The 70197-nt window shown below is 45.6% G+C and overlaps 6 protein-coding genes across 7 annotated transcripts; 5 read left to right on the top strand and 1 right to left on the bottom strand.

Annotated features, from left to right (window-relative positions):
• Positions 1 to 4035: 4035 nt before the first annotated feature.
• Positions 4036 to 6586, bottom strand: LOC100275093 (uncharacterized). The gene is given in 3 exon segments (NM_001149276.1): positions 4036 to 4244; positions 5517 to 5569; positions 6250 to 6586. Coding segments are annotated over 3 exon segments (294 nt in total). The 5' UTR covers positions 6401 to 6586; the 3' UTR covers positions 4036 to 4154.
• On the top strand, positions 6536 to 12736 carry LOC103645558 (probable protein phosphatase 2C 33). Its single transcript, XM_008668593.4, has 5 exons — positions 6536 to 6545; positions 6640 to 6908; positions 7009 to 7180; positions 7277 to 7494; positions 12394 to 12736. The coding sequence occupies exons 1-5, from the start codon at positions 6536 to 6538 to the stop codon at positions 12550 to 12552; spliced, it is 828 nt and encodes a 275-aa protein (XP_008666815.3). The 3' UTR covers positions 12553 to 12736.
• LOC103643868 (uncharacterized) lies at positions 7803 to 8978 on the top strand. The gene is made up of 3 exons (XM_008667048.2): positions 7803 to 7898; positions 8016 to 8229; positions 8302 to 8978. The coding sequence occupies exons 2-3, from the start codon at positions 8050 to 8052 to the stop codon at positions 8743 to 8745; spliced, it is 624 nt and encodes a 207-aa protein (XP_008665270.1). The 5' UTR covers positions 7803 to 7898; positions 8016 to 8049; the 3' UTR covers positions 8746 to 8978.
• Positions 12737 to 18172: 5436 nt separating the features above from the next.
• Positions 18173 to 22413, top strand: LOC100283054 (gtk16 protein). Its single transcript, NM_001155956.1, has 4 exons — positions 18173 to 18625; positions 20570 to 20840; positions 21234 to 21404; positions 22119 to 22413. Exons 1-4 carry the CDS (start codon positions 18366 to 18368, stop codon positions 22248 to 22250), a joined length of 834 nt encoding a protein of 277 aa, NP_001149428.1. The 5' UTR covers positions 18173 to 18365; the 3' UTR covers positions 22251 to 22413.
• A 2624-nt stretch (positions 22414 to 25037) lies between these two features.
• LOC100283244 (30S ribosomal protein S13, chloroplastic-like) lies at positions 25038 to 26780 on the top strand. The gene is made up of 3 exons (NM_001156146.2): positions 25038 to 25250; positions 25845 to 26084; positions 26365 to 26780. Exons 1-3 carry the CDS (start codon positions 25155 to 25157, stop codon positions 26539 to 26541), a joined length of 513 nt encoding a protein of 170 aa, NP_001149618.2. The 5' UTR covers positions 25038 to 25154; the 3' UTR covers positions 26542 to 26780.
• Positions 26781 to 27179: 399 nt separating this feature from the next.
• On the top strand, positions 27180 to 30946 carry LOC100281127 (uncharacterized). 2 transcript variants are annotated; one of them, NM_001154046.1, is made up of 6 exons: positions 27180 to 27778; positions 27881 to 27994; positions 29005 to 29103; positions 29624 to 29698; positions 30085 to 30152; positions 30556 to 30946. In NM_001154046.1, exons 1-6 carry the CDS (start codon positions 27287 to 27289, stop codon positions 30626 to 30628), a joined length of 921 nt encoding a protein of 306 aa, NP_001147518.1. In that variant the 5' UTR covers positions 27180 to 27286; the 3' UTR covers positions 30629 to 30946. The 2 variants fall into 2 exon arrangements, with proteins under 2 accessions (NP_001147518.1, XP_008674155.1); XM_008675933.2 differs by having other exon boundaries at positions 27185 to 27778; positions 30495 to 30774.
• The last annotated feature ends 39251 nt before the right edge of the window (positions 30947 to 70197 follow it).

A 70197-nucleotide genomic window follows, 5' to 3' on the forward strand; every position in this document is an offset into this window, starting at 1 on the left:
ACGGAGCGCGAAGGGGGGAAAACCAGAGGGAGACAGGCGTAAAGGGGAAACCCGCGGCCTTCGTGTTTGTCCCGCGCCTAGGTCGGGTGCGCTTGCAGTAGGGGGTTACAAGCGTCCGCGTGGGAGAGAGCGAGAGGCTTATGCGCGCCGTCCCATTCCCCCGCGCGGCCAACCCTCTCGTACGAGTGCCCTGGGCCTTCCTTTTATAGGCGTAAGGAGAGGGCCCAGGTGTACAATAGGAGATGTAGTAGTGTGCTAACGTGTCTAGCAGAGAGGAGCTAGCGTCCTAAGTACATGCCGTCGTGGCAGCCGGAGAGGTTTTGGCACCCTGTTCATGAGATGTCGTGGCCGTCGGAGGAGCGCTGGAGCCTGGCGGAAGGACAATTGTCGGGGCTGTCGAGTCCTTGATGACGTCTCCTTGCTTCCGTAAGGGGCCGAGAGCCGCCGTTGTCATGGAGCACGCGGGGCGCCATCATTACTTGTTTACCGGGGCGAGCCAGATGGGACGCCGGTCTTGTTCCCCGTAGCCTGAGCTAGCTAGGGGTAGGGTAATGATGGCCCCCCTGTGACGTGGTCGGTCCGAGCCCTGGGTCGGGCGAGGCGGAGGCTCCTCCGAGGTCGAGGTCGAGTCTGTCTTCCGTGGTCGAGGTCGAGTCCGAGCCCCGGGTCGGGCGAGGCGGAGACCGTCGTCTTCCGGGGCCGAGGCCGAGTCCGAGCCCTGGGGTCGGGCGAGACGGAGTCCGTCATCTTCCGGGGCCGAGGCTGAGTCCGAGCCCTGGGGTCGGGCGAGGCGGAGTTCGTCGTCTTCCGGGACCGAGCCCGAGTCCGAGCCCTAGGGTCGGGCGAGGCGGAGTTCATCGTCTTCCGGGGCCGAGCCCGAGTCTGAGCCATAGGGTCGGGCGAGACGGAGCTTCCTATGGCGCCCGAGGCCGGACTTGGCCGCTGTCAGACTCACTCTGTCGAGTGGCACAGCAGTCGGAGCGACGCGGGCGGCGCTGTCTTCTTGTCAGGCTGGTCAGTGGAGCGGCGAAGTGACTGCGGTCACTTCGGCTCAGTCGACTGAAGGGCGTGCGTCAGGATAAGGTGTCAGACCACCTTTGCATTAAATGCTCCTGCGATACGGTCGGTTGGCGTGGCGATCTGGTCAAGGTTGCTTCTCGGCGAAGACTGGGCCTCGGGCGAGCCGAAGGCGTGTCCGTTGCTTGAGGGGGCCCTCGGGCGAGACATGAATCCTCCGGGGTCGGCTGCCCCTGCCCGAGGCTGGGCTCGGGCGAGGCGAGATCGTGTCCCTTGAGTGGACCGAGCCTTGACTTAATCGCACCCATCAGGCCTTTGCAGCTTTGTGCTGATGGGGGTTACCAGGTGAGATTAGGAGTCTTGGGGGTACCCCTAATTATGGTCCCCGACAGATGTAGATGTTACTTTTTTTATGATTTGAAAATTATTATGATGTGTTTTGTTACTCGCGGCCTGATACTGTCACTGGAGACATTGTATTCGTCCTCCGGCAGAAGGATCACTCCAAATTCAAAAGAAAGGGTGAAGATCTCCTCTATGAGCATACCTTGTCTCTGACCGAAGCACTATGTGGGTGCCAATTTGTTCTTACACATCTGGACAACAGGCAGCTTCTCATCAAATCAGACCCTGGTGAAGTTGTTAAACCTGGTAAGCCCTTTTTTTCTTATAGATCTCAATTCTCACTTCTTCAACTGTATTTGTAATCCTTGTTTGATAAATTTGAGCAGACCAATTCAAGGCGATTAACGATGAGGGGATGCCAATTTACCAGAGGCCTTTCATGAAGGGGAAGCTATACATCCATTTCACGGTGGAGTTCCCTGACTCGCTGGCACCAGAGCAGTGCAAGGCTCTCGAGACAGTACTTCCACCAAGGCTTTCATCCAAGCTAACAGACATGGAGACAGATGAATGCGAGGAGACGACTATGCATGATGTGAACAACATCGAGGAAGAGATGCACAGGAAGCAAGCTCACGCTGCCCATGAGGCGTACGAGGAGGACGACGAGATGCCGGGCGGAGCCCAGAGAGTGCAGTGCGCGCAACAGTAAGCAGATTATCATCAAGGCAATTGGGAGGGGGTGCCCTTCAAGTGTGGGAGTGATCTTTGGTTTTGCTGTCGCTGAGCTGCGAAATAGGAAGCTAAATCGACCTCGTTAGCGGGGAATGTATCCTTTTTTGCTGCAACATAAAAAATGCTACCCAGGCATAGCTGGGTACCTTTTAACTTCTGTTTGTGGGATTTGCTAGAGTGATGGTTTCGATATATAGGGGGACTTGAATGTCTGTGGAATGCTACGGTATAACGCACATTTGGGTGCAATGTCTGTTGCATTGTTGTCTGAATGACATCGTTGGTACATTTTTTTAATGTAACGCCTGTAGTTTGCTAATTAACCAGCTTGGAATGGCCTGATTGATGATGCCTAATAATTTGTCCTTTACCGGTTATAAAGGTGCTGCTAAGAAACAATAGTCATTTGTGGATGAATGTAAAGAGAGAAACGGTGAGCAGTCTAGCCTTGTTGGATCGTGACATGGAACTTGAGGCCAAGTTTGCAGTAGTTGCCAACGCTGCAGACGTAGTGCCGTTGTTGGAGAAAAGCGGTGCTGATTTGGCCAGTGACTTGTCTTTAGAAGCTGCCGATTGCGTCCTGGTTTGGACATGCATCAGGGTGGTTATCCTGCGATGATGGAGCCATGGGAAGAGGATGCACAGTTTTTTCTGCGTAGTTTTCATCGGTCTGAATTGGTGACCAAACATCACGCTTTTGGATTTTTTTCTTCTTTTTTGCAGGATTCAGGTGTGCGTGCGTGGGCGTCGTACGACCATGAGAGTAGAGCATCAGGGCTGCGCAACAAATTCACACATTGGGAATAAAAAAGGTTCTGGAGTTTTGTGAATTTTTTTTTTGAAAACGACCTTCGCTTGCATGTATTGCTTCTGAAAGAAGTTGCTTAAGCAATAGTTCATCACGGTACAACAAGGAAATAATGTGTTTTCATTCCTGTAACTCCTGTTGCAATGGAAGCCATCTGAACAAGTGAACATGCTTGTGGTTTCTATACTGAACTAGAATAGAAAGCGCCCTGTCGGGCGCTCTATCGGCATGAGACAATCTATCTGAAATCAAATGATACGTGAAACCTCATAGAAGAATAGATCTCAACATTCAGCCGATGAAGATTAGATCAGTATACAAAGTAGTAGCAACTAACTTTTTGATATACTTATAGAAACAATTGGTTCGAATCTTTGTTGGTGGCAACAAAGAAAGAAACTGCATCCATATCATTCCCGTGAAACTTCTGCTGCTTCTGGTGCTTTATGGGATTCTACCAACATCAACTTCCTTAAATCAGGTACCAGCAGTAGTGTTCAACTGTGAGACGAACCAGGAAGCCTTGCTGGAACTGAAGGTTGTCCTAGCCTCCTAGGCCAACAATCGAGCAGGATATGAACATATACTATTCCAATAACAACTTGAATTTCCTTCAGTTAACTTCATTGCCCACAACAGCTTGATGCATTTGAACATATACTATTCCAATAACATACGGATCATTGGTGAGTTGTCAATTTCCCAATAAAAATTATAGCCACTCAAACTGTCTCATTAATATACGAATCTTATTAATATACGAATCTGCTAATCAGTTCTCCTAAAAATCATGTTGGACTGCTGATATGATTTCAGACAATTTATAGAAACAAGACTAATCAGGTCTCCTAAAAGTCCTCCTAAACTGTTGATCTGATTTCAGCAGATTTGGGTGATTTGCTAAAGGAAAACTATATTTTTTTACTACCATGCCATATACCGAAACCAAAATTTGGCAGCACAGCTATCGTAGTTCGCTGGCACTGGACAAGACCATGACATATTTTGGGCTATGTAAAAAGTCAAACTATTGAACCAAGGGAACCAATATTTTCAAAATTAAGTTCGGACACGTGCTCACATCCGCAACTTTGTCAATTTTTTTATATTACTAATTTACAGGCCTCTAGTAAACAAATCACAACACAACCAGTATATGAGGTGCATTGTGTGTGTGTGCGGTATTATCTATATTGCCAAAAATAATTACCAATGTCACATAACAATGTACTACCATAGATGTTCAGATCTAACCTTTTTCAAACCGAACTATCAGCAATTCAGCATCCTGATCTCCATCTTCTGCAGCATCTTCATCATTAGCATAAAGAAAGAATTTCTGCAAGCCACATAAAAGGTTAGTCAAACACAGGGATTAAAAGTATTTATCATCATGAAGCACACAATTTACAAATAAGATGTCAGATGGCAAACAAGTCTTTTAAAGATAAACATGAGAAACAACCTAAACGTGAAAAGGAGATTTTCAAACTATATGTTAACAGGAATGCCTTTTTACGTTGTAGAATCACTTAAAATATTTATATAAATATGTATGTCTGCATTCCTACATGAAAAGAAAAACAACAGAGCCAAATTGGCATGCAGTTAAAATCACAAACAGGGGCTCTTGCGCTTGTAGTGGGATAGGGCATTCTAAATTATAGTTGTCATTATCTTGCGTATTCTATACTACTAATCAAATCATTTGATGTTCTCAGGTACATGGGTACAATAACTGGCATAGGTGATCTAGATCCTGTAAGCTGGAAAAGTTCCTAGTGGCACAACATATGGGTTAGATTGCATGAGCCACATCATTGATGGTAGGTTTAGTTTGTATCTAAGTATGAGTAGCTAACCATAAATGAGGTGGGCAAATGGTATTAGTAAATTACTGGGCTGTCGTAATCCATGTTGAGGTGGGCTTGCTTCAACCACATCAGCTATTATTTAAAATCAACAGGTGCCAAAAAAATCTACAGTGATAAACAAATCATTATTGATATTTACATACTATAGTTATTTCTAACCTCATTTTGCATTGATACGCAGGAATCCTAGCGCCAGACTGGCATGGAAATGTAATAGACTGTTTGGTTTAAGGAATAAGCTAGTCCGTCATCTTCTCACTCCTCACTTTTTTTGTTTGGTTTCTCATATTTTTTGGCTTTTTGTTTAGCTGTATTTGTGATAAGTTGGAACGGGCCTTCACTGTGTTATCATGCATTACTAATCCTATTTGTTTATCTAGATTGCATATGAAGGGCATCACATTGATAGATTTAGTGTGTTGTCCCATGGCTGTAGCACACTTAACTTGATACCTTATTTCCCTCTCCACTCCTTTCAGTATATCCACATCAAAGGTGAACAATGTAATGGTCCTCATTGTAGGGGTAAAACATTCTGCCATGCTTTTTTGTCTAAGTAGTATTTGTTGTACACAAAATCAGATATCTGATGCAATGCTTGAGTCTTAGTTTAAGTAAGTCAATCTAGCAGCTTCCTACATGTTTTGCTATTACACATCCATGATTAGATGATATCTCAATTGGTCATAAAGTAGAATTGCTGATAATTTTCAACGAAAGCGAACAAAACAGCGAACCTGAACATTGCTTTCCTCCATCAGAATCTCTTTCGCCTTCTCACATGGAGCCCCTACATGTACCATAAATTGCACTGGGTCAGAACCTCCCTTACCAGCAGAGCAAATCAAATGTGGATACTAATTTAACAGATCCTTCAATCACAAGGCGAATTTTTTACATCTTGAAGCAGTTTGAACAGGGACCACTTCATTTAATGACCAGAAGGTAATTCTAGTATTTGCATGGTGGTTAAAAACAAACTGAATATTACCAAATTCAGATAATTATTAACGAGATATTAAAACCAATGAAATCATGTGGACAACATTCACACAATGGTCACATTAAAACAACGCACGCAAAACTGGAGCTGAATGTTAACATTATAAATTTATACCTAAGCTAACTTGTAAACTTTAGGTGAAAATCAAAAAAATATTATTCAGTTTTAACAGTTTTGCAGAATATCAAAACGAACCAAGGCTATATAGCCAGTGGACAACTTTCCAGGAGCAGGAACGTGACTCAGTCCTGCTTCTGCTTGCTGTGGAGGTAGGACTTCTCGCAGTACTCGGAGACGGTGCAGAGTTGTGGGCGTAGGTTCTTGAGCTCCCACGCCATCATCATGAAGCATAAATCCAACCGGATCCCTTGTGAGACGAAGCATAAACTAATTTTTCTTTTAGGAAAAAGGGAGGATTGTTGTGTGTGCACGTTTATAGATATAGGAATGCGGGGTTTGGGGAGCACCTGCAGAGCCTTGATGAAGCTCTTGCTGAGTTCCATGGACGCCTCGTCGACGGTGGTGGGGCCGGCCCTGGCCCCCGCGACCCCGCCTCAGGCGTCGGCGGGTAGTGCTGTGGCGGCTGCATTCCCCCTCTTCAGCTCCGGCGGCGGGCATCCGGCAAGGGAAAGAAACAACGGGCGCCAGTACAGGAGGGGGAGCACAGGAGGTGGCGAGGTCAAGGAAGCGCTCCACTGGCACTCGGTGGGCGAAGTGGGGTGGAGAACTGGTCGTCTGGAGGTGAAGCGGGTGATGCCTCGACGTTGAAACCGCACCCGGTTCTCTACAGACTCGAAATCAGAGGAGAAACGGACGCAACTCGACGACGGCTCTGCTGAATCGAAGAAAATATTCAGGTCCGGCACGCCGCCACGCGTCCACGCGCGAGTGCTGGAGTGTCCGTAGAGCGCCAGTGGAGCGCTTCCTTGACCTCGACACCTCCTGTCCTCCCCCTCCCCTACTGGCGACTCTCATCGGCCTGGAGCTCCACGCGGGGGGCTCCGAGCGCCCGGCCCTGCGCTACGGGCACGCCGGCTTCGCCAAGCGTGGCGAGGACTACTTCCTCGTCAAGCCCGACTGCCTCCGCGTCCCCGGGGACCCCGCATCCGCGTTCTCCGTCTTCGCCGTACGTACCGCCCTCCCGCCCGCCTCTCTCTCTCTCTCGCGCGCGCGCGCTGCTGCGCCCTGTTCTGACGCCTCTCCGCTGCGTGGATCTAGCGCGCCAGGTGTTCGACGGCCACAACGGCGTGTCGGCGGCGGTCTACAGCAAGGAGCATCTGCTCGAGCACGTCATGAGTGCGCTGCCGCCGGACATCGACCGCGAAGACTGGCTGCAGGCGCTGCCGCGCGCGCTCGTCGCCGGCTTTGTCAAGGCCGACATCGATTTCCAGCGCAAGGGTGAGTGCCATGCTACTGCCCAGTACCATTTGCAGTCGAGATTGGAGGTCAACGTAGTTATCGTCCCTGTATCTGTCTGTGTGTGTGCCTATTAAGGGGAGGTGTCGGGAACCACGGCGACACTGGTGGTCATCGATGGGTTCACGGTCACGGTGGCGTCGGTGGGTGACTCGCGCTGCATCCTGGACACGCAGGGCGGCGAGTTGCAGCTGCTAACCGTGGACCACCACCTGGAGGAGAATGCAGAGGAGCGGGAGCACGTCACGGCCAGTGGTGGGGAAGTAGGCCGGCTCAATCTCTTTGGCGGCCAGGAGGTAAGCCACTTCAGTTCGAGTGAATCGGTAACTTGCTTATCCTCAATCAATTCCTGCATGAATGCTTATGCTGGGGGGACTTTAGGTCGGGAGATAATTGCCATTATAGACAAAGAGCGGACGGGATTCAACGAAATGGAGGCCATGGCGTTGGCTTCTCTGTTCTGGAGACGCAGACGACAGCCAATCGCCAAAACGGAAAGGTGACAGCGCTTGGAGCTGCGTAAACAGGTATTACTCTCCTGTCCCCGTTTACCGTTCGCCTGCGTAGACGGCGTCTCTTGTACTCCTCTTGTGACCATTCGCATATCTTCCGTCGCCGAATTGGACTGCTCTCGGGGTCGACATCGCCGCCTGCTTCTCTTCTTCCTCTTGCGGCTGCTTGCGGTCTCCTCTTCTCAGCGGTGAGTTCTCGTGCTCCGACAATGCTGGACCGATTCCCATCTCTGCCTTGTATGGTTAACGCGTATTGTAACCCTAGCCGCCGTTCCGTGTTCATGCCGCCCGCTTCCTCAATCCAGAAACCCTAGCCGAATTTTCTCTGCTCCTGTGCGGATGGATTTTCCACCGAGCAAAGTGGTTGCAGATGCTGTGGAAGCTTCTCATGCTGCTGCCGTTGCGGCCTCGGAGGCTAGATGCGCGGTATTTGTTGCTGAGAAGGAGGCCAAGGCTGCGGTTCAGTTCGCCGCCATTGCCGTGGACAAGGTTGAAGCAGTTAAGGCCTCATCGAATGTGGTATGGATTATCAAACTCATACACTCAAATTTTTTGTTGATAGAAATGGATTGTCATCTGGTTGTTGCACAGGATCTTGTCGACTTCAAGTATCATGTGAACATAAAGAATTCGTTGAGATATGCTATTCAAGAAATGAGGAGGCAATCTAAACTGTTGCATTCGGTTCAAAAATTGTGTTCGACTATTCCAGAGGTACAAGGTGGCAAGATAGGAAAGGTTCGCGGGCATCTAGAACATGTGTGCAAGGAGCTAGACAAAACTTCAATTGTCTGTGAAGAAGATTTAGAAACTAAGAATCCAACTTGGGATCTTTACGACAACCCTTCCGTAGATGATGAACATCCTCTAGATGATGATGAACTTGGTGATGGCTACAGTACAGAAGGTCCAGAGCTATGGGAAATGGTTTTTGAAGACTTCAAGTGGGAAGAGATTAAAGCTAATGTCTCATTCGAAGAGCACTATCGTGTGATAAACTACAGGTTCGAAGAGATAAACGACCGTAACATGTAGTTGTGGACATGAGGTTGCCTTTGGTGGGTTGGTTTCATTTTGGTGTCATTTTGGTCTGTCTGGGATATATTTTGGAAGGACGGAACTGATATTTGTTGTATGAACTAGTATCTGTTGTATGAACCCTAGTGTTTGTTGTCGTGTTCAGACAAGATGAATGGCGTTTGTAAGAACATTAGTGTTATCTGTTTTCTGTGTTGTGGAGATGAGGTTGTAAGAACTAATGGCTCAGTGTTATCTGTTTTGTGTTATATGTTATCTGTTTTGTGTTATATGTTATATGTTTTTTGCTCTCTATTTCTCTGAAACTGGGCAAGTGACCGAACTAGGCGACAATATGTTTCTCTGAAACTGGGCAAGCAGCAACAATTGCAAGTGACCAGATAACTGATCTGCAAGCTGTCCACCACATAACTGGCAGACCCAGGTCCTTTGGTATTTCACCAGATTACTGGCTAGTGACCGAACTGGCAAGTGACCGATCTGGGCAAGTGACCGAACTGAAACTGGGAACCACAGATACACTGAGAGCTGATGACGCCATGCACAGATACAACTAAAACCAAAACTGAAACTGGGAACCACAGATATACTGAGAACTACAACTGAAACTGGGAACCACAGATACACTGAGAGCTGATGACGGCATGCACAGATACACTAGAACGAAAACTGGGAAGCACCGAACTGGCAACTAAAATAAAACTGAAACTGGGAAGCACCGAACTGGCAACTAAAACTGAAACTGATGAATACACTGGGCTTGTTCTTAGCAGTCTTACAACAAATACAGGTGGAGCACAGTGGTTGTTCTTAGCAACAAATACAGGTGAAACTGATGGATACACTGGGCTTGTTCTTAGCAGTCTTACAACAAACTGAAACTGATGAATACATAGTGTTTGTTCTTAGCAGTCTTACAACAAATACAGCTTCTTCTGAGCACAGTGGTTGTTCTTAGCAGTTAATACTGCTTCTTCTGAGCACTAATCCTCAGTCTTTTCTTGGGGGTGATTTTCTTCACTAGCCATTTCCTTGTCGGTGGTGGAGAAGCAGGTGGAGCTTGCTCGGCTGTTTCATCGGCCACTTGTTCAGTGATTTGTGCACCGAGTGGCTGGAAGAGTGCAAGACCCAATTGTTCTGTCTCTGGCTGTGGCTCTTCTAGCTCTTGTTCAGTGATTTCCTCTGCTAGGTCTGGCTGTTCTGGTACATTCTGTGAAGAAGTCCGCAGCTCTTTAGGGATCCAATTTTTTGTGGTGTTCTTCCGTGGTTTCCTTTTCCTACTCAAAAAAATACTCAAACATTTAGTTCACGAGTACTAATATAAATTGAACATATAGAAGTAAGTTGAGAACTAGCCTTTTTTTGGTCCCATTCAAAGGGCACTTGTAGCTAGATTGGCGGTGTCCCAATTCACCACAATTAGGACAAGTGTATTGCCTTTTGAGTCGCTTTTTCGTTTTTTCATTTTCGTTGCTACTTTTTTTTCTAGCACTCCCACCCTCGAGACAGCTTTTAATTCTATTTTTTCGTTGCCTTCCAAGACCTCTTCTAGCTATTGGTGCAAACACTCCACTGGCGAAATCAACTGATGGCCAAAACGAACGATCACCAATTGGTTCCACCCTTCTAGAATATGCTATCTTGAATCTTTCAGTAGAGTAATAATCGTCAACAAAATTTTCCATACCTACATCTCTGGAATCTTGGGCTATTATTAGGGCTAGACCATGTTGACACGGTGACCCAGTGTGTTGCCATTCCTCACAAGAACACTATTTCAGTTCTGCATTCACGACATGTTTAGTCATACAATTAGTGTTGTCTCGTACCTCTGCCATGTAGTTGTCACATTTTACAATGGACAAGTGGCCCAACCCTCTAGTCCGAGCCTTTAGTATCGCTAAGAAGTGTCATATCACCCACAACCTTTTTCAGCTGTTTCATGAACCAAATCCAATTGTCAACCGTCTCAGCTTGGAAAAAGCCAAAACATACTGGGTACATCCAATTGTGGCCATCTACACCAGTAGCAGATGCAAGATGTCCGTTCCATCTACCGTTCAATGCTGTCGAGTCCACACTAAGATAAGGTCTGCACCCATCTCGGAACCCAGATATGCATGGACCAAAGGCACAAAAGAATCGACTAAAATAGTACTTCCCATCTTCCAAAATAACATCAATCTCAATCACACTATCGGGCATGACTGCAATTACAGCATCCTTCCAAGAGTACAAGAGCTGGAAGCTTTCCTCCCAAGATCCATACAACTCTCTCAAAGCCTTCTCTTTCCCTTTCCAAACTGTATCATACCCAATAGTGACATTATGAGTTGTTTGTAGTGTTTGTTGTAACTCTTTAGCACCCATTTGTGGTTTCTTCATGAGCAAGGGTTTAGCGTGGAATGCGACCCAACCACAAGTTGGCGTAGTAGTCCTCCTCCTTCCACTAGATGTGCAAGTGTGAACATCATCTAGTACAGCTACCACAATAGTAGGCAATCCTTTCTTCTCTTCGCGTGCATAGATCCTCCAAGGGCAATCACCACCCTTACAGTATCCAACGTATCTTGTTGTCGAAGTAACTTCAATTCCAAGCTCGAACTCATGTTTTATTGCATACTGTCGCATAGCAATCCTAAATTCTTTCATGTTAGGAAACAAACAACCTGGCTGCATAGAAGGATTCATCCTATTATACACCACCCTCTTTTCATCTGGAATGTAGTCTTGACAAGGCTGATCAGCATGGTGGTCTTCGTTGTCCGTATCCAAACTTCCTTGTGCATGACAATTTGTACCACTGCCAGAAAACCTATTATTCGCTGCCTCATCCTCTTTATTGAGTCCAAGATTAAAATATATCTCATTTTCGCATGGTACTTGTACTCTGCCTTCATCATCCAATACATCTGAAACTATAATCGAATCCTAGTGCAGTTGTGATTCCCCATCAATCCTCTGAAGTCCCTATATTACAGACAATGTAGGAGCCTCCAAGCATAAGCGAGACTGTTTTAAAAATTGAAGACCATGCAGGAGCATCCAACACTATTTTAGAAATTAAAGACAATGTATGTAAATTGACCTCACCTCACTGCCACCTGTTTCGCCTAATGCTGGATCTACATCGGGGGAGTTGGGAATGGCGTTAGAGTCTGGCGAATTGCAACTGGGCTTGAAGTCCATGGATCCAAAATCAGAGAAAACCTAAGTTCACAACCGGGTTCGGTGAGGGGAACAGACGATAGCCATGGTTCACATACGATAGCCATGGGAGACAGAGGATAGCAGGAGAACTCACGAAGAGGAAACCGGAAGCAGCCGCAGTAGGAAGACGCCAGCTCCCGAGAGCAGTCCGATTCAGCGAGGAGAGGAGTACGCCAGCTGCCGCGAGCAGGCCGACCCCGAGAGCAGCCGCAAGAAGAGACGGTGTAGAGAGGAGTATGCCAGACGGCGTCTGCGCAGGCGAACGGTAAACGGGGACAGGAGAGTAATACCTGTTTACGCAGCTCCAAGCGCTGTCACCTTTCCGTTTTAGCGATTGGCTGTCGTCTGCGTCTCCAGAACAGAGAAGCCAACGCCATGGCCTCCATTTCGTCGAATCCCGTCCGCTCTTCGTCTATAATGGCAATTATCTCTTAGGTCGGCCCTCTCCGGTGCTGGCCTGGTGGCTTGTGCCTCTCAAGATCCATCAGGGACAGGAGGTGGCGAATCAAGGAAGCGCTCCACTGGCACTCGGTGGGCGAAGTGGGGTGGAGAACTGGACGTATGGAGGTGAAGCGGGCAATGCCTCGACGTTGAAACCGCACCCGGTTCTCTACAGACTCGAAATCAGAGGATTAACAGACGCAGCTCGACGACGGCTCTGCTGAATCGAAGAAAATATTCAGGTCCGGCACGCCGCCACGCGTCCACGCGCGAGTGCTGGAGTGTCCGTAGAGTGTGGAGAGGCGTTAAAACCCCATGGGGTTTTAATAATAGAGATGTGCAGATCGAATACAATTTCATCGAAGATTAAATACAATTTCACTGAAGATCGAATACGATTTCACTGAAGATCGAATAGATAAGGTAAAATGATTCAAATTCGAAAAATACAAGGTGTGTTGGCCTGTGAAACAATGTAGCTACTTGTAACTTGCTGAGATCATTTCGACAAGCTTGTCATGCAGCGCACCATTTGTCACCAGAACACCGCCCCGAGGGTAGATGATTCTGCATGATGTTAGGTCAGCTGTAAGATCCAACGGTTCTCCACTCCAGTCACTGGTCGGACCAGGCCATGTACAGGTCATCGCGCAGCGGGATGGACCACATCGAGCCCCCAACGACGTGGTATGTCGCCACCGTGGCCTGCGGCACATGGACGGTTAGGAGCGACCATTTTTTAAGGTAACTGTAGATGCTCTTAATACTCCTCTCTCTCCCCAGCGTCGAGTGCATCGCCGCGCAACCCCTCGCAAGTCGCAACCGTCGACGTGATCAACATCGCCGCTCCACTATTACCTACCTCTCGCCGGAATCATTAACCCTAGGGAGCGGGACGGGAGACTGCTGCTACTACTGCAGCGGCGGCAGACTACAGACGAAGACGCCGGGATGGGCATCGGGAGCGAGGGGAAGGATGGCCGATGCTGCTAGCGCTAAGCCTTGAGCCCTTGACCAGCGCACCGCCGAGAACGCACTCCTCAATGCCAAGGTCACCGCAAACCTCTTCTGTATCATAGCCAAGGTGAGCTCTCGCCATCCTCTCGCACTCGCCGTACTTCTTTGATGAAGGATGTAATATTGTCATTCCTTGTGCTACTCATCTAAAAAAATTCTGCCCTGTTCTGTTGTACTCAATTTGCATATGCATATGAGTTTTGAGTAGATTTCTAGCTTAGTCAGGATTTGTTTAGGATGAAAGAAGCAGTGATCTATATGCAATTGCCATTGACTTGATTTTTTGAAGAGTAATTGAGCCAATCCATGTAGTACTAGAGTCTAATTGGAGCAATTTGGCTCTTGAAGATGATCCTTGATTACTGTGGCCACTAGCCAGTGGTGAATTTCTGGTTTTCAGTTCAGTAGCTATAGCTTGGGCGGCATTGAATATGTTAAGCATTCACAATGATATGATATGACGTAGGTTGGGGAATTGACATATTCCATTTTCAGACTTACGACAACTAATTTTTTCTAAGAAAAATCTGTAAAAGTGAAGCACTGACCGACCTAAACTACTAAAATTAATGAAAGACATGCTTCATTATTTACACTATAAATATATTAATTATTGCCTATTTTAATTTATTATATGTTAAGTGAGATATAAAAATAAAATTTCATTAAATATGTGTATAGAGGTATAGGCTAGAGGCATTTCTTAGTAATTTACGTCAATCTGTGCCTGCTCGGATTCTTCTCAGACGATAACTATCCTATATATGTTTGCATCTAAACCTGATTGTTCATGACATCTAGGTTTCATGCAAGCTTTTGTAAATCTTCTCTGGGAAAATACATCGTGTTGCATGGTTGGGCGTGTGTTATTTTCTGATCTATGAACAACAATCCATGAAATACGATGTTTGACCATTAGTCTTGTACTTTACATACCTAAATACTTTTGTCAATAAAATTATGTTTGACACTTTCAATCTTATGGATATAGACCAACTCACAATGGATATAGAGGTGGAGGAAGGAAATGTCGATGTTGGCAATACTGCTGAACCATCGTATGAGGTTGTGGCTAGCAGTGGTTGTTCAGCACACGTGCCAACTAATGACACTGACGAACATAAACTGGGTAAGTGCTATTATCAATTACAAAAAAACTAAGGTCTGTAATAATAAATATTTGTTTGACACTTAATTCTTCTCTTGTGCGCCATAGATATAGAGAGCGAGGATAGTAAGGTCAGTGTTGGTAATGCTGCAAAACAATCACAAGATGTTGTGGGAGTAGGTATTGACTGTATTTTCAATCCTGTTAAAGTGTCAACTGAAGCCAATCTTGGACCACAACCGGGTAGGCTCTCTTATCTACACTCCTAAATGTAAATATTGTCTTATGAGTACTCCTAAAAATGCTTTTGTCAAGAGACTTATGTTTCATTCACTCCTCATACAGATGTGATACACCTGACATCTTTGAATGTTCAAAACGAATCAAGTCAAATAAGTTCTGATGCGAATATGCTAGAGCAGAACAAACAAGATGCTTTGGACACACTTATTAGAATATCACAACATAAAAAATCAAAGAAGTTTAATGTAGCTCGAGTTATCTCTGAAGGTAATTTTTTTCTTGCCTTATTGCATCTTATTGGTTTTCGGATATATCATTTGCTTATTAAGTATAATATTTTTCATTGTATAGATTATAAATGCACCCAGAAGATGTTCAGCTTATTGAATACATTAAAACATTACCGGTGAAACAAGTTGTGGTGAACATCGACAGTGCATGGTTAAACAGAAATGATATGGAATGTCTTTTTCATGGTGATATCTAATTGTCTGGCGAAGTAAGTACATCTGTATGTCCATATTATATACAGTAATAAAGTATATATATTTATAATTATCCTATTATACAGTATGGTATACAAATTTAAAGCTAGCATGTATATTTGATCTACTAATTGTATTCTTTTGGTGTACAGGTCCTCAGTGCATATATACACTGTATTAGGGATGAAGAGCATTTACTTCATAGAGAAGGTGGAAAGGTCTTCTTGGAGAACACATTCATTTCCAGTCTGCTTAAGCGTGATGGCGACCCTAAGGTGCTCTTACATTGTAAGGAAGACACAATTGAAAAAATGGTGGACAACTATTTACAGTCTGACATGGTTGACCTAAAACTCAGCTCATTTTTAATATATGTAATATGTAATATATTGGTGCACAATACTTACAAATTAATGTTAATGTGTATGTTCTATGAAGGTGTTCATTCCAATAAATATAGAAAACTTTCACTAGTACCTGGCAGTTCTGAATGCAAAAAAAAGTGAGGTACATGTACTCGATTCTATGGGACAACAAATAACGGATCGCCGAGACCTTTATACTACAGTGAGTAATTATTTCTTTTATATTATGATTATTTCATCATTACATTATTTATTATCTATAAATCTTGATATGTTTTATATATACACATAGTTAAAAGGTCTAGAAAGACAGATTAAACTTGCAGCAGAACATAAAGAGCTTTACCAAGGCAAGTGGTCGAACCTTGATGTTGCATCATGGCCAATTATAGAGAAGATCACAACACAAATGCAAACCGATGGGTAAAATTCATGTGACCACCACTCTACAAAATTGGTTGTATTTATTTTCATATATACATAGAAACTCACCCGATCCGTTAAATTTCATATAAGGGTATCTTGCGGGTTATGGATGATAAACTATATGGAATACTGGATAGGATCTTCCCTATCTGATAACGTAACTCAAGTAGAGGACGTATATTTATAGGAACAATGTTTCTTTTGTTCTAATTTATATACTTGCAGGATGATATAACAATGTTTAGGTTTAAGCTATCTGTAATATTATGGGACTCGAGATTAAACACAAAGAAAATACATCAAAATCTTGACCACAATGTGGATGAAGATTGAGAGAGTTCAAGTGATCTTGAAATAATCGATACTCCATGTGAGTTACCTAAATCGTCAAATACATCACATCAAATTAAACCATATATATCTTCATGTGTTCTGCCTGCTAAAGTAACATCAACAAACACACAAGAACTGATGTTTGTGTTATGCACATATATCATGGGGATAGACAACGCCAAATATTTAAAATAAGTTAATTCTCATTTAATATAATATATGCATGGTAAATATTCATGCTTTAACTATAAAAACAAATGTTCATTTAATAGGAAACATTGGATTCAGAGCACTAAACTCTATCCAATTTTTTAAGTCTTAAAAAACTTAAAGATATATTGGATGTAAATAAGCCGATAGATACAGATTGTTTTAACATGGCTGTTCGGATGATCGCATGCAATGATGACTTGTTCTTGTTGAAAGACAAATACCACTATATGGATCTACAGTTCTGTGTAAGTTGAAGTAATTAGTCTTTATTCATATAAGTGTGTTCATTATATCATTATTTTACTAACAAAAAGTAGTCCATAACTAAATTTGGTCGAGACCCTCGCCTTCGTGCAAAGCCAGATATCAACATGTTGGCAAAATTATTAGAATGTTGGCCTACCATAGAGTACGATGTTTCAGATTGCAAACAAGTAAGCTATACTCTTTCATCATTTTTGTAATCTTGTTTTTTTCTCTTACTTGAACTATTTTTTTAAATTGTAGATTCTATTGTCCGATTCTTTCTTGGGTCACTTCACCTTATATGTACTTAACATGGACACTAGAAGCATCTATATAATGTACTCCATGCCTATACCATCATGGTTTAAGGGTGATGATCCTAACATGCATTATATCCATAAAATACATTATATTGGCAATAATATGAATGCTGCCATGGAATTGGCCAATCCTATATGGAAAGACGATATTTATATGTGGTGTCGTATAGTACCAACATGAGTTCTAAGAACATTAAACTGGTAATTTTTTTAACCTGAACAACTTATTAATTTGGTCTACATATATGTAACAACATATTATTTTAATTTGTAGGGATTTATCCGCCTTTCTTGTTATCAACTTTATGCACGTTTGGAATGGTATAAGGTTATCCTGCATTTGCACCGTGAGTACCCTATTTGTTCCAATACTTTGTCAATATCGTTCTTCTATAATTGATTATTAATTGAGTTCAATGATATGTAATAATGAATATGCAGAATGGGAATGTCTTGAGGACCAAATTTTTAGTAGAATTAATGAAGTACAAGGACAATGAATCCAAAGACAACATTCCAGAAGAAATACAAGAAATTATTAGACACATCAGATAAATATGATTTTATTTGTAATGATACTCAACTTTTACAGAAAATTATTATCCTTAATGTATATTCACTTCATTTTAATTTGTCGTCTTACTAAGATTTCAGCGTTTATTAATAATAATAAACAAATATTCATATTTTTGCACATCTTATTATCCTAATTAATTTTTATTGTCTTTTAGGTTCGTTGTATCGTTAATACGGGCATACTACTAGTATTTATAGAGGTAAAGATAGGTAAAGATGAAAATACTGTACTTGTCGTCGTAGTGTCACGAGGAAGTCTTGGTCACCAGAGGCCCGGGAAATAACTGGGCCAAGTCCAGGCCCTGTAGACAAGTCAAAAGACAAAATACACATCCGGGCACATCCCACCCAATCGACGTGCCGGATCAAACACGCCCCCCCTCCAAAAGAAAAAAAAACAAAAAAGCCGAACAAAAAACACGACGCGGCACAGAACATAGCACCGCACCACCGCACCGGGCCTCCTCCGAGTCTCCGACCTCCTCCTGTCTTCGGTGTCGTCGCCCGCCTCCCCATGAGGCCGCCCTCGAGACATGCCTCGTAGCCTCGGCGTCAGTAGCAGCAGCAGCACCAGGCGCTCCCTCCGCGTCGCGCCCCCCGCCTCACCCCCGCTGCGGCGGCCGCCGTCGCCGGCATGGCCATGCCGTTCGCGCGCCGCGACATCGAGGCGGCGGGCGCCGGCGCCAGCAGCGACGACTCTCCTGCCGCTAAGAAGGGCAAGCCCGAGCTCGCAGGGGCGCGCCCGGCTTTGACGAGGTCCGAGGCGTTCGCGTTCGCGGCCGTGCTCGCGCTCTTCACCGCCGGGATCTTCTGCGTCTTCCTCACCGCGCCACGCGGCGAGTTTGGGCAGATCCTCCGCCTCCCGCGCAGCCTTGCCGACGTCCGCCTTCTCAAGTACGCATATCCCTGCCCGCTTTCTCTTTGTTCCCCCGATCGGCCTTTTATTTGGATCAGGCTTATTTCGTATCTGAGGCGCGTAGTGTAAATCATGCTGCAAGCATGGTATCTATTGATTAATTAGTGCTACTTTGGATGTGATTTCGGATGCCGATTTCTGAGGACTAGGCTGTTCTTCAACATCAGAATAACTTGATGGAGGTGTGAGATTTCGTGATGCGTGAGATCGAAGATGAACACATGGTTCAGTCAAATAATACTGAAGCTATGTTTTAGTAGATGCAAATTTAGACAGTTAGGAACATTTGATATGTTGGTTACCAATTTCAATGAAGGGGACAAAAGAGGGCTCCTTTCCTATCTGATCTTGCAGCGACTCCACATGGGAGACGTTGTCTAAGTCAAAACCTCGTTAGGAATAAGCCAAGACTAGGAGCTAATTGGCTGTACTGCCTGTACAGAGTTCAATAGCGTAAATGTCGTGGACAGCGACTGGCTTTCTTTCTTGCTGTAAATTCTATCTCTCGGGAGTCAGTACTCAGTAATCAGTAACACTATAATTCTTCTCAGGTTATTTAGCAGGGGAAATTTGCAAGTATATTGGGCTTGCAAGTCAATTTTTCAAAGCTTCCCATTACCATCATCCATACAAGAAAGATGCTACCCACATTTATGTTGGGTTTTACATGTTAGAGAAGTATTTAGTTGTAGATATAATATAAGCACTGGCCAATGCTGTTGTGGTACCAAATTAACTAGTTACAGTTTTTTTTGGGACTACTGTACCATTACCATTTTTGTTGAAAAAAGTAAATATTCCCATTCTATCCATACCTCCTGTTGAGGTTTGGTACGAGTTCCTTAGGCTTTGTTGTGCATCCAATACAATAATTTGAATCTTGTAAAGTTACTGGCACTAATATAAGATCCTGAATCTAATATGATTCAAGAGCTAGGTTTATTTTGTAGTTTTCCATCAAGATAACACGATTTATCCTTGTAAATACTAAATAGATATTTAAACCCGAGCTGGTTATTCGAAATGTAAATCTGAACATTTAAACCCGAGCTGGCACAGTGCGGGAAGCCTACGGCACTGGATACGCCCTTTTAAGAATAGACATTTGACCTCCGTCACCATCAACTAAATCATAGGATTGTTTCTCCTATCCCTCAGTTCTGGATTACTAATTTAACAAGAGAAGAACTCACTGTAAATTAGTTATAATAACTACCAATTTGTCATTTGTTCTGATGTATTAGGGTGTCACCTTGCATATCTGCTACAACCAGCCAACCACTCACCAAATCATAGTACACTTTCAGTTATTCACTTACATTTCTTGTTACACAACACAGATACTCATTTTGCTTTGTTTTGGTTAATTTAACAGTTTCATTAGGTGCCTAAGAGACACTGCAAGTATTTAGCAAAATCTAGCACACTGGTGTGCTCCTACATTTCAATTACAGCCCCCCCCCCCCCCCCCCCCCTTTTAAGATACAAGCTGAGTGCATCTGATGCTATTTTCCTATTTAAACATTTTACTTGTACTAGTTTATTAGCCATACAGTTCTCAGAATTTTAAATCCTAGTGCAGGTATTACTGAACACATAGCCAATTTGTTTTAGTTGATTTCTGGTAGGCTTAGACTCTGTTGCCTTTGGTGGATAATATCATAATAACAAGAAAAAATTGTGAGTCATTTATTTTGTTATAGATACATGGTTTTTACTATGTATCTAGACATAGCGATAACATGTATCTATGTGCATATCAAAAAGTATGGACCTTGGAAAGCTTAAACGACTTACAGTTTGGAAGAGTAATTTTCATGTCTGCTGTCTTTGTAGAGTATGGTGAGAATGAAATTAGTGGATATAGTTTGGAATAGGACATATATATTGCTGCTTGCTAATAAGTTTTTGTAAACTTGCAGAGACAATCTTGCTGTTTACGCGAGAGATTACCAAACGAATTTTATATTGGGTTATTGCTCAATATACATCTTCATGCAAACATTCATGATCCCTGGGACAATATTCATGTCTTTACTTGCTGGGGCTCTTTTTGGAGTGATTAAAGGTGGCATTTTGGTAGTTTTCACTGCCACAGCCGGTGGATCTTCTTGCTATTTTGTCTCCAAGCTGATTGGCAGGCCCTTGGTTAGTTGGTTGTGGCCTGAAAAACTGAGATATTTCCAATCAGAGGTATCTTCTGCTATGCCTGTTGGTTAATATTTTTTTTTGAGATCCTGCAAGCACCGCAAAGTACAGATATTTATTTATTTCATAAAAATGGGGACATACACTGTGCGATCACTCAATTGGTACAAGCGTGCAATCAAACTATTTAAAGCATTCAATCTAGACCCAACGGTTTCATATGAAAGGTGTTAAATGTAAAATAGGTACTAGGTTTCAGCTGGAAGGGGTTAAATGTAAAATAGCAGGCACCGTTGGATTTTGATTGGATAAATCAGATCACTTGATTGCACGCTTGCACCAATATGGCAATATGATTGATGCACATGATATGTTACCCATGAAAATGACCTATAGTCATGTATGATTATGTAACAAATACTATTGTGTTTGATGCAGATTGCTAAGAGGAAAGAAAAGCTGCTGAATTATATGCTTTTTCTGAGAATAACTCCAACTTTGCCCAATACATTCATAAATATGGCGTCACCGATTGTTGACATACCTTTCCATATTTTCTTTGCTGCAACACTAGTTGGTCTTATTCCAGCATCTTATATTACTGTAAAGGTAATCTTCTTCTTTAACAACAGATTTGGTATGATTGTTTAACTCATTTTTAGATTATATTGAATCATTAATCTGAACCGAAGTCCATGTTGTATGTTAAGAAATCACTTGAAACATGGACTTGGGTGCTTAAACATCAAGAGTATCAAATATGCGTCATTGTTTAGTGTTCTAAATGTATGACATTATTCTTGTTTTGAAGTTTGATCAGTGAAGATGAAAGATAACATGTGTCATGAACTGCCTAAGCATGTCTTTGCTGATGGCTTCAAGCCTCTAACATATCCTTGAAGTTTTCTGTGTTTAGTACTTTAGTAGAAGATGGATGAGCAAACATCATCATGGGTGTCTGGGCCTGGGGACTGCTTACCTTTAACTGTTGTTAATTCCAATTAACCAGTAGGAACCTTGTTAGATCCGTACTGTCCATCCCCGTGCAACCTCTAAGACTATACTTTGTGAAGAGTTACCTTTTTTACCGCTAAAGGCTACTTCCTTGACCTAGAAACCACTTGAGCTGTGCGCTTCACTCACTTTATGCTTCCCTGTAACTGTAACTCCAGTGCTCTTCTTTTACCAACCTTCTCAGTGTATTGCATTGAAATAACGAATCTTACCTTTGTTTGGAGCCTGACGGTCCTGTTCCTTGATTATACTTTTTTGAGCATTTTCAGTCGTTTTTTTGCTAATAATTTTCGTGTCATTGTCATGCAGGCTGGTAGAGCCCTAGGCGATCTGAAATCAGTTAGAGAGTTGTATGACTTCAAGACATTAGTGGTTCTGTTCCTTATTGGATCTGTTGTTGTCGTTCCAACAATCCTGAAAAGGAAGAGAACATACGAATGATGTCTTAGAGCATCTACATACTTTCTTTAGATGTTCAAAATGTATTAGGATTTTTTTACCTTTTGTTTTCTTGATATCGTATACATTTTCAATTCTATACGTAGAGATGTAAAATCGAATCGAATGCTTTCTAATACTAGATGATGCCATCATTGTATCTGCATGTCTCCTGTTCATTATTGACCTGTATCTGTGCATACTTATTGTCTGAATCCTGTGTAAGAAGTTCTTGAATCTTGACATAGGGGGGGGGGGGGGGGGGGGGCTGTCTTGCCCTTCGTATCGCCCTCTGCATTGCACATTTGCACTTTATATCAATATCAAAATACTGTGTTTTAAGAAATGGGCGCAACAGCCGGGCATCGCTGCATGGAGCTGTCGTGCCCTCGGGGTGTCTTATAAAATGCTAGGGGACATCGGGTAAGAACTTGTTCGGTTACAAGAGATGAAATCGTACTATAGATTTAATTCGCTTCTAGATTTGAAATCTGATTATAGATTTAATCCGCTTCTAGATTGAGTGAATCTATACCTTGCACTCAATCTAATCCTATGATGGGATTAAATCCATGTATCACTTAAAGCTAATTATTCTTTTGATCCATAGATTTTAATATAAATATAAATTTGTGTAATATCTTTATAGATTTGTTCCATACCTAACGAGCTATATATAGAATCTGTCTTTCATTGTTTAAAAAATTCTCAAACCCTTAGGTTATAATCTATTATACGTTTAACCGTATAAAAGAATTTGAGTAGACTTGAATTATTTTAGGCCATGAAATGTGACATAGATTTAATTTCAATCCATACTAATCAAAAGCTAGATTGATGTAAACGAATAAGGCCTAGTAGGTCTAATAGGAGTAACACAAAAATCAAGCGGTATCATCCGGCTCGTGTAGAGGGAGCGGGAAGCTAGCTCCGTTTTAATCAACCGGCTCCTAAACCAAACACAAAAACCAAACATTATCATCCTAAGGCCTTGTTTGTTTTCCTTTTAGAATATATAAGTTGGATTATGCTGAAATAGTAGGAGAGTAAAATATTACCTTGATCACAAAAAAGCTAAAATAAGCCACCCAACACTAGCTTATTTTAGCTTATTTATAGTCTCAAAGTGATATTTTACTCTCTTACCCTTCCACCATAATCCAACTTATATAATCTAGAAGGGAAACAAATACATTTTAAGATACCGCTGCGACTCACTCGACATCAATGTCTTGGTAATTCGATGAAAGTATGAAACCATACTGTGTCTTTTGCATACGTTTCTCCTTACGCTTGAATCTATTGTGCGAGGTGCTTTCAATCTTTTGACACTTTTACATACACTTTGATGTGTCACTGACATCTTAATTATTAACTAACATATAGCCCATGCTAACACTATGATCCTATAGAGGAGAGAGATCGACGACGACGGCACGAGGGGAGGAGTTGATACAGCGACGGCGGGGATGCGGAGGGAGTGGAAGGCTGAGGGCTGAGGGCCGCGAGGTTGTGAGGAGGGAGGGAGGGAGGGGTGATAGATGATCTAGATAATATTGTCCATTGGATTTGAGTAAGGGAGAGTAGAGATGGCAATGGGTAAATACCCACCGGGTATTACTACCCCATACCCATACTCACGACACAAAAATAACTCCATCGGGTCACCCATATACACTGGCGGGTATGGATTTACCCTCATACCCTTACTCATGTGGGTATGGGTCACCCATCGGGTCACCCGTACCCACAAAAGCTAAACATCTATCAAAATATTATATGATAAAAATGTCAAGTATATCCATCTAAATACCATTACAAAATTTCTAGTATCATTTAACCATCCATTCAACACACCAAAGATAATTGGATAAAGTAGTAACACTAGGATAATACTACATAGCACATTACATGGTCATTAAATTGTCGTTAAGCCTTCTATGACATTATGGCCTAAAAGGTTGTTAAATAGTAAAAAAGATGGATGACTAAAGTCAAAGTTCATACTTGGGCTAAGTTTATATTGGGTATTTTATACCCACGGGTTAACGGGTATGGGTGAAGGCGGAACGTTCTAATACCCGTTTACCCATTGGGTGAAGATTTTTGCCCAATAACAGACCCACGGGTAGAATATTTAGCCACATACATACCCTAATGGAGTAAATACCCATCGGGTATCGGGTCGCGGGTACCCATTGCCATCTCTAAGGGAGAGAGAGTTATCCAGCAATATGAACTATGGATTTTGATGGTGTGTTAAGTCTAGATATAATTTGTTTGGAATATTTAGGGCTAGTTTGGAAACTTAAATCACCTCTGAGGTTCTTAGGGATTGAGGGGAATCCTCGGGAATCAAGGAGAAGATTTAAGTTTCTAAACTAGCCCTTAGGGCTAGTCAATAGAGGTTATGTACTTATGTGTGTATATGATTTGCCTGGTGGGTTTTGTAAATTTTAAACTGATGCATTATATATATACTCATCTTAAATAATATTCCCTCTGTACCAAAATAAAATTCGTTGTAGACTAATGCTGGATTCATCAAAGATCTGAAGGGTTTACTTTATATATGTGTTGTTTTAGTTCTCAGTGTTTATGTCTATATTTAAATGAATAAAGATAAATCTAGACACTTTTAAAATACATACATTAAATATTGTATGAATATAAGATAAATTTTAATTTAGAAGAGAGGAAATACTATTTTAGAACGAACGAGTAGAAAAAAGTTATATTTTCTATTGGGCCAACGAGTCCAAAACACACATAGGGAAAGGCCACTAGGTCATCGAAGGTTGCCTACGCATACGCAACCTTATCATCATCCGCCCTTGGGTTTTCTATCCGATAGACCGGGGACGCACAGGCCTCTCGCCCTCCGCGCGGCTCCACAGGAGAGCAAAAATGGCGACCCTCTCCATGGTCTCCGTCCCCATCGCACCCTCCTCCTTGTCCCTTTCCACCCGGGGCCGCAGCTCCTCCGCATCCTTCCCCGCTAAGGTTAGTGCCGCCTTCTGCTATACCCCTATACCCCCCTGCGTCCAGGGAGCTTGTCTGATTGGGGTGTCTTGTTTTTCTAACCCTGTACGGCCTTGTTGGAATGGGGTGTAAATTAGTTTTTTAGTTTCACTCTAATCTATATCAATACATATTGATTGTGCTGAATACGAGAGTATCCAAAAACAAGGCCTACTTGGGATGGTCGTGTCAGGAGCGTTGGAAGGATGGTCTTCTGTGAACTGCTAATTTTCAATACATTGGTAGGAAATGGCGCGTGTTGGTTCATGCATATGAATTTTCTAGCGCATTGTCAGTAATGCTAGTGTTTCATGGTACAGCAGTATGACTGATTCTAGTAGCAAAGAAAAGGATGTTTCTTTAGACTTTTGATGTGGATCTGAAATTCTGAACCTGATTATAGGAGCTGTTGTTTATTATCGCTGTTGCATTGTGCGCACAGCCTGAATACGACACAAACATGAACTTCGATACATCATTAATTTATCCCCATCTGAATGACCCTTCATACCCAGGCTCATGTTGGTGGTTTATTTTGCGGTTTTTGATTGTGCTGTATGTTGGGTGGCCTGACAGAAGGGAGGAATCGGTCACGGTGGCTTGCGGATCGAGTGCATCCGTATTGGTGGTGTTGAGATTCCAAACCACAAGAGGGTGGAGTACTCGCTGCAGTACATACATGGCATTGGACGCTCACGCTCACGCCAGATCCTCCTGGACCTCAATTTCGATAACAAGATCACCAAGGACCTCTCCGAGGAGGAGGTCATCACCCTCCGTAAGGAGGTTGGCAAGTACATGATTGAGGGAGACCTTGTAACGTCCCTGATCCCTTTGTCGATTATTCGCTGCAGTTATTTGATTCAGTAGTTCATGATGATTAACGACTTGTATGGTTACCATAGTTACTTAGTTAACATATCAATGATTCCTTGAAAGCTTTGAAGTTCATTCTGCAGGTCTGCGTATTTAATTTCACTTCCTTAGTCATAGATGATTCCTGACTGTCCTAACTGTTTAGTTTTATATCGATGTTGGACTCCAAGGGAGTGAAAACGCTGAGAGCTGGCACACTGCTGTTTGGTATGCTTTACAGAAACGTTTCAACCGTGTGGCGATTGAGAGGCTGAAGGAGATTAGGTGCTACAAGGGCATCCGGCACAAGCTTGGACTCCCAGTTCGTGGCCAGAGGACAAAGAACAACTGCCGGACACTTAAGGGAAAGAGGGCTTCAGTTGCCAAGAAGAAGTCACCCGCCTCCCAGGATGAATAAATCGTATTGCCATGTATTGAAGTTCTCTCTCTCTCTCTCTCTCTCTCTCTCTCTCTCTCTCTGTGTGTGTGTGTGTGTGTGTGTGTGTGTGTAGCGCTACTACTGCTGGGTGTTTTGTTTCGAGCTTTTATGCTGCCATTGACAAATCATGGGGTAGCCATCAGCTGCTGCAGATTTTGTAGCAATGACATACTAGCTCATATGGGTCGGTTCTATAAATGAAGATCAAATTCTTGTTTACATCCATTTGTATTCCTCTGTCCCAACCTATGCTCGATGCAAGGAGTCCAGACTGCTCCTGACGAATTACTATTTACCAGATCCAGTGTTCTGGGGATTATTCACCTGCCACTGGTATACCTGTTTTCATCCCTGCACGAGATGATCATGTGGCGAAGAGTTATGATTCGAGATCTCTCCCCTTAACAAATGTAGTTGAAAAAACAAGTTTTGGCTACCCGTCGATGGTTATGTTTTTTTTCTTGATAAGGACGATGGTTAAATTGTGTTTGGTTTCAAATAAAGATGATTTGAATCACTTGATTGAAGCCATTAAGGTTTCCTGGCATTCATCAGCCCCCAACTTGCAGAGCACGGATGACGGATGACTGTGAATTTGTGATCCCGTGGTGTGCTATTTGCCGAAGCTTGCACCGGTGCACGGACACCACCACCTGCTCCCCCATCCGGCGGCACCCGGGCCGCCGCGCCCGCGCGCTCTATCCACCACTCAAATAAACGCGATATGCTCTGCCTTGCTGGCCTGCTATTGAAAATCACACGACTTCCACCGCAATCGCACGCAAAAATCCCGCTCGAGCTTCCACCGTCTCCCTCCGCTTCCCCGTGCGGCGGTGCCGGGTCGCGCCGTGCCATGGCGCCCGCCTTCTCGGTCTCGTGCGCGCCCGGATCCTCGCGCCCGCTGGCCGCCAGCCCCGGCCCCAGCGTCGTCGTCGTCGCCTCCTCCCAACTTCCCGCGTCGTCGCGGAGCAGCGAACGCAGGAGAGCACCAGGCCTCGCGCTCGCCGCGGCCCCGGGTGTCGGCGGTAGGGATGGCGGTGGCAGGTGGAGAGCAGGCATCTCGTCCTTCCCCTTCCTGCCGCCGTTCTTCACAGGGAACAAGGGGGAGAAGGACGCTGAGAAGGCGATGAGGCTCAAGGAGGAGCTCCTCGACGCCATTGCACCGCTGGACCGTGGCGCCGAGGCCACGCCCGAGGACAAGGAGCGCGTCGAGCAGGTGAGGACGAAGAAACTAGTAGCTACGAGGGACGCACCGTGCATTTGGTAATTGGTTGATGGCAGAGACTCACGTGTATTTTTTTTTCTTTTTTTGCTTCAGATTGTTCAGCAACTGGAGGCGGTGAACCAGGTGAAGGAGCCGCTCAAGTCCGATCTCCTAAACGGCAAATGGGAGCTTCTCTATACCACCTCCACAAGTATACTGCAGCCACAGGTTCATTTCCTTTTTGCCTCACCAATGTACAGGTTCTGAAGTTCTGAAAAGTAAGTTCTTTTTTTTATAGGTTCTAAGAGCATCTCTAACAATGTTACCATGTAAAAATGTCCTAAAAATTTAAAATAAATATATTTATAGAATTTAGGGCATCAACAAAAAAAATCAAGCTCCAACGGTAAAGCTCCAAATCAAGTGATTAGCATAAATATGTTAATCTACTATGTTCGTTTGGAATGGAAATGAAAGTTTTATAAAGTGTCCATTCGTTTAGATCTAGACATGAGACATCACAATAACATACAATATATTTGTGGCACTTCAGGAGGTGACCTATATTTTTTGACATTTTTTTATAAAATAAGGTATTATTGGAGCAGTTTTTTTTAAGCTTGATCTCTATTGTTTAATTTAGGACGAAAGAGCCTCTAACAGAGTTAGTTAGGTGGCCTGAGTAACACTCCTCAGGTTCTGGGATCGACTCCCCATAGAAGCGAATTTTAGGTTGTGGTTAAACAAATCCCATCGTCTGTCCCACGCCAAAGCACGGGTGTAAGGCTCGGTCCCGGTCGCGGTCGTTTCTCACATGAGCTACGGTGTCGCTGCGAATGGGTGGGGCAGAGGTTCGGGGATTTTCTCGATCTGAGTGAGAAGGTCTTTTTAATATAATATCCGGGGTTGTCTTATCCCCGCAGATCGAGTTTTTATAGTCTAATTTAGGGCACCGGGATAAGTGGAGATGCTTTAATAAGCTTAAAGGTGAATACATGCATCAGCACTGTAGAAATTCTTAAGATTGTGTGCTTTATTGTTTGATAGTGGTAAATTGGCAACAAGTGATAATCTTCACGTATGTAGAATTTATGCAATTTGAATTTAAATTCGAGGAAGAAAAGGACTTTCGGTTCATAGTTTATATTTTTTTCGGCCTTCCTGGCATGCTGCTGAAGTAGAAAATAGTTATAGTTCTTTTTACAGGAATGACAAATTCTACTCACTTTCTACTGCAGAGGCCAAAGTATCTGAGGCCGTTTGGGAAGATTTACCAATCAATCAACGCCGACAATTTGAGAGCCCAAAACATGGAAACTTGGCCCTACTTTAATCAGGTAATTTTTGCTAGAACTTGTTGCGGTGTACTTTTGGCTTTTCTCTCTCTTTAGCATTCTTCAATCCCTTTCTATGTTATGAAGCGAAGAGTTCTCATCTGGGAACGACACGCTGTACCTTTTGTGTGGCATGTGGCTGAGATCTTTCTGATGTGTTATGGGCTTATGGCCAAGCAGTTTTTGAAAGTAGGACACTGTCTTGTGCTCTGGATAAAGGAACGTGTTAGCTTTGATCACAGTAGTGACTAGTGAAGTGTTGGCTTGATTTTAATAACATGTTCATTTCCATGTTTGAACCTTCTTCTAGTGTCAGCTTGCAACTATATAACTCATCTTCTTCTGAAGTTATGTTGCATTTCCCATTGAACAGCTGCTATGCTACATGTAATGTTCTAGGCTTTTGCCTGCAAATATATTCCTAGCAGCATACTCAATATTGTTGCTGGTTTTGTACTACTTGTGTTGGTTGATTCCCTGAAGCATGGTGCTAGCGTGATTTACCTATGTTTTGTCTTCTCAGGTTACTGCCAACTTGGTACCTCTGAATTCTAGAAGAGTGGCAGTTAAATTTGACTACTTCAAGATATTTGGTTTGGTAAGATGTATTATCCTCCAAGCATTACTTTAGATGTTGCTTGGCGTTCAAAGAAAGTTTGGACGTTACACTAATAGTCTATAATTCATGTTGTCTAGTTTATGCTTGAGCTGTTACCTTTTGTTTTTGTTTTACCAAAGTAATTCACTGCTGAGTAGGGAACATATAGGCATGCTAGTGTACCATGAACTCAGCATATATAAACTCTATGATCTGATGTAATCCTTCACTTCTATTGCTAGATTTTTTTTTTCTGTTTATACTCATTATGTATGTTCTCTCTCAGAAACTCCCCTACCCCCACCCACCCAACACACACACAGCATAGTCGATTTTTAGGTAGCAAAAAAGGTGAACTAATGTTATTTTAGTTTCTCTATTATTAGATACCGATCAAAGCACCCGGAAGTGGTAAAGGTGAACTTGAGATTACTTATCTTGATGAAGAGCTCAGGTTAGTATATTTACCCCCTCCGAAAGGCTTCTAGTGGTCGCATTAGTGGATATTTGGTTTCTAAGGACTAATTTTAGTCCATCCATTATATTCTATTTTAGTTCCTAAATTATCAAATACGAAAATTTTTAGTTTCCGTATGTGATAATTTAGGAACTAAAATGGAATAAAATGGAGGGACTAAAAATTAGTCCCTACTCCCTAGAAACCAAACACCTCAGTATGTCGTTGCCTCATCTCATATATTCTCCTCCATCATGAGTTTTGCTCTCTCATTGAACTACTAAAGCTGGAAAATTCTTTTATTTTGTAACTACTTAACTAAGGCCTCTTTTTGTTCAGCAATGCATGGGCCTTGTTGATAGGGTTCGCTAAGTTGTAAGAAACCACACCTTGCTTGCAGGGTTTCGAGAGGCGACAAGGGAAACTTGTTCGTACTGAAGATGGTCGACCCAGCATACAGGGTTCCATTATAATAATGTTATGATAACATTTAGGAGTCAGCTATGTGTAACATTCTTCTTCCTCGCATGAAGACTGAGGTAATGTAAGGCGTGTAAATATTAAATATCACATCTGAAAGATAAATTTTTTGGGGGGAAGCTGTACATTTTCTGAGAAACCAGTAAGACTTCCGCGTCCAAAATGAGGCCCAAGATTTAAGCATAGACGATAGAGAACATGTCGTGTGAAGACTAACACACATCAATGTATAGAAAATGCAATGATAATCCATTTTGATCCAACTACATCGTCACTCTGAAAAATATCAGTAGCTGCTTTTGGATTCTCATAAAATGTGGCACTCTTACGGTGCATTGGTGTTCCATGTGAAAGATGCCCAATTTGAGCATTTAAAGATGAATGCTGGGTATAAGGGAGTTTATGGAGTTCTACTTACCACATGGTATACAATTAAATTCAAAATCCTAATTGTTATGCAACAAACTAAGGCATATTTTGTGTCAGCATATAATATTCCACAAGAGTGCTAATTCTTTGCCTACAAAGTCTCCACAATGCTTATCCTCCCTTAAAATACGACCTCAACCGCACAAGGATATTTTCAATACATTCTATTTCATCATGGTTGGCTTGCAGTTATGAAAATTACTCATCATGTCCATGTCTAGCTCTTGCTTCCTCTAGCTTGCCAAAGAGCACTTCATGAAATGGGATTTTGTGTCATGTGTCACTTTAAGGATATATGCTGCCCTAGTTATAGATTTTAGTGCAACCTTTGTGCACTCAAGCAACTTACAACAGGTGTGCACTCAAGCAACCTACAACATGGGGGACTAGGTGTAATGTAGTCATGTAGTAATGTTTAATGTTGCGAAGAAGGGTTCCCTAGGATTTTTTTAAAAGGAAACTGGTATGGAACACTGAATAAAAAGGACTACTTCCTAACTCTTCTTTATGAAAGATCACAACTAGAGTTTTCTTACGCATCTCCAAGACACTCTCTACATTTCTCTTTATCACAAAATTTAGAAAACAAATCCAAGAAATTGCTCCAATAGACAAACCGATTTTTTGAAGAGTATAGAGATTAGAGACAAAAAATTGGAGATTCCGTTGGCGACAAGAGAGATATACAAAGAGAATTCATTGAATGACTCTTGAAATGTTAGATATAGAGATTGAAATTTGCAGAGACTCTTATAGTTGCTTTTAATGACTATACTATCAGTGTCAAACCCAATATCATTTTTGTCAAATCAACACCAGTTGTTTTAGTAAAGCATAAGATATTAATAACAAATATTTATACTAGATAATGAACACACTCATATGATTGTCGTCCTTGTGTAAGGTAAATAGGTAAATGCTAATAGTCCATACAATTCAAGCTTTCTACAAGTACAAAATTGCAATCCAATCATCATAAGCTTTCCACAAGTATAGAATTGCAATCCAATCATCGGATGAAAAGGCATATAAACTCCTGATGGGCAGACCCAGTGTCGGAGGCTCCCAAATGAGTGGGATCCAAAGATGAACTCTTGATGGATGGATAAAAACATTTTTGAGCATTGAGCTTTGTTGGAAGTAAAAGAAAAATCTGTGAAAACATGATCTAAAATAGAGCACTACCAAATGTGATCAAATAGTAACTGAGTATAGCAGGGAACCAACCTTTTATGGAACAATATTATGTTTGATTTCTTATTAATGAGCAAAATATTTCTAAAGTTAACATCAAAAGAAAAGTAGGGATCTTGCCCTTAACCCTAGCCACTAGATGCATAAGGAGGATGTCCCCATTAGGGCATGGATTCTTCACACGGAGACGGTGAGGAAGGATGTGGCCTTCCCTTCAACAACCACAGAGAGAATAGATCGGTTCAGATATGTGAGGAAGAGTTGACAATAGTGAACGTTAGTTCCCGTGCTGACTATCTCTTCCCTTTTATTGTTTGTGGTGTGAAAGAGGATGGGATGGAGTGACACAAGGAATCAGAATCGAGGTGTAGGGGATCAGGTGGAGAATTGGGTAGGGAATCAAGCGATGAAAACGACCAGAAAAAATGCGATCCTAATATGGCTTTGGTATGATGTGACTAACCTCAATTAGAGAGGATGGTTAGTCAAAAACACATGGCCGCAAGAGGATTTGAACATGCGCCCCCTCAGGCCAATGCGAGCAGTAGCTACCGCTACACCACATGTGTGTTTCTATCTGCATCTATGACATGGAAAACATCTACTACATCTCATGCTACCCTTTCACAATGCACAGTAGTAGATAAGTATCACTGAGATTCTTGAATTATATTTTTGGATGGAGGGGTAGTATTTAAAGAAGAGCCTTGCATGCAATTTCTTTTGTTTGAATAATTTTTTCAACTTAAATTCCTTTTTTTGCATGCGTGGCATTTATTCTCCGTAATATTTTCCATGGATCTAACTTGTGAGTCAATTTCATAAACCAACGCTAAGGATGAATCCATGTTTCTTACTTGGAAACCCTGAACAAACACCACTAGCAGGAGCCACTCACGTTGGTGTTGCTCATCGACGAAGAGAAGAAGCTTGACGACTGCCAGTTCGACCTCTGGAAGCAGTCCTACGTGGCCGCATGTGCCGATGTGGACGACAAGCTCCGGTGCAGCCGCCGCTTGGACGTGGTCTAGAGTGACTGCACCACGCTATCCATCGTCAAATAGGAGGACCTCATGGTCGTCGCCAACGTCTGTGACTCCCGGGTTGTTTTGGGCACCACATCCGACGATGGCGCCATCACGCCGTCCATGTCATCGTCCACCTGAAGTCCAACCTTCCACGTAAGTCACTACCGACCGACCATGAATTCTTGTGCGCTGAGATGACGGCCATTGCTGTCATTGTGTGAGTGTCCTCGAACTTGATGTATACAGAGGAGCAGCGCATCCGATGGTGCAATGTCCAGGTGTACTACCTCGCTGATGAGTCCGGGGTGCGCTTCGTCTGGCAGCCAAGCCAAGAGTTGTCGGGACTCGCCATGTTGTGTGTGTTTGATGACTACTATATCAAGGACTGTGGCGTCATCTCGGCGCCGGAGGAGACATAGAGGATGAATGGCAGCAATTAGCAGTTCGTCATCCTCGCCACCGTCGGGGTAGCTTTTGTGCCAGCCTGCCTTTAATTCTCTTCGCAAACACACACACTTGCCTTTTGTTTAAGCAAGCGCGTATGGTGGTGCGTGCCTGATGACTGATGATGTACGAGGGAAAGTCTTTCGACAGGTGTGGGACGTGCTCTCCAATGACAAGACCATGCAAATCGTGGCATATATTGAAGTCTGCATGGTACTGATGATTGCAATGTAGTGGTGAAACAACTAGATTAAAATAACAAAATTTATGTATGCCCAGGATCACAAATGGGTTATGAAACCTTTTCTTATAACAGTATAACACATATTTTGTATATAAGTTATCGTGGTATTATACGTTCCTGTTGCAACGCACGGGCACTCACCTAGTATATATATGGTAATATGGGCCTTATGGTCCTTAATTGTTGTGTCTCCGATCAGGACACGTTAGGATAGGACTGACATGGTTACGAGAAGATCAACCCCAACATCCCCCTTGTTCTCATACCTATACATTAACTCCTTAATTTCTTAACTTATAATTTCAGTCCTTAATATATCAGTACACCAAGACCAAAATGTTACAACAACTCGTTAGGCACTACCAAACTCAATGACTATAATGTACTTTTCTATCTCAAAGCAGAGAAGTTAAACCTGAGGGAAATGGTTAAATTTTATGATGCATTAGTCCAGAATCATAGGTGTTCTATTAAACCCATGTCGGCTACATATTTTCTAAACATGTTGGGTGGATCCGCAAGTATTTACTTTGTATGTATACGTTTGTTGGTACCCTGAAACAGGGGTACCCCTTACTACAGTGTGAAGGCACGGTGCCCATGCGGCTATCTCTAGTCGCGTGGTAAACAGCACCCGACCCCATCACGTGGACGGCTCCCGGGTCACCACGTGGCCAGAGAAGACGATATACTCCAGGATATCAACAGTGGGTCTGGACCCCCATGGGAAAGTGCCGGACCCCTTTACGTACGGACCGGACCTCCGGGTAAGGTCCAGAACCTCCACGGGCGTGTTCGGACCCCTGGAACGGGCCCCGGACCCCCCTGTGTGGGGTCCGGGCCACTCACGACAAGGTCTCGGGATTTCGGGACAAAGAATACCCAGGCCTTGATCAAGGCTAGGCGGGGGTCCGGAGTTGACACGTTGAAGCGTCCCGATCCTTTGGGACTCAAATGTGATACAATTACTAGTCCCAGGAGGCTAGTAAACACATTCCTTACTTCAAATAGTATAGAGTTTAGATCAAGGTTATTACAATACCGGGGTACAAGCTCTAGAGAGCCAAAATAAGAAGCGCAGTAGGAAGAAAATATACTAGCCCAAGCCACATGCAGAACTGGGTGCAGACACAGCCCTCTCAATCAAGCATAGCAGAAAAGAAGTCTTCGGCTGCTGAAAAACATAAATAAATCTGGGTGAATACACTAGGTATTCCGCAAGCCCACCCCGCTCCCGTAGAGAGAAAGAGACCTATAATATACATGCTTTATTTGGTGTAGTTGAAGTCACTCATCATTTTCTTAGAGAAAGGAAGTTGCTGTAAGGTTTTTCCCAAAGTCTTTAAAATAACCAAAACTCAACCACCACTGAGCTTCCCGCTCCCGTGGCCTTAGTTTCTTTCTTAACACCCACTTCACCACACATTTCCCTTTTTATGTAACTCATAGAAAAATCTCTAATTGTCATGCCATACCAGACTCGTCCATACCAGTGGACACGGACTATTCGAATAGGTTTCAACTCTGCGCAGAGGGGTACACTTTACCCACTAGCCCAGTTTCTGCGATCTCACCGTCGCGAGACCCGAATGCCGGATCTCTTTCCTTCCTCGTACGTCCTAACCTTAACGGTTATCCGGAAGGAGTCAGGCCACCACCATGTCCAAACCGGACAAAACATTCCCCCTCCTTATCCTCCCGGTGCTCCCCAGCCTTCTTAACCCTGGGGTTGGACCGCACGAGTTCGGATTGAGTGACTGCCCACACAGTCTCAAGTGGTTGTACTATAAAGGAGTACAGGTAGTGAAAATGACAAGTCGGTCCTTATATGAGGGGACAATCCTTCTGCTCACGCCTAAACTAGCTGAGCCAACACCTTAGGCCCTCCCCTAAACCAGGGAGTCCCTGATCATCCCACTCCCAAGGTGATGAGGGTGAGCACCCTTCATCGCATAACTTTTCGAAAAGAGTCTTAATTTGAAGAAACACATTGCCCTTCTTCCCGATCCATATTTCGTATCTAGAATGTATACGTCGATGCGGGCCATCTCTCACTCACAATGCAATTTCCCCCCTGAATTCCCGGCCTAGGCAGTGGTAGAGAGAATAGGTAATTTATGCATCAAGGGAAGGATGGACTTGCCTTCGTCGAAGCTTTCCTGGCACAAAAGATCTACTTCCGGAAGATCGGGCTCTGGCCCTTCTTCCGGGGCTACGGGTTCCGGATCCGCGGTCCCCGCTTCTTCTATTAAGACAGTCAATAAACAATACATCAACAGTAGTCTACTAATTGTAGTGTGTCATTTACCAACATTATTATCACTTAGGACTTGTTAGAAATTATTTGGATAATTTTTGGTGCATAAAATATTGAAGAAAACTAATTAAATGAGAAAAAGGTGAAGAAAAGAAAAAGAAAAAGGATTTCTTCTCTGCTGGGCCGGGGGAGGGTTTTTGGCCCACCCGGGCGCGAGCGCGCGCGCGGGCGCGCTTGCGGCCCAGCTGCGGCCCACAGGCGAGGGAGACGGTGCGGGTGCGCGGGGACGACGGCGTCGCTGTGGGCCCACTCGTCAGCGATAGCGGAGGGGGAAAACGGCGCTACGGCCTGACGGCGTGGGCGAACTGGCCGAGCGAGGGAGAAGGGCCGGTCGCCGGTGGGCTCGACGGCGGTTTGCCGCCGGTGGCCCGGTTCTTGGTCCAAGGGAGGGTGGTTTAGTACGGGCAGAGGCTGGCGATTCTAAGGGTAGGCTCAATTCGGCCAGAGGGGGTTGGGAGGGGGCTGTCCACGGGGAGGTGGCGGAGTTCCGCGGCAGGGATCGCCGCCTGTGGGCTCTGGGTGAGGGACTGGGGCTGGGAATTGGTGCTTCGGGTTCGTGGCCTTGTGAGGGAGCTGCTTGGTCCACTTAATTTCTCGCTGGACCAACGGAGAGGGAGAGAGAGGAGGGGGGGAGGACTCACCGGAGAGGGGGAAGACGGCGGTGCTCTACGAATTGCGCTCGGGCGAGGGGGGGAAAGGTAGTGGCCGAGGCCGGTGCGGGGAAGGAGGTGCCCGGGGCAACCTTTTTATAGGCGCCCGAGGGAAGGGGAGCGGCTGAGCTCGGCGGGCGCCGGTGAGGTGCGCAGCGCCGGCATTAATGCCGCACAGCGCCGCCGATGAGACTCCACGGCGGGGCGGTACCGGGCAAGGACGTTGGTCAAGCGGGGAGGACGGGGCGGTGCCGAACTCTTCCTGTGCGACGAGGGGACGGCGGAGCGTCATACGTGAGGAAGACGACACGGCTGACCGGTGGGGCCAGTCTGCCAGTGAGGGAAAGCGCGCGAGCGAGAGGGGCTGGCGGGTGGGGTTGGCGTGTCAGCGAGAGGGAGCGAGGGGAGCGCGCGGGTGACTTCACGCGCGAGCGGGCCGGCTAATGGGCCGAGGGGGGGGGGGGGGGGGGAGGGATGCGGGCGCGCGGGAGGGAGGCGGCTGCGACATGGGCCAGAGTTGGCCCAGCAGGGGGGAAGCTCCTTTCCCTTTTTTTTCTTTTTAAGTTCTATAACTCATTTCATTTTTGTTTCTTTTTCTTTTTGCACAAAATTATTTAGTGGATATTCTAGGTGTTGAAAAATAAAAATCTAAGTGAGGTGCTTGTGATCAAACAAAGTGTATGCATATGATGGGAAAAATCTAAGGAAGTTATTGGAGTAGAAGGTAAAAAGAGGGGAGGGGTAGAATAGGGTTTCAAACCTGGTTTAGAATTTTGGGATGTTACAAACCTACCCCACTTAAAGGAATCTCGCCCTTGAGATTCAGACGGGGCTCGAGAAAAGGTAAGGGTATTCCTTCCTTAGAGAGTCCTCACTTTCCCAGGTGGCTTCCTCTTCTCCATCTCTGCTCTACTGAACCTTACAGAGCCTCACTTCCGAGTTGCGGGTCCTTCTGACTGCTGAGTCGAGAATCTTCACTGGCTTTTCCCGGTATTGGAGATCCTTTTGAATCTGAATTGCATCTGCATCGATGTGGTTTTCTGGTACTTTTAGGCATTTGCGGAGCTGAGACACATGGAACACATTGTGAATATCTGACATGGATTCTGGTAGCTCAAGACGGTATGCTGCGGGTCCCACTCGGCTAATGACGGGGTAGGGACCGACGAAACGTGGTGCTAGCTTTCCTTTCATTTGGAACCTTTTGACACCACGCATCGGGGAGACCTTGAGATAAACAAAATCTCCTTCCTCAAATCTGAGTTCTCTTCGTCTGTTGTCTGCGTAACTCTTTTGTCGACTCTGAGCTTCAAGTAACCTCCTGCGGATCAAGGCAACTTTCTCTTCGGCTTCTTTAACAAAGTCAGGTCCTTCAAGTGTCCTTTCCCCTACATTGGACCACATTAGGGGAGTCTGGCATTTTCTTCCATACAGTGCTTCGAATGGTGACATTTTGATGCTGGCTTGATGGCTGTTGTTGTACGAGAATTCGGCGTACGGCAAACTGGACTCCCAATCCCTGTCGAAAGTTAACACACAGGCTCTTAGCAAATCTTCGAGGATCTTGTTGACTCTTTCTGTTTGTCCATCTGACTGGGGGTGGTAAGCGGTGCTGAAATCTAGCTTTGTGCCCATTGCTTGCTGGAGGCCCTTCCAAAATTTTGAAGTGAACTGCATTCCTCTATCTGACACTATCTTCCACGGAGTGCCATGGAGCCTGACTATCTCCTTAAGGTATATTCGGGCAAGGGCGGCTCCTCCAAAAGTGGTTTTTACTGGGACGAAGTGGGCCACCTTGGTGAGACGATCGATTATTACCCAGATAGAATCATTTCCTTTCTGCGTTCGGGTCAGTCCGGTCACGAAGTCCATGCCTATTTCTTCCCACTTCCATTCAGGCACTGGGAGGGGTTGTAGCAGGCCTGCGGGCTTCTGATGTTCGGTCTTCGTTCGCTGACAGGTGTCACACCGGGCTACATACTGTGCTATTTCCTTTTTCATCCCTTTCCACCAATATCTGGCTTTGAGGTCCAGGTACATCTTGGTGGTTCCTGGGTGGATGGAGTAAGCTGAGTTGTGGGCTTCATTGAGCAGGACTTCCCGTGCCTCTCCCATTGGTACACACAGGCGGTTCTTGAACCAGAGGACTCCTTGCTCATCTGTCCTAAGATCCGGAAGTTGCTCCTTGCGAGCTGTCTCCATAAGTCTGGCTGTCTCTGCGTCCAGACGTTGAGCCTTGCGTATGAGATCTTCTAGAATTGGCTTGACTTCCAGGCTACCGTTGTCTCCCAGACATGCATTTAGCTGAGCTGATTCTTTCTTCCAATCTTCTAAGAAGTTGGTCCCTTTGATCCCGAAAGGTTTTCGGCTGAGGGCGTCTGCTACTATGTTGGCCTTCCTGGGGTGGTAGTGGATTTCGAGGTCATAATCCTTGATCAATTCAAGCCATCTTCTTTGACGGAGGTTGAGGTCCGGCTGCGTGAAGATGTACTTCATACTCTTGTGATCAGTGAAGATGTGGCATTTGTTCCCAATCAGATAATGCCTCCATATTTTCAGGGCGTGAACTATGGCTGCTAATTCCAAGTCGTGGGTAGGGTAGTTCTGCTCGTGGGGCTTGAGTAAGCGGGATGCATAGGCAATAACTTTCTCATTTTGCATCAAGACACACCCTAAGTCTTGCCTTGAAGCATCACAGAAGATGACGAAATCCTGGTGTATATCTGGTAGTGTCAGGACAGGCGCGGTTGTAAGCTTTTCCTTGATGATCTGGAAACTTTCCTCACACTTCGGAGTCCACACAAATTTATTGTCCTTTTTGAGAAGTTCGGTCATAGGTTTCGCTATGCTGGAGAATCCTTTGATAAAGCGGCAGTAATACCCCACCATTCCCTGAAAGCTTCGTACTTCACTGACGTTGGATGGTTGTTTCATTTTGAAACGGCTTCCACCTTGGATGGGTCCACTTCTACCCCTTCTGCAGTCAAGATATGCCCCAGGAAAGCTATCTTTTCTAACCAGAACTCACACTTGCTGAGCTTAGCATAAAGTTGATGGGCCCTGAGTCTTCCAAGGACGATTCGAAGGTGACGCTCATGGTCCTTGCGATTCTTGGAATAGATGAGGATGTCGTCGATAAAAACCACGACAAACTTATCCAATTCTTCCATAAATACCTTATTCATGAGGTTCATGAAAAAGGCGAGTGCGTTTGTTAGCCCAAATGGCATCACTGTGAATTCATATTGCTCGTATCTGGTGACGAAAGCAGTCTTCTGAATGTCTGCTTCCTTGATCCTCAGTTGGTGATACCCTGACCTGAGGTCTATCTTGGAGAAGTATTTGGCTCCCTGCAGCTGGTCGAAGAGGTCATCGATCCGAGGGAGAGGGCACTTATTCTTGATTGTAACTTCGTTCAAGGATCGATAATCAATACACATTCTCATACTTCCATCCTTTTTGGTAACGAAAAGGACGAGTGCTCCCCAAGGAGACGAATTGGGACGGATGACCCCTTTTTGTTGCAGTTCTGCAATCTGGAGTTTTAATTCTGCTAACTCTGTGGGGGCCATGCGATATGGTCTCTTTGCGGTGGGCGCAGTGCCAGGAATGAGGTCTATATAGAACTCCACTCCTCTTTCGGGTGGCATTCCAGGCAACTCTTCCGGAAATACATCCTCAAACTCTTCGATTACGGACATGTTTTCTGCTCCCAGGTTAAACATCATTGGATCATTGGCGGGCGGCTGGGCTTGACAGGAAACTACTTTTCCTTGGAGATCGGTGAGAAGGACGGTCTTATTTGCGCAGCTGATGATACCTTTGTGCTTAGTTAGCCAACCCATTCCTAGGATCACATCAATCCCTTGGGATGGCAAGACGGTTAAGTCCACCAGGAACACTACCCCACTTAAGAGAATTCTGACTTGGGAGCACCTGAGTTGGCACAGGAGGTCCGATCCTGGGGTTCGGGTGACCAAAGGGATGGCTAGGGGTGTAGAGGGGATGCCATGCTTTTCCACAAACTTAGTGGCTATAAAAGAATGGGATGCTCCCGAATCAAAAAGTACAGTAGCGGGAGTAAATTCAACAAGGAACTCACCGAGCACTACTCCCGGGGCTTGCTAGGCTTCTTGAGCGTCGACGTGGTTGACTCGGGCTCTGCCCTGGTACTGAGTCCTGCTGTGCTGGCTGTTGGAAGGAGGTGCCTTGGAGGTAGGTGCCGAGGGAATCTTGGGGCCATTCACCGAGTTGGAGTAGGTCGGTCCGGGTGCCTTCAACTGAGGGCAGTTATTCTTGAAGTGACTGGGGTCTCCGCAGTGCCAACATGCATTTGCTGGCGGTTGGTTGCTTGAAACGGAGGGTGCCTGAAGGGAGCTCTGACTCTGCTGACTGTAGCACGATGGAGTGGGTCCAGATGGTTTATTGAAGCTTGGTCCCCTGGGTGGGAGCCCAAAGGGTCGAGCTCTCTGGTGACGTTCTTGCTGTTGAGCTCGGAGAACTTGGAATTTCCTCTTGAGGTGCCCTTTTTCTTCCTCTTTTGCCCTTTCCACTTGGATAGCTTTGTTAGAGAGGTGAGAGAAGTTGAGGAAGTCTTGGCTGGCGAGGATGGTCTTAAGCTCGGGTCTTAGTCCTTTCAGAAAACGGGCCATCTTCCTGGACTCGGTGCTGACATCGTCAGGCGCGTAACGGGCCAACTATGTGAACTTGTGCACATACTCACTGACTGTTCTCCCGCCTTGAGTTAGCTCCCGGAATTCATCCTCCTTGAGTTGAATTATCCTCTGGGGTACATGGTGCTCACGGAAGGCTGTTTCGAATTCTGCCCAGGTAGCATCTCTGACAGCCTCACTAAAGGTGTCCCACCATGCTAAAGCCATTCCTGAAAGCTGATGAGCTGCCAGTTGGACACGGTGGTTTTCGGGGCACCCGATGGCTTCCAGCTTCCTCTTGATCGTGCGAAGCCAGTCATCTACATCGAGGGGATTGCTGGACCCTGCGAACGTGGGAGGCTTGAGTCTCAAAAATTCTCCCATCCTGTCCTGTGGCCTTCCACCACCTGGGCGCTGGTTTTCCAGACTTCTAGTGAGGACTTCAATGAGTCGGGTTTGATTGGCTAGAACTTGGGCTAGGTCTAGTGGTAGATTTGGAGGTGCGGGGAGGTGGGTCTCACTCCCTTCTCCGCCAGCTTCTTCCTCGGCTCTCAGAGGGCAACCTGCTCCAATTCCGGAGGCGGTAGGCGTGGTTTTATTCGAAGCCATCTGCCATGGGAAGAGAGTCACTATCATGCACATGCCATTTTTTAACTAGTTATTTTATTCATTACATCAAGCCATTACATAATACAGCACACCGCTACCATAAGCTCATCACACACGAGTGCTATCTAGGGTACTCCCGAACTCCTTCTCTAAAGTGTCCCCAAATTCCTTGAGAAGATCATCAAGGCTGGCTAGGGACATCTCCTCGGTGTCGGACGAGTTCCTTAACCCGGCAGGGGGTAGGGTTGGAGGGGTTTCTTCCTTCTGCTCAGTCTGACATCCTTGGTTTTTGGTCTTCTTGCGTATTTTTCTTGCGGGGGCGAGCTTCTTCAGTTTCTTGTCATAGTCCATCTTCAGGGTGCGGTAAGCCTCACAGGTATTGGTCTCCTCGCCTTCAGCTATTGCGAGGCTCTCTTGAAGGGATGCCTTTTCCCCTGAAAGTTCCCTGACTTTTTGCTCCAGACTTTCCACCCGGGAGGTTAGGTAGGTGCAGTGGAGGGTGAGGTCATCATATTGGTTATCAAGGGTGTGAAGATATCCAGCCATGTAGACGATGGTGGGATCATCCTCAATAGGATCTCCTCCTGACAGGGCCTGAAGTCTTTTCCTCCAGGTGGGGGTATTCTTGTTGCTGGGTGGAAAGTAGCGAAGGGGGGTTTCAAAGATCACCTTGTTGTAGTTCTGGCATAGTTGTCGGAGGGCTGTTCGGGCAACATTCTGGCAAGTATCTGGAAAGCGGTATCCGGTAAAAGTGACTTGGAAGGAAGGATGGTTCGGATAGTTTCGGCTTTCTCCCAGGTAGACTGCCATAGAGCATTTCTCCATTCCGCCTTCAAGATACTCCTTCCATACGTATTCCGACTTCTTGCGGATTCCCATGCGAAGCGCACAACTTCGCAAAAGATGTGGAAACCCTTCCACCTCTGAGCAGTAGGATGTCCTAATGGCCAGAGAGTCTTCCATATGGAATAGGAAAAGAAGGGTCTGTTAAAATTGGGGGGAAGGAGAGAAGATTTTTCTTGGGGAAAGGGGTATTTTCTTTTTAGGGCACATTTTAGGGTCAGGGCTGCGACCTACGGCCAGTCCTATGGGCTCCGATACCACCTGAAGCGTCCCTATCCTTTGGGACTCAAATGTGATACAATTACTAGTCCCAGGAGGCTAGTAAACACATTCCTTACTTCAAATAGTACAGAGTTTAGATCAAGGTTATTACAATACCGGGGTACAAGCTCTAGAGAGCCAAAATAAGAAGCGCAGTAGGAAGAAAATATACTAGCCCAAGCCACAGGCAGAACTGGGTGCAGACATAGCCCTCTCAATCAAGCATAGCGGAAAAGAAGTCTTCGGCTACTCAAAAACATAAATAAATCTGGGTGAATACACTAGGTATTCCGCAAGCCCACCCCGCTCCCGTAGAGAGAAAGAGACCTATAATATACATGCTTTATTTGGTGTAGTTCAAGTCACTCATCATTTTCTATGATTTTATGATGCATTAGTCCAGAATCATAGGTGTTCTATTAAACCCATGTCGGCTACATATTTTCTAAACATGTTGGGTGGATCCGCAAGTATTTACTTTGTATGTATACGTTTGTTGGTACCCTGAAACAGGGGTACCCCTTACTACAGTGTGAAGGCACGGTGCCCATGCAGCTATCTCTAGTCGCGTGGTAAACAGCACCCGACCCCATCACATGGACGGCTCCCGGGTCGCCACGTGGCCAGAGAAGACGATATACTCCAGGATATCAACAGTGGGTCTGGACCCTCATGGGAAAGTGCCGGACCCCTTTACGTACGGACCGGACCTCCGGGTATGGTCCAGAACCTCCACGGGCGTGCTCGGACCCCTGGAACGGGCCCCGGACCCCCCTGTGCGGGGTCCGGGCCACTCACGACAAGGTCTCGGGATTTCGGGACAAAGAATACTCAGGCCTTGATCAAGGCCAGGCGGGGGTCCGGAGTTGACACGTTGAAGCGTCCCGATCCTTTGGGACTCAAATGTGATACAATTACTAGTCCCAGGAGGCTAGTAAACACATTCCTTACTTCAAATAGTACAGAGTTTAGATCAAGGTTATTACAATACCGGGGTACAAGCTCTAGAGAGCCAAAATAAGAAGCGCAGTAGGAAGAAAATATACTAGCCCAAGCCACAAGCAGAACTGGGTGCAGACACAACCCTCTCAATCAAGCATAGCGGAAAAGAAGTCTTCGGCTGCTGAAAAACATAAATAAATCTGGGTGAATACACTAGGTATTCCGCAAGCCCACCCCGCTCCCGTAGAGAGAAAGAGACCTATAATATACATGCTTTATTTGGTGTAGTTGAAGTCACTCATCATTTTCTTAGAGAAAGGAAGTTGCTGTAAGGTTTTTCCCAAAGTCTTTAAAGTAACCAAAACTCAACCACCACTGAGCTTCCCGCTCCCGTGGCCTTAGTTTCTTTCTTAACACCCACTTCACCACACATTTCCCTTTTTGAAAGGGAAATGTGCCCTTGGGCCATTTCTAAGTATTTTGGTGATTGAGTGCCAACACAAGTGCTTAAATGTGAATCTATGCCCATGGATGAACAAAGTGCAAATCAAGAGTAAAGGTATGTTTCTAAGCCTTAGTACATTGGTTTTGTGTACTAATATACTTGTCTAAGTGTTAGAAACAGAAAGAAGAAGAAAAGAAAAGAGGTGAAAAAGGCTTGGCTGTGTACAGCCAAGACTCAGCTCTGTCTGGCACACCAGACTGTCCGGTGGTGCACCGGACAGTGTCCGGTGCGCCAGGCTGACTCGGCGTGAAGTGGCCGCTCTCAGGAATTCGCCGACGGCGTACGGCTAAAATTCACCGGACTGTCCGGTGTGCACCAGACTGTCCGGTGAGCCAACGGTCGGCCGGGCCAACGGTCGGCCGCGGAATCTGCGCGCGACACGTGGCCGGGCCAACGGTCGGGAGGGGGCACCGGACTATCCGGTGTGCACCGGACATGTCCGGTGCGCCAACGGCTCCCAGATCTGCAACGGTCGGCAGCGCCATTTGAGGAAGGAAATCGGGCACCGGACTGTCCGGTGCACCCGATGACAGAAGGCAAGAATGGCTTTCCAGATTTGCTCTCAACGGCTCCTAGCTGCCTTGGGGCTATAAAAGGGACCCCTAGGCGCATGGAGGAGGACACCAAGCAACCTTAGAGCATTCTTGATCATCCACACTCAGTCTTTGCGCATTCGTTTGTCATTCTCAGTGATTCGAGCTCCGTTCTAGTGAGAACTTTGAGATAGTCTTTTGAGCTCGATTCTTGGCCGTGTGTGTGCGCATTTTGCTGTGGATTTGTGTGTGTTGCTTCCCTTCCTTACTCCGTGATTCTTTGTGAACATCAAAAGTGTAAGGGCGAGAGGCTCCAAGTTGTGGAGATTCCTCGCGAACGGGATAAGAAAAGAAAAGTATAACACTGTGGTATTCAAGTTGATCATTGGATCACTTGAGAGGAGTTGAGTGCAACTCTCGTCCGTTGGGACGCCACAACGTGGAGTAGGCAAGTTTTGTACTTGGCCGAACCACGGGATAAATCACTGTGTCTTCTCTGTGTTGAATTCTTTGTGATTATCGTATTGTGCAAGACCTTCTCTCTAGCCACTTGGCATCAACTGTGCTAACGTTTAACCAAGTTTTGTGGCTTAAGTTTTTAAGTTTCACAGGATCACCTATTCCCCCCCTCTAGGTGCTCTCAATTGGTATCAGAGCCGTTCTCTTCACAAAGGGACTAACCGCCCGAAGAGATGGATCCTAAAGGGAAGGGAATCATGATCAACGACAAGGAAAGGAGTCCTTTGTCAACGAGCCAAGGGATGACAAGTCCAACGACTCGGGCTCGGGCCACAGACGCAAAGATGGGAAGAAGAAGACAAGACGCATCAAGGAGATCGTCTACTACGACAGCGATGAGTCTACTTCCTCCCAAAAGGACGACGACCACAACGAATACGAGAGAAAGAAACCGGTCAATTCGAACTTTTCTTTTGATTACTCTCGTATTCCTTAAAGTACTAATGCTCATTTATTATCTATTCCACTTGGTAAACCTCCTCATTTTGATGGAGAGGACTACGGATTTTAGAGTCACAAAATGCGTAGTCACTTGTTCTCTCTCCATCCTAGCATATGGGAGATTGTAGAAAGTGGAATGCACTTTGATAGTACGGATAGTCCCATGTTTATTAATGAACAGATTCATAAAAATGCACAAGCTACTACTGTGTTGCTAGCCTCTTTGTGCAGGGACGAGTACCATAAGGTGAGCGGCTTGGACAATGCCAAGCAGATCTGGGACACCCTCAAGATCTCTCATGAGGGGAATGATGTCACCTTACTCACCAAGATGGAGTTGGTGGAGGGCGAACTTGGATGGTTCGCAATGATAAGGGGCGAGGAGCCAACTCAAACATACAACCGGCTCAAGACCCTTATCAACAAAATAAGGAGCTACGGAAGCACGTGATGGACGGACCACGACGTCGTCCGCCTAATGCTAAGGTCATTTACCGTTCTTGATCCTCATTTGGTGAACAATATTCGTGAAAATCCCAGGTACACCAAGATGTCGCCCGAAGAAGTTCTTGGGAAATTCGTTAGCGGGCGAATGATGATCAAGGAGGCAAGATACGTGGATGACGCCTTGAATGGTCCGATCAACGAGCCGCAACCCCTTGCTCTCAAGGCAACACGAAGCAAGGAGGCGCTACCTAGCAAGGTGGCACAGATTGAGCCGGCCGGACTTAATGATGAAGAGATGGCTCTCATCATCAAAAGATTCAAGACGGTGCTTAAAGGTCGCAAGGGACAACCAAGCAAGACCAAAGCCAAGGGGAAGCGCTCATGCTTCAAATGCGGTAAGCTTGGTCATTTTATTGCTAACTGTCCCGACAATGATAGTGATCAGGATCAAGGGAACAAGAGGGAGAAAAAGAAGAACTATAAGAAGGCAAAGGGCGAGGCTCATCTTGGCAAGGAGTGGGATTCGGACTGCTCTTCGTCCGACTCCGACAATGAAGGACTCGCCGCCACCGCCTTCAACAAGTCATCCCTCTTCCCCAACGAGCGACACACTTGCCTCATGGCAAGGGAGAAGAAAGTAAGCACTCATAATACTAGTACTTATGCTTCAAGTGAGGATGAGTCTAGTGATGATGATGAGATAGATTACTCATGCCTATTCAAGGGATTAGATAGAACCAAGGTAGACAAAATTAATGAATTAATTGATGCCTTGAATGATAGGAATATACTTTTAGAAAAGCAAGAGGATTTGTTGTATGAAGAACATGATAAATTTGTAGAAGCTCAGAAATCTCTTGCTCTAGAAATTAAGAGAAATGAAATGCTCTCTAGTGAACTATCTTCTTGTCATGAAACTATTGCTAAGTTAAAGAGTTTTAATGATGATTTAAATGCTAAGTTAGAAATAGCTAGTAAATCAACATCTTGTGTAGAAATTGTTGAAACTTGTAATAGGTGTAAAGATTTTGACATTGATGCTTGTAGTGAACACCTAGTTTCAATTTCCAAACTTAATGATGAATTGGCTAGTCTTAATGCTCAACTTAAGACTAGCAAGAGTAATTTTGATAAGCTAAAATTTGCAAGGGATGCCTACACAATTGGTAGACACCCCTCAATTAAGGATGGACTTGGCTACAAGAGGGAAGCCAAGGACTTGACAAGCCATAAGGCTCCTATCTCCGCCAAGGAAAAAGGGAAGGCTCCTATGGCTAGTAGTGCTAAAAAGAACCATGCCTTTATGTACCATGATAGGAGACAATCTAGAAATGCTTATAGGAGATGTAACGCATATGATGCTTTTGATTCTCATGACATGTTTGCTTCTAGTTCTTCTTATATGCATAATAGAAATGTTGGTAGGAGAAATGTTGTTCATAATATGCCTAGGAGAAATGTTGTTAATGTTCCTAGGAAAGTAATGAATGAACCCTCTACAATTTATCATGCTGTAAATGCTTCCTTTGCTATTTGTAGAAAGGATAGGAAAATAGTTGCTAGGAAGTTAGGGGCAAAATGCAAGGGAGACAAAACTTGCATTTGGGTCCCTAAAGATATTTGCACTAACCTTGTAGGACCCAACATGAGTTGGGTACCTAAGACCCAAGCCTAAATTTGTCTTGCAGGTTTATGCATCCGGGGGTTCAAGCTGGATTATTGACAGCGGATGCACAAACCATATGACGGGGGAGAAGAAGATGTTCACCTCCTACGTCAAGAATAAGGATTCCCAAGATTCAATAATATTCGGTGATGGGAATCAAGGCAAGGTAAAAGGGTTAGGTAAAATTGCAATCTCAAATGAGCACTCTATCTCTAATGTGTTTTTAGTAGAGTCTCTTGGATATAATTTGCTATCTGTTAGTCAATTATGCAATATGGGATATGAAAGGGAATTAGGCTTACACCTAGTTCCTAAATAATTTTGGTGGTTGAATTGCCCAACACAAATAATTGGACTAACTAGTTTGCCCAAGTGTATAGATTATACAGGTGTAAAAGGTTCACACTCAGCCAATAAAAAGACCAAGTTTTGGATTCAATAAAGGAGCAAAGGGGCAACCGAGGGCACCCCTGGTCTGGCGCACCGGACTGTCCGGTGTGCCACCGGACAGTGAACAGTACCTGTCCGGTGCACCAGGGGACTCAGACTCAAACTCTTCGCCTTCGGGAATTCTCGGAAGCCGGCGCGCTATAATTCACCGGACTGTCCGGTGTGCACCGGACATGTCCGGTGCTCCAAGGAAGCTCGGCCTCCTGAACTCGCCAGCCTCGGGTTCGCGCAGCAGCCACTCCGCTAAAATTCACCGGACTGTCCGGTGTGCACCGGACTGTCCGGTGTGCCAGCGGAGCAACGGCTCCCTGCGGCGCCAACGGCTCCCTGCGGAGCATTTAATGCGCGCTCAGCGCGCGCAGAAGTCAGAATCGCCCATACCGGTGCACCGGACATCAAACAGTACATGTCCGGTGTGCACCGGACACCCAGGAGGGCCCACAAGTCAGAAGCTCCAACGGTCAGAATCCAACGGCAGTGATGACGTGGCAGGGGCACCGGACTGTCCGGTGTGCACCGGACTGTCCGGTGCGCCATCGAGCAGAAGCCTCCCGCCAACGGTCAAGTTTGGTGGTTGGGGCTATAAATACCCCAACCACCCCACCATTCATTGCATCCAAGTTTTCCACTTCTCAACTACTACAAGAGCTCTAGCATTCAATTCTAGACACACAAAAGAGATCAAATCCTCTCCAATTCCGCACAAAGCCCTAGTGACTAGTGAGAGTGATTTGCCGTGTTCATTTGAGCTCTTGCGCTTGGATTGCTTCTTTTCTTTCTCACTTGTTCTTGAGATCACAACTCCATTGTAATCAAGGCAAGAGGCACCAATTGTGTGGTGGCCCTTGCGGGGAAGTTTTGTTCCCAGCTTTGATTAGAGAAGAAAAGCTCACTCGGTCCGAGGGACCGTTTGAGAGAGGGAAGGGTTGAAAGAGACCCGGCCTTTGTGGCCTCCTCAACGGGGAGTAGGTTTGCAAGAACCGAACCTCGGTAAAACAAATCTCCGTGTCTCACTTGCTTATTCGCTTGGGATTTGTTTTTCGCCCTCTCTCTCGGACTCGTTTATATTTCTAACGCTAACCCGGCTTGTAGTTGTGTTTATATTTGTAAATTTCAGTTTCGCCCTATTCACCCCCCCTCTAGGCGACTATCAGGATATAACTGTTTGTTTACAAATGTAGATGTGTCTGTCTTTAGAAGATGTGATGGTTCACTAGCTTTTAAGGGTATTCTAGACGACAAACTTTATTTAGTTGATTTTGCAAAAGAAGAGGCCGGTCTAGATGCATGCTTAATAGCTAAGACTAGCATGGGCTGGCTGTGGCATCGCCGCTTAGCACATGTGGGGATGAAGAACCTTCACAAGCTTCTAAAGGGAGAACACGTAATAGGTTTGACTAACGTACAATTCGAAAAAGATAGACCTTGTGCAGCTTGTCAGGCAGGTAAACAGGTGGGAGGAGCGCATCACAGCAAGAATGTGATGACCACATCAAGATCCCTGGAGCTGCTACATATGGACCTCTTCGGACCCGTCGCCTATCTAAGCATAAGAGGAAGTAAGTATGGTTTAGTTATTGTTGATGACTTTTCCCGCTTCACTTGGGTGTTCTTTTTGCAGGATAAGTCTGAAACCCAAGGGACCCTCAAGCGCTTCCTCAGGAGAGCTCAAAATGAGTTTGAGCTCAAGGTGAAGAAGATAAGGAGCGACAACGGGTCCGAGTTTAAGAACCTTCAAGTGGAGGAGTTCCTTGAGGAGGAAGGGATCAAGCACGAGTTCTCCGCTCCCTACACACCACAGCAAAATGGTGTGGTAGAGAGGAAGAACATGACGCTAATCGATATGGCGAGGACGATGCTTGGAGAATTCAAGACCCTCGAGCGTTTTTGGTCGGAAGCCGTGAACACGGCTTGCCACGCCATCAACAGAGTCTACCTTCATTGCCTCCTCAAGAAGACTTCGTATGAGCTACTAACCGGTAACAAACCCAATGTATCTTACTTTCGTGTATTTGGGAGCAAGTGCTACATTCTAGTAAAGAAGGGTAGAAATTCTAAGTTTGCTCCCAAAGCTGTAGAAGGGTTCTTGTTAGGTTATGACTCAAATACAAAGGCGTATAGAGTCTTCAACAAATCATCGGGTTTGGTTGAAGTCTCTAGCGACGTTGTATTTGATGAGACTAATGACTCTCCAAGAGAGCAAGTTGTTGATCTTGATGATGTAGATGAAGAAGACGTTCCAACGGCCGCTATGCGCACCATGGCGATTGGTGATGTGCGACCACAGGAACAATTGGAGCAAGATCAACCTTCTTCCTCAACAATGATGCATCCCCCAACTCAAAACGATGAACAGGTTCATCAAGAGGAGTGTGATCAAGGGGGAGCACAAGATAATCATGTGATGGAGGAAGAAGCACAACCTCCAACCCAAGTTCGAGCGATGATTCAAAGGGATCATCCCGTCGACCAAATTCTGGGTGATATTAGCAAGGGAGTAACTACTCGATCTCGATTAGTTAATTTTTGTGAGCATTACTCCTTTGTCTCTTCTATTGAGCCTTTCAGGGTAGAAGAGGCCTTGCTAGATCCGGACTGGGTGTTAGCCATGCAGGAGGAACTCAACAACTTCAAGCGAAATGAAGTTTGGACACTGGTGCCTCGTCCCAAGCAAAACGTTGTGGGAACCAAGTGGGTATTCCGCAACAAACAGGACGAGCACGGGGTGGTGACGAGGAACAAGGCTCGACTTGTGGCAAAAGGTTATGCCCAAGTCGCAGGTTTGGACTTTGAGGAGACTTTTGCTCCTGTGGCTAGGCTAGAGTCAATTCGCATCTTGCTAGCATATGTCGCTCACCATTCTTTCAGGTTGTACCAAATGGATGTAAAGAGCGCTTTCCTCAACGGGCCGATCAAGGAGGAGGTGTACGTGGAGCAACCCCCTGGCTTCGAGGATGAACGGTACCCCGACCATGTGTGTAAGCTCTCTAAGGCGCTCTATGGACTTAAGCAAGCCCCAAGAGCATGGTATGAATGCCTTAGAGACTTTCTAATTGTTAATGCTTTCAAGGTTGGGAAAGCCGATCCAACTCTTTTTACTAAGACATGTGATGGTGATTTGTTTGTGTGCCAAATTTATGTTGATGACATAATATTTGGTTCTACTAACCAAAAGTCTTGTGAAGAGTTTAGCAGGGTGATGACGCAGAAATTCGAGATGTCGATGATGGGCGAGTTGAACTACTTCCTTGGGTTCCAAGTGAAGCAACTCAAAGACGACACCTTCATCTCCCAAACGAAGTACACGCAAGATCTGCTAAAGCGGTTTGGGATGAAGGACGCCAAGCCCGCAAAGACTCCGATGGGGACCGACGGACACACCGACCTCAACAAAGGAGGTAAGTCCGTTGATCAAAAAGCATACCGGTCAATGATAGGGTCTTTACTTTATTTATGTGCTAGTAGACCGGATATTATGCTTAGCGTATGCATGTGTGCTAGATTTCAATCTGATCCTAAGGAGTGTCACTTAGTGGCGGTGAAGCGAATTCTTAGATATTTGGTTGCTACGCCCTGCTTCGGGCTCTGGTATCCAAAGGGGTCTACCTTTGACTTGGTTGGATACTCAGATTCCGACTATGCTGGATGTAAGGTCGATAGGAAGAGTACATCAGGGACGTGCCAATTCTTAGGAAGGTCCCTGGTGTCGTGGAACTCTAAGAAACAAACCTCCGTTGCCCTATCCACCGCTGAGGCCGAGTATGTTGCCGCAGGACAGTGTTGTGCGCAGCTACTTTAGATGAGGCAAACCCTTCGGGACTTTGGCTACAATCTGAGCAAAGTCCCACTCCTATGTGACAATGAGAGTGCTATCCGCATGGCGGAAAATCCTGTTGAACACAGCCGCACAAAGCACATTGACATCCGGCATCACTTTTTGAGAGACCACCAGCAAAAGGGAGATATCGAAGTGTTTCATGTTAGCACCGAGAACCAGCTAGCCGATATCTTCACTAAGCCTCTAGATGAGAAGACCTTTTGCAGGTTGCGTAGTGAGCTAAATGTCTTAGATTCGCGGAACCTGGATTGATTTATAGCATACATGTGTTTATGTCTTTAATCATGTTCATTCTGCATTGTGTTGCTTATTATGGTGCTCAAGTTGTACAAACACTCCCCGGACCTCACAAGTCCTTGTGCTAGTAATGCACATATTTAGGGGGAGATGTGTTACAACTTGACCCTTTGAGACTAACCGTTTGTTTGAGTTTGATTGTTTTAGTCTCAAAGAAGGTTTGAAAGGGAAAGGTGGACTTGGACCGTGAAAGACTTCCACTGCACTCTGATGAGAGGGCAACTTATTCCAAGTTCATCTTTAAACTCTTATTGCCTATTTGCTCTTAATTGAAGATTTTGGTGAGGCAATGGGGTTAAAAAGGCCAAGATTGATCCCGTTTTGGTGCTTGATGCCAAAGGGGGAGAAAATAAAGGCCAAAGCAATAAATGGATCAGCTACCACTTGAGAAACTTTGAAAACAGTAGGATAGAGCTTTTGGTTTGTCAAAACTCTTGCATTGTCTCTTTTGTCAAAAGTTGGCCTCTTGTGGGGAGAAGTGTTGATTATGGGAAAAAGGGGGAGTTTTTGGAATCTTGAATCAATTTTTTTTGGAAAACCTCTCTTTATGTCTCTACAAGTGGATTTGACTTAGAGATAGGATTTTGAGTTTGATTTGCAAAAACAAACCAAGTGGTGGCAAAGGATGATCCATATATGCCAAATTGAATCAAAATAAATTTGAGTTTTTATTTGAAGTGATATTGCACTTGTTCTAGTTGCTTTATGTTGTGTTGGCATAAATCACCAAAAAGGGGGAGATTGAAAGGGAAATGTGCCCTTGGGCCATTTCTAAGTATTTTGGTGATTGAGTGCCAACACAAGTGCTTAAATGTGAATCTATGCCCATGGATGAACAAAGTGCAAATCAAGAGTAAAGGTATGTTTCTAAGCCTTAGTACATTGGTTTTGTGTACTAATATACTTGTCTAAGTGTTAGAAACAGAAAGAAGAAGAAAAGAAAAGAGGTGAAAAAGGCTTGGCTGTGTACAGCCAAGACTCAGCTCTGTCTGGCACACCAGACTGTCCGGTGGTGCACCGGACAGTGTCCGGTGCGCCAGGCTGACTCGGCGTGAAGTGGCCGCTCTCAGGAATTCGCCGACGGCGTACGGCTAAAATTCACCGGACTGTCCGGTGTGCACCAGACTGTCCGGTGAGCCAACGGTCGGCCGGGCCAACGGTCGGCCGCGGAATCTGCGCGCGACACGTGGCCGGGCCAACGGTCGGGAGGGGGCACCGGACTATCCGGTGTGCACCGGACATGTCCGGTGCGCCAACGGCTCCCAGATCTGCAACGGTCGGCAGCGCCATTTGAGGAAGGAAATCGGGCACCGGACTGTCCGGTGCACCCGATGACAGAAGGCAAGAATGGCTTTCCAGATTTGCTCTCAACGGCTCCTAGCTGCCTTGGGGCTATAAAAGGGACCCCTAGGCGCATGGAGGAGGACACCAAGCAACCTTAGAGCATTCTTGATCATCCACACTCAGTCTTTGCGCATTCGTTTGTCATTCTCAGTGATTCGAGCTCCGTTCTAGTGAGAACTTTGAGATAGTCTTTTGAGCTCGATTCTTGGCCGTGTGTGTGCGCATTTTGCTGTGGATTTGTGTGTGTTGCTTCCCTTCCTTACTCCGTGATTCTTTGTGAACATCAAAAGTGTAAGGGAGAGAGGCTCCAAGTTGTGGAGATTCCTCGCGAACGGGATAAGAAAAGAAAAGTATAACACTGTGGTATTCAAGTTGATCATTGGATCACTTGAGAGGAGTTGAGTGCAACTCTCGTCCGTTGGGACGCCACAACGTGGAGTAGGCAAGTTTTGTACTTGGCCGAACCACGGGATAAATCACTGTGTCTTCTCTGTGTTGAATTCTTTGTGATTATCGTATTGTGCAAGACCTTCTCTCTAGCCACTTGGCATCAACTGTGCTAACGTTTAACCAAGTTTTGTGGCTTAAGTTTTTAAGTTTCACAGGATCACCTATTCCCCCCCCCTCTAGGTGCTCTCACTTTTTATGTAACTCATAGAAAATCTCTAATTGTCATGCCATACCAGACTCGTCCATACCAGTGGACACGGACTATTCGAATAGGTTTCAACTCTGCGCAGAGGGGTACACTTTACCCACTAGCCCGGTTTCTACGATCTCACCGTCGCGAGACCCGAATGCCGGATCTCTTTCCTTCCTCGTACGTCCTAACCTTAACGGTTATCCGAAAGGAGTCAGGCCACCACCATGTCCAAACCGGACAAAACATTCCCCCTCCTTATCCTCCCGATGCTCCCCAGCCTTCTTAACCCTGGGGTTGGACCGCATGAGTTCGGATTGAGTGACTGAAAGGGAAATGTGCCCTTGGGCCATTTCTAAGTATTTTGGTGATTGAGTGTCAACACAAGTGCTTAAATGTGAATCAATGCCCATGGATGAACAAAGTGCAAATCTAGAGCAAAGGTATGTTTCTAAGTCTTAGTACATTGGTTTTGTGTACTAATATACTTGTCTAAGTATTAGAAACAGGAAGAAGAAGAGAAGAAGAAAGTTGGCTGTGTACAGCCAAGAGGCTGTTTCGGTCTGGGGCACCGGACTGTCCGGTGGTGCACCGGACAGTGTCCGGTGGGGCACCGGACAGTGTCCGGTGCGCCAGGCTGCCTCGGCCGAAGAGGCCGCTCTCGGGAATTTGCTGACGGCGTACGGCTAAAATTCACCGGACTGTCCGGTGTGCACCGGACTGTCCGGTGAGCCAACGGTCGGCCGGGCCAACGGTCGGCCGCGCGATCTGCGCAGGACACGTGGCCGAGCCAACAGTCGGAAGGGGGCACCGGACTGTCCGGTGTGCACCGGACATGTCCGGTGCGCCAACGGCTCCCAGATCTGCAACGGTCGGCTTCGCCAATTAAGGAAAGGAATCGGGCACCGGACACTGTCCGGTGTGCACCGGACTGTCCGGTGCGCCCGACGACAGAAGGCAAAGATGGCCTTCCAGATTTGTTCTCAACGGCTCCTAGCTGCCTTGGGGCTATAAAAGGGACCCCTAGGCGCATGGAGGAGAAAACCAAGCAACTCTTGAGCATTCTTGATCATCCACACTCAGTCTTTGCGCATCCGTTTGTTATTCTAAGTGATTCGAGCTCCGTTCTTGTGAGAACTTTGAGATAGTCTTTGAGCTCGATTCTTGGCCGTGTGTGTGCGCATTTCGCTGTGGATTTGTGTGTGTTGCTTCCCTCCCTTACTCCGTGCTTCTTTGTGAATCTTAAGTGTAAGGGCGAGAGACTCCAATTTGTGGAGATTCCTCGCGAGTGGGATAAAGATAAGCAAGGCAAAACACTGTGGTATTCAAGTGGGTCTTTGGACCGCTTGAGAAGGGTTGATTGCAACCCTCGTCCGTTGGGACGCCACAACGTGGAGTAGGCAAGCGTTGGTCTTGGCCGAACCACGGGATAAACCACTGTGTCATCTCTATGATTAATCTCTTGTGGTATTGTGTTGAGACTCCTTTCTAGCCACTTGGCAATAATTGTGCTAACACTTAACAAGTTTTTGTGGCTATAACTTTAAGTTTTCACAGGATCACCTATTCACCCCCCCTCTAGGTGCTCTCAATTGGTATCAGAGCCGTTCTCTTCAAGAAAGGGACTAACCGCCCGAAGAGATGGATCCTAAGGGGAAGGGAATCGTGATCAACGACAAGGAAAAGGAGTCCTTCGTCAACGAGCCAAAAGATGACTCTGGCTCGGGCCACAGACATAAAGATGGGAAGAAGAAAAAGACAAGACGTATCAAGGAAATCGTCTACTACGACAGCGACGAGTCTACTTCTTCCCACAAGGACGACGACTACGACAAACAAAAGACGGTTAACTCAAACTTCTCTTTTGATTATTCGCGCATTCCGCACAGCTCAAATGCTCATTTGCTCCCCATTCCACTTGGCAAGCCTCCTCACTTTGATGGAGAGGACTACGGATTTTGGAGTCACAAAATGCGTACACACCTATTTTCTCTCCATCCAAGCATTTGGGAGATTGTGGAAAGTGGAATGAAATTTGATAGCTCGGATAGTCCTTCATTTATTAATGAACAGATCCATAAAAATGCACAAGCTACTACTGTGTTGCTAGCCTCTTTGTGCAGGGACGAGTATCACAAGGTGAGCGGCTTGGACAATGCCAAGCAGATTTGGGACACCCTCAAGATCTCTCATGAGGGGAATGATGTCACCTTGCTCACCAAGATGGAGTTGGTGGAAGGCGAGCTCGGATGATTCGCGATGATAAGGGGCGAGGAGCCGACGCAGACATACAACCGGCTCAAGATCCTTATCAACAAAATAAGGAGCTACGGGAGCACGCGATGGACGGATCACGACGTCGTCCGCCTAATGCTAAGGTCATTTACCGTTCTTGATCCTCATCTCGTGAACAATATTCGTGAGAATCCCAGGTACACGAAGATGACGCCCGAGGAGGTACTCGGAAAATTCGTAAGCGGGCGGATGATGATCAAGGAGGCAAGATACGTCGACGACGCCTTGAATGGTCCGATCAACGAGCCTCAACCCATTGCTCTCAAGGCAACAAGGAGCAAGGAGGCGCTACCCAGCAAGGTGGCACAAATTGAGGCTGCCGGTCTTAATGATGAAGAGATGGCCCTCATCATTAAAAGATTCAAGACGGCGCTAAAAGGTCGAAAGGGACAGCCAAGCAAGGCTAAGACCAAGGGAAAGCGATCATGCTTCAAATGCGGTAAGCTTGGTCATTTTATTGCTAACTGTCCCGACAATGATAGTGATCAGGATCAAGGGAACAAGAGGGAAAAGAAGAAGAACTATAAGAAGGCAAAGGGCGAGGCGCATCTAGGCAAGGAGTGGGATTCGGACTGCTCCTCTTCCGACTCCGACAATGAAGGACTCGCCGCCACCGCCTTCAACAAGTCATCCCTCTTCCCCAACGAGCGTCACACTTGCCTCATGGCAAGAGAGAAGAAGGTAATCACTCGTAATGATGTCACTTATGATTCTTCTAGTGACGATGAATCTAGTGATGATGAAATAGATTATTCTAGTTTGTTCAAGGGATTGGATAGAAATAAAATTAATAAAATCAATGAATTGATTGATGCCTTGAATGAAAAGGATAGGCTTTTAGAAAAGCAAGAGGATTTGTTGTATGATGAGCATGATAAGTTTGTAGAGGCACAAAAATCCTATGCTTTAGAAGTTAAAAGAAATGAAGTACTTTCTAGTGAATTATCTTCTTGTCATGAAAACATTGCTACTTTAAAGAGTGTTAATGATGATTTAAATGCTAAGCTAGAAAAATCTAGTAAATCAACATCTTGTGTAGAACATGTTGTGATTTGCACTAGGTGTAAAGATTTTGACATTGATGCGTGTAGTGAACATCTAGCTTCAATTTCTAAATTGAATGATGAAGTGTCTAGTCTTAATGCCCAACTTAAGACTAGCAAAAGCGAATTTGATAAATTGAAATTTGCAAGGGATGCCTATACGATTGGTAGACATCCCTCAATTAAGGATGGACTTGGCTACAAAAGGGAAGCCAAGAACTTAACAAGCCATAAGGCTCCCATTCCCGCTAAGGAGAAAGGGAAGGCCCCTATGGCTACTAGTGCTAAAAGGAACCATGCCTTTTTGTATCATGATAGGAAAAATTCTAGAAATGTTTTTAGAAGTTATGATGCCTTTGATTCATATGCTATGACTGCCTCTAGTTCTCATGTTGTGCATGATAGAAAGGTTTGTAGAAGAAATGTTATTCACAATATGCCTAGGAGAAATGTTGCTCATAGGAAAGTTCATGGACCTTCTACAATTTATCATGCCCTAAATGCTTCCTTTGCTATTTGTAGAAAGGATAGGAAAATAGTTGCTAGGAAGTTAGGGGCAAAATGCAAGGGAGACAAAACTTGCATTTGGGTCCCTAAGGAAATTTGCACTAACCTTGTAGGACCCAACAAGAGTTGGGTACCTAAGTCCCAAGCCTAAATTTGCCTTGCAGGTTTATGCATCCGGGGGTTCAAGCTGGATTATCGACAGCGGATGCACAAACCATATGACGGGGGAGAAGAAGATGTTCACTTCCTACGTCAAGAATAAGGATTCCCAAGATTCAATTATATTCGGTGATGGGAATCAAGGCAAGGTAAAAGGGTTAGGTAAAATTGCAATTTCTAATGAGCATTCTATCTCTAATGTATTTTTAGTAGAGAGTCTTGGATATAATTTGCTATCTGTTAGTCAATTATGTCATATGGGATATAACTGTCTATTTACAAATGTAGATGTGTCTGTCTTTAGAAGAAGCGATGGTTCATTAGCTTTTAAGGGTGTATTAGACGGCAAACTTTATTTAGTTGATTTTGCAAAAGAAGAGGCCGGTCTAGATGCATGCTTAATAGCTAAGACTAGCATGGGCTGGCTGTGGCATCGCCACTTAGCACATGTGGGGATGAAGAACCTTCACAAGCTTCTAAAGGGAGAACACGTGATAGGTTTGACTAACGTGCATTTCGAAAAAGATAGACCTTGTGCAGCTTGTCAAGCAGGTAAACAAGTGGGAGGAGCGCATCACAGCAAGAATGTGATGACCACTTCAAGACCCCTGGAGCTGCTGCATATGGACCTCTTCGGACCCGTCGCCTATCTGAGCATAGGAGGGAGTAAGTATGGTTTAGTTATTGTTGATGACTTTTCCCGCTTCACTTGGGTATTCTTTTTGCAGGATAAGTCTGAAACCCAAGGGACCCTTAAGCGCTTCCTCAGGAGAGCTCAAAATGAGTTTGAGCTCAAAGTGAAGAAGATAAGGAGCGACAACGGGTCCGAGTTCAAGAATCTTCAAGTGGAGGAGTTCCTTGAGGAGGAAGGGATCAAGCACGAGTTCTCCGCTCCCTACACACCACAGCAAAATGGTGTGGTAGAGAGGAAGAACAGGACGCTAATCGATATGGCAAGGACGATGCTTGGAGAATTCAAGACCCCCGAGTGTTTCTGGTCGGAAGCCGTGAACACGGCTTGCCACGCCATCAACAGGGTCTACCTTCATCGCCTCCTCAAGAAGACTTCGTATGAGCTACTAACCGGTAACAAACCCAATGTATCTTACTTTCGTGTATTTGGGAGCAAGTGCTACATTCTAGTGAAGAAGGGTAGAAATTCTAAGTTTGCTCCCAAAGCTGTAGAAGGGTTTTTGTTAGGTTATGACTCAAATACAAAGGCGTATAGAGTCTTCAACAAATCATCGGGTTTGGTTGAAGTCTCTAGCGACGTTGTATTTGATGAGACTAATGGCTCTCCAAGAGAGCAAGTTGTTGATTGTGATGATGTAGATGAAGAAGATGTTCCGACGGCCGCTATACGAACCATGGCGATTGGAGAAGTGCGGCCACAGGAACAAGGTGAACGAGATCAACCTTCTTCCTCAACTATGGTGCATCCCCCAACCGAAGATGACGAACAGGTACCTCAAGTGGAGGCGCTTGATCAAGGGGGAGCACAAGATGATCAAGTGATGGAGGAAGAAGCGCAACCGGCACCTCCAACCCAAGTTCGAGCGATGATTCAAAGGGATCATCCCGTCGACCAAATTCTGGGTGATATTAGCAAGGGAGTAACTACTCGATCTCGATTAGTTAATTTTTGTGAGCATTACTCCTTTGTCTCTTCTATTGAGCCTTTCAGGGTAGAGGAGGCCTTGCTAGATCCGGATTGGGTATTGGCCATGCAGGAGGAACTCAACAACTTCAAGCGCAATGAAGTTTGGACACTGGTGCCTCGTCCCAAGCAAAATGTTGTGGGAACCAAGTGGGTGTTCCGCAACAAACAAGACGAGCACGGGGTGGTGACGAGGAACAAGGCTCGACTTGTGGCAAAAGGCTATGCCCAAGTCGCAGGTTTGGACTTTGAGGAGACGTTTGCTCCTGTGGCTAGGCTAGAATCAATTCGTATCTTGCTAGCATATGCCGCTCACCATTCTTTCAGGTTGTACCAAATGGATGTGAAGAGCGCTTTCCTCAACGGGCCAATCAAGGAGGAGGTGTACGTGGAGCAACCCCCTGGCTTCGAGGATGAACGGTACCCCGACCACGTGTGTAAGCTCTCTAAGGCGCTCTATGGACTTAACCAAGCCCCAAGAGCATGGTATGAATGCCTTAGAGACTTTTTAATTGCTAATGCTTTCAAGGTTGGGAAAGCCGATCCAACTCTTTTTACAAAGACATGTGATGGTGATTTGTTTGTGTGCCAAATTTATGTCGATGACATAATATTTGGTTCTACTAACCAAAAGTCTTGTGAAGAGTTTAGCAGGGTGATGACGCACAAATTCGAGATGTCGATGATGGGCGAGTTGAACTACTTCCTTGGGTTCCAAGTGAAGCAACTCAAGGACGGCACTTTCATCTCCCAAACAAAGTACACGCAAGATCTGCTAAAGCGGTTTGGGATGAAGGACGCCAAGCCCGCAAAGACTCCGATGGGGACCGACGGACACACCGACCTCAACAAAGGAGGTAAGTCCGTTGATCAAAAAGCATACCAGTCAATGATAGGTTCTTTGCTTTACTTATGTGCTAGTAGACCGGATATTATGCTTAGCGTATGCATGTGTGCTAGATTTCAATCCGATCCTAAGGAGTGTCACTTAGTGGCGGTAAAGCGAATTCTTAGATATTTGGTTGCTACGCCTTGCTTCGGGCTCTGGTATCCAAAGGGGTCTACCTTTGACTTAGTTGGATACTCAGACTCCGACTATGCTAGATGTAAGGTCGATAGGAAGAGTACATCGGGGACGTGCCAATTCTTAGGAAGGTCCCTGGTGTCATGGAACTCTAAGAAACAAACCTCCGTTGCCCTATCCACCGCTGAGGCCGAGTACGTTGCCACAGGTCAGTGTTGCGCGCAACTACTTTGGATGAGGCAAACCCTCCGGGACTTTGGCTACAATCTGAGCAAAGTCCCACTCCTATGTTACAATGAGAGTGCTATCTGCATGGCGGAGAATCCTGTTGAGCACAGCCGCACAAAGCACATAGACATCCGACATCACTTTTTGAGAGACCACCAGCAAAAGGGAGATATCGAAGTGTTTCATGTTAGCACCGAGAACCAGCTAGCCGATATCTTCACTAAGCCTCTAGATGAGAAGACCTTTTGCAGGTTGCGTAGTGAGCTAAATGTCTTAGATTCGCGGAACCTGGATTGAATTGTAGCATACATGTATTTATGCTTTTGATCATGTTCCTTTTTGCATTTTGTTGCTTATTATGGTGCTCAAGTTGTACAAACACTCCCTGGACCTCACAAGTCCGTTGCAAAGTGATGCACCTGTTTAGGGGGAGATGTGTTACAACTTGACCCTTTGAGACTAACCATGTGCTTGAGCTGATGATTTAGTCTCGAAGGAGGATTGAAAGGGAAAAGGTGGACTTGGATCATGAAAGACTTCCACTGCACTCCGATGAGAGGGTAACTTATTCCAAGTTCATCTCATGAAATCTTATTGCCATTTGCTCTTAATTGAAGATTTTGGTGAGGCAATGGGGTTAAAGGGCCAAGATTGATCCCGTTTTGGTGCTTGATGCCAAAGGGGGAGAAAATAAAGGCCAAAGCGATAAATGGATCAGCTACCACTTGAGAGATTTTGAAAATAGTAGAATAGAGTTTTTGTTTTGTCAAATGCTTTTATTGTCTCTTATTGTCTCTCTTGTCAAAAGTTGGCTTCTTGTGGGGAGAAATGTTAATTATGGGAAATAGGGGGAGTTTTTTTGAAATCTTTGATCAATCTCTTTTGGAATGACTCTCTTTATGCTTCAACATGTGTGTTTGACATAGAGATAGAGATTTGAGTTTGATTTGCAAAAACAAACCAAGTGGTGGCAAAGGATGATCCATATATGCCAAAATTGAATCAAAATCAATTTGAGTTTTATTTGAAGTGATTTTGCACTTGTTCTAGTTGCTTTATGTTGTGTTGGCATAAATCACCAAAAAGGGGGAGATTGAAAGGGAAATGTGCCCTTGGGCCATTTCTAAGTATTTTGGTGATTGAGTGTCAACACAAGTGCTTAAATGTGAATCAATGCCCATGGATGAACAAAGTGCAAATCTAGAGCAAAGGTATGTTTCTAAGTCTTAGTACATTGGTTTTGTGTACTAATATACTTGTCTAAGTATTAGAAACAGGAAGAAGAAGAGAAGAAGAAAGTTGGCTGTGTACAGCCAAGAGGCTGTTTCGGTCTGGTGCACCGGACTGTCCGGTGGTGCACCGGACAGTGTCCGGTGCGCCAGGCTGCCTCGGCCGAAGAGGCCGCTCTCGGGAATTTGCTGACGGTGTACGGCTAAAATTCACCGGACTGTCCGGTGTGCACCGGACTGTCCGGTGAGCCAACGGTCGGCCGGGCCAACGGTCGGCCGCGCGATCTGCGCAGGACACGTGGCCGAGCCAACGGTCGGAAGGGGGCACCGGACTGTCCGGTGTGCACCGGACATGTCCGGTGCGCCAACGGCTCACAGATCTGCAACGGTCGGCTTCGCCAATTAAGGAAAGGAATCGGGCACCGGACACTGTCCGGTGTGCACCGGACTGTCCGGTGCGCCCGACGACAGAAGGCAAAGATGGCCTTCCAGATTTGTTCTCAACGGCTCCTAGCTGCCTTGGGGCTATAAAAGGGACCCCTAGGCGCATGGAGGAGAAAACCAAGCAACTCTTGAGCATTCTTGATCATCCACACTCAGTCTTTGCGCATCCGTTTGTTATTCTAAGTGATTCGAGCTCCGTTCTTGTGAGAACTTTGAGATAGTCTTTGAGCTCGATTCTTGGCCGTGTGTGTGCGCATTTCGCTGTGGATTTGTGTGTGTTGCTTCCCTCCCTTACTCCGTGCTTCTTTGTGAATCTTAAGTGTAAGGGCGAGAGACTCCAATTTGTGGAGATTCCTCGCGAGTGGGATAAAGATAAGCAAGGCAAAACACCGTGGTATTCAAGTGGGTCTTTGGACCGCTTGAGAAGGGTTGATTGCAACCCTCGTCCGTTGGGACGCCACAACGTGGAGTAGGCAAGCGTTGGTCTTGGCCGAACCACGGGATAAACCACTGTGTCATCTCTGTGATTAATCTCTTGTGGTATTGTGTTGAGACTCCTTTCTAGCCACTTGGCAATAATTGTGCTAACACTTAACAAGTTTTTGTGGCTATAACTTTAAGTTTTCACAGGATCACCTATTCACCCCCCCTCTAGGTGCTCTCAGTGACTGCCCACACAGTCTCAAGTGGTTGTACTATAAAGGAGTACAGGTAGTGAAAATGACAAGCCGGTCCTTATATGAGGGGACAATCCTTCTGCTCACGCCTAAACCAGCTGAGCCAACACCTTAGGCCCTCCCCTAAACCAGGGAGTCCCTGATCATCCCACTCCCAAGGTGATGAGGGTGAGTACCCTTCATCGCATAACTTTTCGAAAAGAGTCTTAATTTGAAGAAACACATTGCCCTTCTTCCCGATCCATATTTCGTATCTAGAATGTATATGTCGATGCAGGCCATCTCTCACTCACAATGCAATTTTCCCCCTGAATTCTCGGCCTAGGAAGTGGTAGAGAGAATAGGTAATTTATGCATCAAGGGAAGGATGGACTTGCCTTCGTCGAAGCTTTCCTGGCACAAAAGATCTACTTCCGGAAGATCGGGCTCCGGCCCTTCTTCCGGGGCTACGGGTTCCGGATCCGCGGTCCCCGCTTCTTCTATTAAGACAGTCAATAAACAATACATCAACAGTAGTCTACTAATTGTAGTGTGTCATTTACCAACATTATTATCACTTAGGACTTGTTAGAAATTATTTGGATAATTTTTGGTGCATAAAATATTGAAGAAAACTAATTAAATGAGAAAAAGGTGAAGAAAAGAAAAAGAAAAAGGATTTCTTCTCTGCTGGGCCGGGGGAGGGTTTTTGGCCCACCCGGGCGCGAGCGCGTGCACGGGCGCGCTTGCGGCCCAGCTGCGGCCCACGGGCGAGGGAGACGGTGCGGGCGCGCGGGGACGACGGCGTCGCTGCGGGCCCACTCGTCAGCGATAGCGGAGGGGGAAAACGGCGCTACGGCCTAACGGCGTGGGCGAACCGGCCGAGCGAGGGAGAAGGGCCGGTCGCCGGTGGGCTCGACGGCGGTTTGCCGCCGGTGGCCCGGTTCTCGGTCCAAGGGAGGGTGGTTTAGTACAGGCAGAGGCTGGCGATTCTAAGGGTAGGCTCAATTCGGCCAGAGGGGGTTGGGAAAGGGCTGTCCACGGGGAGGTGGCGGAGTTCCGCGGTGGGGATCGCCGCCGGTGGGCTCTGGGTGAGGGACTGGGGCTGGGAAGTGGTGCTTCGGATTCATGGCCTTGTGAGGGAGCTGCTTGGTCCACTTAATTTCTCGCTGGACCAACAGAGAGGGAGAGAGAGGAGGGGGGAGGACTCACCGGAGAGGGGGAAGACGGCGGTGCTCTGCGAATTGCGCTCGGGCGAGGGGGGGAAAGGTAGTGGCTGAGGCCAGTGCGGGGAAGGAGGTGCCCGGGGCGACCTTTTTATAGGCGCCCGAGGGAAGGGGAGCGGCGGAGCTCGGCGGGCGCCGGTGAGGTGTGCAGCGCCGGCATTAATGCCGCACAGCGCCGCCGATGAGACTCCACGGCGGGGCGGTACCGGGCAAGGACGTTGGTCAAGCGGGGAGGACGGGGCGGTGCCGAACTCTTCCTGTGCGGCGAGGGGACGGCGATGGAGGGGACGGTGGTGAGGGGACGACAGAGCGTCGTACGTGAGGAAGACGACACGGCTGACCGGTGGGGCCGGTCTGCCAGTGAGGGAAAGCGCGCGAGCGAGAGGGGCTGGCGGGTGTTGTTGGCGTGTCAGCGAGAGGGAGCGAGGGGAGCGCGCGGGCGACTTCGCGCGCGAGCGGGCCGACTAATGGGCCGAGGGGGGGGGGGAGGGATGCGGGCGCGTGGGAGGGAGGCGGTCGCGACATGGGCCAGAGTTGGCCCAGCAGGGGGGAAGCTCCTTTCCCTTTTTTTCTTTTTAAGTTCTATAACTCATTTCATTTTTGTTTCTTTTTCGTTTTACACAAAATTATTTAGTGGATATTCTAGGTGTTGGAAAATAAAAATCTAAGTGAGGTGCTTGTGATCAAACAAAGTGTATGCATATGATGGGAAAAATCTAAGGAAGTTATTGGAGTAGAAGGTAAAAAGAGGGGAGGGGTAGATTAGGGTTTCAAACCTGGTTTAGAATTTTGGGATGTTACACACGTGTCCGGACCATACCGCGTACGCTTCCGCTCCCCGCTCAGGCGGAGACCCGATGCTGCCGCGTGGCCGACTGTCCGTGATGTGTGCCAACAGGTGGAGCCTGACGTAAGGCTTTTGGGCCGCGCGTCCTCTGCATTTATTGCGGATAAGGCGCGCCGCCTGTCTATTCCACTAGCAGGCGATGTGCCGCCTCAACATTTAATGTGCCCTATCCATTCCACTGGCAAGCGATGTGCTGTCTCAGCATTTAATATGCCATGTCCACTCCGCTGACGGGCGGCGACCAGGCCATCCTGCAGGCGGCGTGCCTGTCCATTCCGTTGGCAGGTAGTACACCCGTGCTGCGGCATACACTGTGCTCATCATGACTCGCACGTTACCGAGGAAGCAGTCGCGAGATATTAATACTATATGGACTACGGACATTATGACGCTCGGGGATCTTCTGGGCGACACTGGCATTGGATACTTCTATATGTATTCCCTTCGTTTTGCCCCTGGGCCCACATGTCGGGCTCAACACCCTTGTACGTGCTCCCCTTGAGCTATAAAAGGGAGGGCACACGGTGTTACAAGGGGACCCAACTTAGGCTCAAGCTCGCTTAGACTCTGGGGCTCATAAGTTCATACAAGCTCTCAAGCTCAATACATCACACAGTGGAGTAGGGTATTACGCTCCAGCGGCCTGAACCACTCTAAACCCTTGTGCGTTATTGTGTTCTTCCTGATTCCATCTAGCAGGCAAAACGCTTAGGCCCCTCCACATCTTAGGATTTAGGGCGGGTGCGTTCCGCCACCCGGCCGGAGAATTCCCTCCCCAACAACATTCAAGGCAAATTGTTTAATCTTGGACTCTCTTTTACAACATAATACTCAATGCCAATGTGCTTGGCAACACTTAAAACTTGTTATAGGAGTAACATACACTGGTTTATTATCACAGTATATCTCCAGTGATTTTAATACGTTGTCTACCACTTTTAAACCGGGTACAAGTTTTTTAAGCCGTGTAGCCTACTCCGTTGCTCCCCTACAAGTGTAAATATGTAGTCTGACGTAGATTTTTAAATATGAGTATATATTCTATAGTTTCAAGGCTACTCGATTTTTTTATGTTAACACAAGATCTTTTGTTCATTGCAAATATCATAAGAACTTAACGTTTTTCTAGTGTTCTATTTCTAGATTTTTCTAAAATCTACTAAGCATCCCAGTTATGAATGCCAAGTTAGGACGAGTGCATATTTAAACATACATTATGCTTCTGACAGCTGAAGCGTATAGAACCAATTTTATTTGAACGATCTGATATTGGTTCTTGGGGCATTGATTGTTAGAAATATGCCCTAGAGATAATCATAGAGATGAGCATATTTCTTTGTATCCATGATGTGTATATATATATATTGCTTAATTGAACGTCCATGAAAGTCATCTTGTATTGATTAGCAATTATGTGAATTATTTGTGAGATTCTTTGTTTGTATGGTTATTCTAAATGATTTCCCTAGTTAGAGTCGATGACAAGCACATGTATTAGTTGATGACTACATTTCACAAGTCATGGTCATGGAGATGGTAAACTAATAATGTGGGCGCATGTATGACATGATGTTAGACCGACCCAACGTGAGATATTGTAATATAATTCTCTTTTTGCAACATGTTATCAATGTCCGCATAGCTCGCCCGGATGGGGTACCTCCTGATGTTTTACTGGCTGGGCCAGATGTAAGCCTACTAGTTTTCTAGGGGGCTTCTGCATCGGCCAGCCTTGCCGCGGACCCAGTCCCAGTCCTAGAGGACACTTCAGCCCTTGAGGATGCCCCAACCCCTAAGGGTGTTACAACCCCCGAGGGTGCTCCAGCCCCCGAGGGTGTCGTGGTCGGTTCCCTTCTGCTGCTTCAATGGACGTTCATGTTGGGTCGCCAATGCCTCGGATTAACGATGATGTGGCAACGAGTTTTGTCCTGCCCGTCGAGCCTGGTCCAACCGACCCAACCACTTTGGAGGTTAGTGGTTCCAATGCTGGAATCCCAATGGGTATTGCACTTAGTCTAGGAGATTCAAAACCTTCAATGCTTGTTCTTGCTTCCCTTGTGTCTTCTGTGGGTGGTGCTGCTTATGGTGATGTCTCAGCTTTGAGTCTTCCAGTTTTCCTGGTGAACTTGCAGGTACTTGCTTATAGGGCTCACATTGCTTTGTATTTTTTTCCATTGGGTGTTCTATCTTCTAGCTTTTGTCTCTGCATAGCGTCTTGAATCAAGTGGCTATCCAGCTGAAGGCACATGCAGCTCAGGTGCCTGAGCAGATATCTTCTTTCTCACAATGGGATCCTGTTGCTCTTCAGAAGCAGATCGATGATCTAAATGCCGCCAACACTGGTAAGCCTTTGATGTCATTCCTTGCTAACTTCTCTTTATCACTCATATTTTTTATGACTGTAATTCATTCCTTCAGCTTTGACTCGACAGTGCTCCAATGACGAGGAAAGGTGCGTCCGAAATCAAGCAGAGCTTGAACAAGTCATTGGGTTCCTTGATGGCGCCCGCACCATGAACTCCTCTCTCCAATCAAAGTTAAACATGGAGAAGAAAACCCACGAGGTAACTTGCTAGGAGCTTCAGGTTGCTTATTCCATGCTGTCAACCTATTATCAAGAATTTTGCCATCCGCAGGAGGAGATACAAAGGCTTAAGGCTGAGAACCGGACGCTGCTCTCTTCTCAGAATACTTTTGATAAGCTGTATAGGGATGCCTCCAGCTCCCTTACCACTTTGGAGAGGAGCCACCAGTTTACCATGGAGGAGCTAGAGCGCAAGAGAAATGAGCTGAAGGAGTCCTAGGAGATATCAATGCAAGAGCCGAGGGGTTGGTGGTTTATCTAAACTCACTCAACTGACTAGGATTCACCTAGAGCAAGCGCTAAAGCGGTTTAACTAACCTAAGCACTTCGCAAAGCACCTACGTTAATCACCGAGTGATTCTATTAAGCACTTGGGTGTATGAGCACATGGAAATGTCAATGCTATGACTTGGAATGTTGCTTAGGCTCCCACACCTTGAAATAGCCGATTGGGGGTGTATTTATAGCCCCCAACACAAAACTAGCAGTTGGAGAAAAGTTGTGCTCTCTGAAGCACACCGGACAATCTGGTGGTGCACCGGACAGTGCACTGTTCACTGTCCGGTGCGCCTAGCCGTTGGTCTGACATTGCAGCCGACCGTTGGCGTGCAGGCTTTTTACACCAGACACTCCGGATGTCACACCGGACAATACGGTGGTCTTCTCTCCATAGTGCGGCACTATTAGTGCCACCTGAAACTAGCCGTCAGGGCTACTGTTCCTGGTGCATCGGACAGTCCGGTGCTTCAGACCGGACAATCTGTCGGCAACACTTTCTTTGTTTCTTGGACTTCACTTGATCTTCATAATGTCTTCATAATGTTTTCTAAAAGTGTATGATGAAGGGTTATTGAAAGTCACCTAGAGGGGGTGAATAGGCAAATCTGAAATTTACAAACTTAAAGCACAACTACAAGCCGGAGTTAGCGTTAGATTTAAAGTCAAGTATGAAAGAGAGGACGATAAATAAATCACAAGCAAATAAGGCGGATGACACGGTGATTTGTTTTACCGAGGTTCGGTTCTTGCAAACCTACTCCCCGTTGAGGTGGTCACAAAGACCAGGTCTCTTTCAACCCTTTCCCTCTCTCAAACGGTCACTTAGACCGAGTGAGCCTTTCTCTTCAATCAAATGGGACACTAAGTCCACTACAAGGACCACCACAACTTGGTGTCTCTTGTTTTGATTACAAGTGAGTTGAACACAAGAATTAGAGGAAGAAGAAAAGCAATCCAAGCACAAGAGCTCAAATGAACACAAAAGTCTCTCTCTCTAGTCACTAATTTGGTTGGAGTGATTCCGGACTTGAGAGAGGATTTGATCTCTTTGTTTGTGTCTTGTATTGAATGCTATAGCTCTTGTATGAGGT

Source organism: Zea mays, chromosome 1, assembly GCF_902167145.1.
Source record: "Zea mays cultivar B73 chromosome 1, Zm-B73-REFERENCE-NAM-5.0, whole genome shotgun sequence".
Taxonomy (NCBI): domain Eukaryota; kingdom Viridiplantae; phylum Streptophyta; class Magnoliopsida; order Poales; family Poaceae; genus Zea; species Zea mays.

Bases quoted from the DNA above. Each gene is read 5' to 3' on its own strand.
- LOC103645558 (XM_008668593.4), top strand. The intron at 7,181-7,276 runs GTGAGTGCCATG...GTGCCTATTAAG, and splicing joins CATCGATTTCCAGCGCAAGG to GGGAGGTGTCGGGAACCACG. The intron at 7,495-12,393 runs GTAAGCCACTTC...ATTATCTCTTAG, and splicing joins ATCTCTTTGGCGGCCAGGAG to GTCGGCCCTCTCCGGTGCTG.
- LOC100281127 (NM_001154046.1), top strand. From the start codon at position 27,287: ATGCTCTGCCTTGCTGGCCTGCTATTGAAAATCACACGACTTCCACCG. The intron at 29,104-29,623 runs GTAATTTTTGCT...TTGTCTTCTCAG, and splicing joins CTTGGCCCTACTTTAATCAG to GTTACTGCCAACTTGGTACC. The intron at 30,153-30,555 runs GTTAGTATATTT...CCTTGCTTGCAG, and splicing joins TATCTTGATGAAGAGCTCAG to GGTTTCGAGAGGCGACAAGG.
- LOC103643868 (XM_008667048.2), top strand. From the start codon at position 8,050: ATGGATTTTCCACCGAGCAAAGTGGTTGCAGATGCTGTGGAAGCTTCT. The intron at 8,230-8,301 runs GTATGGATTATC...GTTGTTGCACAG, and splicing joins TTAAGGCCTCATCGAATGTG to GATCTTGTCGACTTCAAGTA.
- LOC100283244 (NM_001156146.2), top strand. From the start codon at position 25,155: ATGGCGACCCTCTCCATGGTCTCCGTCCCCATCGCACCCTCCTCCTTG. The intron at 25,251-25,844 runs GTTAGTGCCGCC...GTGGCCTGACAG, and splicing joins CCGCATCCTTCCCCGCTAAG to AAGGGAGGAATCGGTCACGG. The intron at 26,085-26,364 runs GTAACGTCCCTG...TATGCTTTACAG, and splicing joins ACATGATTGAGGGAGACCTT to AAACGTTTCAACCGTGTGGC.
- LOC100283054 (NM_001155956.1), top strand. From the start codon at position 18,366: ATGGCCATGCCGTTCGCGCGCCGCGACATCGAGGCGGCGGGCGCCGGC. The intron at 20,841-21,233 runs GTATCTTCTGCT...TGTTTGATGCAG, and splicing joins TGAGATATTTCCAATCAGAG to ATTGCTAAGAGGAAAGAAAA. The intron at 21,405-22,118 runs GTAATCTTCTTC...ATTGTCATGCAG, and splicing joins CATCTTATATTACTGTAAAG to GCTGGTAGAGCCCTAGGCGA.